General features: G+C 30.8%; 3 protein-coding genes and 1 pseudogene across 3 annotated transcripts; 1 reads left to right on the forward strand and 3 right to left on the reverse strand.

The window, feature by feature from the left end:
* Window positions 1-16279: 16279 nt before the first annotated feature.
* Window positions 16280-20424, forward strand: LOC125817276 (acetyl-CoA-benzylalcohol acetyltransferase-like; annotated as a pseudogene).
* Window positions 20425-21874: 1450 nt separating this feature from the next.
* Window positions 21875-22575, reverse strand: LOC125817230 (defensin D1-like). The gene is made up of 2 exons (XM_049496776.1): window positions 22506-22575; window positions 21875-22255 (listed from the first exon to the last, which is right to left on the reverse strand). Exons 1-2 carry the CDS (start codon window positions 22564-22566, stop codon window positions 22053-22055), a joined length of 264 nt encoding a protein of 87 aa, XP_049352733.1. The 5' UTR covers window positions 22567-22575; the 3' UTR covers window positions 21875-22052.
* Window positions 22576-52522: 29947 nt separating this feature from the next.
* LOC125817235 (defensin D1-like) lies at window positions 52523-53231 on the reverse strand. The gene is made up of 2 exons (XM_049496781.1): window positions 53165-53231; window positions 52523-52918 (listed from the first exon to the last, which is right to left on the reverse strand). Exons 1-2 carry the CDS (start codon window positions 53223-53225, stop codon window positions 52716-52718), a joined length of 264 nt encoding a protein of 87 aa, XP_049352738.1. The 5' UTR covers window positions 53226-53231; the 3' UTR covers window positions 52523-52715.
* Window positions 53232-57068: 3837 nt separating this feature from the next.
* Window positions 57069-57752, reverse strand: LOC125817229 (defensin D1-like). The gene is made up of 2 exons (XM_049496775.1): window positions 57671-57752; window positions 57069-57426 (listed from the first exon to the last, which is right to left on the reverse strand). Exons 1-2 carry the CDS (start codon window positions 57729-57731, stop codon window positions 57224-57226), a joined length of 264 nt encoding a protein of 87 aa, XP_049352732.1. The 5' UTR covers window positions 57732-57752; the 3' UTR covers window positions 57069-57223.
* Between the last annotated feature and the right edge of the window lie 10089 nt (window positions 57753-67841).

A 67841-nucleotide genomic window follows, 5' to 3' on the forward strand; every position in this document is an offset into this window, starting at 1 on the left:
ATTCTCTGACTTACTTCCTCAAAACTTAGTTCAAATCGATAGTTGATCTCAAAGGATTCACAATTGAACTCAAAGGCTTTCTTGAACTCTACTCTTAACTCTCTCTTGAATGTGAATTATGAATTTAAGAGTTATGCTTCATGGTATGAAGGATCTTGTAATGATAAAGTAGACTTATGAATACATTCTCCTCACTTGTACTCACTTGCTCGAGTCTTGAAACAAGTTATTAGAAATTGTAGAAGACTCCTCAAAACGACTTAAAGGGATTTTTTGAAAAATGTTCGAAAGAACTCTCAAGACTTGACTCTCAACTCTACCTTGAATGTGATTTGTGATAGGAAAGGTCTCATGATGTTTATGAATGATTTTAGATAGCTAAACATGAGAAAAAACTGAAAGTCAATATCTGAAAGTGGGTCCGCGACGCGGAGAAGCATTTAAATTTTGGTTTTGAAAATGGATTTTGAGGCAGAACACTCCGTGTCAACTCCGCGACGCGAAACAGAAATTCCCAAATCTGAGAAGTGGCTGCGCGATACGGAGGGGGTTCCAAATTTCGATCGACGAAATTTCTTCTTCGTTTCCTAACCCCAATTCGCCTAACTTCGATTCTTTTTCTCAATCTCTTTTTAGATTTAAATACCTAGCACAAGAACACAAGAATTTAACTCTAACAACTCTTTAAATCGACACAATAACCTCAAGAACTCCTCAATCTCAGCCCAATTCAAGAACAAAAGCAATTTCATGAATACATAACAAGAACATCAAAGCTTCAACTTTCTAGAACGAATTTAACGCTGAAATTAACATAATTGGCATGTGGGTGAACAAACCCAACACTATGGAAGCTTACATACCTGAAAGAATTATCCTCTTGAAGCAACTTGAAGGAAAACCTTTGAAGAAGAACCCTAGCCTTAGTTTTTTCTTGAATTTCTTGAGAGTGGAATCTTTGGAGTGAATGAGAAGATTTAGATTTAAGAAAACTATTTTTCTACACGTTTAGGGCAATTTAGATGACCTCCTAAGGGTTTTTAGGACTAAAATACCCCTAAAGAAATAATTAAAACAAACTGGGAGTCGAAAAGATCTTTCACCAGGCAATGAGGTCCGTATTGGCTCCGCGTCGCGGAGCTGCTGCCAGGTTTGCGCGACGTTAGTAAATTCGTCATAACTTTTTACTCAGAGCTCGGAATTGAGCAGACTCGGTGGCGTTGGAAATATAATTCGAAGACCTTTCCTAAGGTATCTGGTAGCACACCTAAATCATCCTGATCTAGGAGTTATGGTCGTTTGAATTTGACCCAAAACTCATACTTAGCTTAACTTGCAAAATTTCAGATTTTGCTATTTTCAATTTGATTCTTTTTGGAACTCAAGGTGCTACGTCTAGTGACCTTAACACTCAAGAAATTTTAAATTCCTTGCAAAAATCTCACTCGCTACAAATAAGGGTTCGAGTCTTAGTTCAAAAATTTTCTGGGGTGTTACAGGGTCAGAGTCAGAGCTGGGTCTTCAATCGAGGTCAGGCTCAGGTCGTGGTTGGGGTCGAATCTTGAGTTAGGATTAGGGTCGAGTCTCAGTTAGGGGCTAGCATTGTGGACAGATCTAGTTGGGTCGGGTCTCGGGGTCGAGGTCTTGAGTCAAGGTCGGGTCTCAAGTCGGAGTAGGAGTTGGGTCTCGAGCCAAGATCGAGGTCAAGTCTTGAGGCGGGGTTGGGTCTTGGGTCGGGGTCGGGGTTGAATGTCAGATTGATTACCGAGGTTGGTTTCTAAGTAAGAAACTATTTTTCTGTATGTTTCTACTCTGTAGCTAAAAATAAAAGTTGTTTTCTAAAAAAATGTGTTTTATTCACCAATTATACACTAGAAAATATTTTATGGAAAATATTTTCCACTCACCAACCAAGAAACATTTACTAGAAAAACAATTTCCTATGCTGAACACACCCCAAATTCTAAAACCTTAATACAAGCACAATATATTTTTAATACATATTGCAGGCATCATTTTTGCGGGCCTACATTGGTTAGAAATGAGGAAATATATTTGTATTTATATCTGTGGTATCATATTGGCAGAAGTGAAATTTGAGTTTCACATTATCAGCATTTGAAAACATTATCTTATACTCCCTCTATTTTGTTAATTTGTTTGTCTTACTTTTTTTTTGATCCATTACAAAGAGAAGGCTCGTTCTTTTTTCTTGACAACTTTTTAATTTTCATTTTTTACATGACATGTTTAAAACACAAATTCTTCGATACATTTCACATATCTTTAATTCAAAATTACAAATTTAAAGGTCTTTATTACTTCATAAACTGCATGTATGATACCTTGGAATTTAACAAGTTTTGTATCTCTATTGTTTAGCAGCGGGGAATAGTTAAACTGGTAAAGCTTTTTGTGTCCAGTTTGTTCATAAACAACAGACACTAATCAGCTTATGAATGGTTTATCTGTTTTGGTTCAAACACATAATTATTTATATTAATTTCAAATATAATTGATATTAAATTTTATTTAGATACTTCAATTATAAAGTATTTAAACACATGATAAAATATTTTTAATGAAAACTTTCAGCTCAAATTTCAAAAATATGTTTGTGTTTGTTCTCTGTTATGACCCAACCCACCGAATCACGCGGGCACCTATTCTAACACCTATATAGGTGAACCCTCAACCCCAAACTTAATCTGAGCCATATGGAAAATAAATACAACATCATCTAACACCTTATATAAATTGGAAGACATCTTTAATTGCTATAAAATCTCCAAGCTACTATACAAGGAAACAAACTAATAACCCCAAGGAGCTAGCTAGTCTAAACAAGCACAAGAGCTACTAAAAGTACATTATATAAAAGAAATAAGACACAACTTCCACCATAGGAAAAAAAGAGTAGAAGTATGCATGATCATCATCGCTTTCACCTATAAAACATCAACTCAATTTCTGCAACCAAACTGTGTCAAGTGACATAGCAAGAGTAGTATCAGTACAAACAACACGCATCAGCATGCATCATTGATCGATCTGAACCTACCACATAATATAAAGTAGCCATTCAGGAGAAAACATGCAATATGAAAATTACACCACCCCAAGTCTCTATCCACGAGATTTCACCATCCTAAGTTTAAAACCAAAAACTAGTCAACTTTGATCCCAACCTCGTACCTCATTCAACTGCAAACTTTGATTATTTTTAAGCGTGTCTTTTATGTCACCCTAAGGCTTCCCAAGTCTACCTGTGATGTCACTCTAAGATCATATCATAATCTAACTCTTCTATCACATAAGAATTCCCGAATACAAGGCCACCACTAATGCCATATCATAGCCTAACCCTTCTAACCTTAAGATTCCTAAATACAAGACCACTCTTAATTTGATTAACCTACTATCCTAGCCCTTTTTGAAACAATACATGAAACTGACGCCTTAGACCAACTCATCCATCTTGACTTCTCCATTATCATATAAGTCCTAAAAACACTGGACAATCATAGCTAGTCCCAATACATAACCATACATCAGAACCTTGGTCATTTGTCTAACTTAACAACTATCATTTCAATAAACTAATAACATCATGATACATAGAAGACATACTAGAAACAACTAAAACATTGAGTCCTCACAAATTCAACCCTATAGTTACAACAATTATATAGAATAAATCCTAAGGATTCTATTGCTGATAAACTTAATATACCATAACAATCACAAGTAACACCTAACTTGGATTTCCAGACATCACCTTAGATTTATATACACAACCCACAATATCATAACCATATGTCAACACATGTAACAACAATCAAGGACACATAGACTTCAACACAATATCATGAAACAATAACACTTGGGTCAAACAATGCATAACTATATATCTAACATGATCACAATGAAAATACTGGTCCTCTCAATGGAATCACAATTAAATACATGATCCTCTCACGTAACCCAAACCCAAGTTGTTAGCGCATTAATTAGTGCGATACCCAAGCCAATTGTTAATGTTTGTACCAAATGTGGTATTCGAGCCAACCATTAGTATTCTCGTACCGACGTGGTACCCGAGTCAACCAACAATCACAAATACAATGAACAATACCACTTGAATACCACAAGTCACAAACACAAGTTCATCGCATGAAATTACCTACATGATATTATTTCATATGTTTCTCTACCATGCATTGCACAAATGATACTACAAAGCAGTACACATGCATACATAAATCAAAAACATACAACCATCACCTACATATATACACATATATATATCAATAGCCCAAAATCCTGGACTTCATTATGATCACACATTCATTCACTGATAAATATCTCCATAGTCCCATGAATCAATATTCTTCCATTTTATCTTGTTCCCCTTATTTACCACAAGTTTTAGAAATGACTATAACTCAACAATTTCATAAACATATAACCTTATAATTATATGCAAACCACCTCAATAAGGAAACTCAAGATTAACAATCAAGAACTAGAGAACTAGCCTTAGTCATTATTATTTTCCCTCCCTAATAGCAACAAACAACAAGCTTTAACCATTTAGGCTTCGTGCCCGAAGGCCTTGGCCTGAAACCTCCCTTCAATCTATAATATATGCAATAGAAAACATGTCTAACTATTCAATTAAGAAAACCTAGCCTACCTGGGTGCCAAGCAACCGTTGCAGAAGTCTGATTGTGAACCTTAACTCGTTTTGTGAACTTTAACTTGTTCTTGGTCTAAAATAATAATATAATACAAAATCAATCCCAAATAGCCTAAATATTTCAAGATTATATGAAAATCTCAAATCCTAGGCCAACCCCATGATTTTTCACTCATTTTAGGGCTTCCCCACCAATAATTCACCTAGAACTATAAATTTCATGGTTCTACTAGTGAATTATGATAAATAAATCAAGAATACACCTTAAGATTAGCCAAAGGTCTTGCACCCTAAAATTCTCATAAACTCGAATTTCCCCACCTTAGAATAAATTCAAACCATCCCTTAGGGCCACACATATATTTTCTAAGGATTAAAGTATCAAACAAGTGTTAGATTGATGGAAGGACGACCTTGAAGGAGAAAATCAATGGAAAACTGAAGAAATCGCTCCTCTCTTGCCCTAACATGACCTTGAATGAGTGTAGGGAGTAAAATAACATTTTAGGTCTGAAAATAGTTTTTAATTTGTGCAACCCTCTACAACGGCTCGCTATAGTGCCCTGATTCTCGCTATAGCGGCATCAACTTTTCAGCACAGGCAGTCTTTGATAAAATGGTCATAAATTTTTATTCTGAACTCGCAATGAAGCAAACTCGATGACGTTGGAAAGAGACTCATAGAAATTTAATTTGACAGGTCATGAGCCACCTAGTTCATTATAGAATGAGAGATATGGTTGTTTGAAGTTGACCTTAGTTTAAACTAAAACTCTAAATTAAATCGGTAAAGGCACTTTCAACTAACTTTGTGATAGGCGCATTGTACGACCTCAATTCATAACTAATGCACTCACATACCAAGAAATTGATCCTAACCATATGGCAAATAAGATTTGTATACCTTTATGGCAAATATTTTCAATAACAAAGAAATAAATTGTTACAATTCTCATCGACTTTTTTCCTATATTATAAAACAAATTGCTCCTATCTATGTAGAATAAAAAAAAGATAAAAACTGTCACATGTCGGCAGCACAAAAAATATTTATCATTAAAATCAAAAATTAAAAGGAGAGGAAAACCCCTTTTCTTAAAAAATAGTGGCAATAAGTACAAGTAATCAAGTGAAATTATACAAAACAAAATTACTTTTTAAACTAATAAATATTCAAAATTTTAAATTGATATTTTTTTAATTTCAAATAAGAACTTCTTAAAATAAAAGGGAGAAGGCACGAGTACCTCCTAGACTATGACCGAAATTCCAGAGACATACCTTAACTAAACTAAAGTCCTATATTTTTAGAAGTTCTTATTTGAAATTCAAAAAATATCAATTTAAAATTTTGAATTTTTATTAGTTTAAAAAGTAATTTCATACTTAAATCTTAATCAACTCAAAACTTTAATTTAAAAATATATTTGTATTTGAATTTGGGTTTAACAATAATTTTTTTTTGTCTTCAAATGATTATAAAAAGTTGATTGAAAGATTAAGCTTTATAATTTTAATTTAATACTAAGAACTTTTTGAAATGGTTACAACTTCCCCACTTTATTTGATTTATAGGAGCTTTGTTATTTAATTTAGGGAAAATGCATAAGTACCCCAACCTATGTCCAAAATCTTAGAGACATACTTATACTATACTAAGGTCCTATTACCCTTCCTAACTTATTTTATAAATAATTTTCTACTCCTTTTCTGCCTACGTGGCACTATCTTCTGAGCCCAGCGTGTGTTGACAATTTTTTTAAGCTATCTGGTTGATAGTACCACGTATCCGAAAAGGGATAGAAAATTATTTATAAAATAAGTTCGTAGGGGGGTGGGGGTGGTATTAGGACCTCAGTATAGTATAAGTATGTCTCTGGAATTTCGGGCATAGGTTGGGGGTACTTGTGCATTTTCCCTTTAATTTACTCAACATAGAAACTATGTTTTAAATATTTTTAAATCTTAATCAGCTCAAAAATCTAACTTCCAAATATATTTGCATTTAAATTTTGGGTTTAACAACAAAAAACTTATCTTTAAATGATTAAAAAAAAGTTAATCAAATTATTAGGATTTAGAATTTGAATTTAATACTAAATAATTTTGAGATGGTTATGATTTGTAGACTTTTAAAATTTAAATATACCTTTTTAAAAAAGAGGTTTTTAAAAATCAAACTCCAAGATAAAAATAATATTGAAAGAGAAAGATTTTAAATTTTGAATTTAATACTTATAATTTTAAAGATGGTTACAACTTCTCCAATTTATCGTAATTGTAAAAGCTTTAAACTTCAGAGATATACTTTTTTTAAGAAAAAAGTTATTCTAATTAAATACCAATAAAGATAAAATTAATTTTAGTACACTTAACATTTTTTAGAAATCAAACAAATTATATGGAAAAGATTAGAGCAACTTTCACATATAGCAAAGAAAAAAATCATATTTGTATGATATAGCAAAGTTTGTATAATTGTGCTCCATAGCAAACATATATATGTATAATTCGCTATACATATACAATTGAAAGCTATGTCTATTTCACTATACATATATACAAAAAGAAACAATTGTATAATTTGTTGGCTCCTTCAGATTTGTATAATTTCGCTGGCAGACCATTTGTATAAATTGTTGTTAGCCTCTCGTTTGTATAAATCGTTGACAAAAATATTTGTATATAAAAAATCGCTCTCTCTTTCACTTTATACAAACATAAATTATACATTATACAAACATAAATTATACATTATATTTGTATAATCTGTGTTTGTATAAAACGAGAAAGAGAGAAAGGCAAAAGAGAACTGGGCAGGGGAATATTTGTATTGTATAATTATAAGTGTATAAGACGAATATATATGTATTTGCAAGTGTATATACAATTTTCTTTCGCTTTATACAAACATGAATTATACATTATACAAACATAAATTTTACATTATATTGTATATCTGTGTTTGTATAAAACGAGAAAGAGAGAAAGGCAAAAGAGAACTGGGCAGGGGAATATTTTTATTGTATAGTTATAAGTGTATAGGACGAATATATATGTATTTGCATGTGTATATACAATTTTCTCTCGCTTTATACAAACATAAACGCAATTTATACAATTCTGTTGTATAAAGCGAGAGAGGCAAGCACAGAGGGAGTGAGCGAGAAAGGGAGAGTGGCGAGAAAGAATTTGGAGGGAGAGAGGCGACTGGCAAACGTTTGCTACGGGGCGCAATTAAATCAAACAGTAGCTACTCCATTTATTTTAGATTATAAGTTTGTCATTCTGTACAATTATCCCAAAAGAGATTATTATGACCAAAGATTCATTCCAAAATAGAAAATCATATGAAGAACGGATGAGGTTCCTCTCCATTACTCATTCTCTCCATTTCTCCAAGTTCCTATTCGGATGGAAGCCACGAGTCATAATTAAAAAATTAAAGGTTGAGATTTAATAACCTAAATTAAAGTCCTAACCATGATTAAAATAACAAATAATTTCTTTATTTTCTTTTAAAAAACATCAAATCCATATTTCTAGCTAAAAATTATCTCAGAACTCATTTCAAAAATCATTATTTTCCATTTGATGCGAGCACTTTTTTTAAAAAAATATATATATATTTCTTGTCCTCTTTTTTGGTCAAGTAGGAGTTCTTTAAATTTTTTTCATGTTCTTCTTTACATTTCCATCAAACATTAGAGAAATAGTCATCTAATGCTTAGGCATTATGGGAAACCATTGGAAAACTAATCAACATATAATGTTAAAAATTTAAAAAGAATATCTACAATTTTTTATTTTTTTTGGGAAAATGCATAAGTACCCCCCAGCCTATGCCCAAAATCCCTGAGACACACCTAACCTTTACTAAGTCCTATTACCCCCCCACCCCTCTCCGAACTTATTTTATATATAATTTTCTACCCCTTTTCGGCCTACGTGGCACTATCTTGTGGGCCCAGCGCGTGTTGGCAATTTTTTCAAGGATAGTGCCACGTAGGCCGAAAAGGGGTAGGAAATTAATTAAAAAATAAGTTCGGGGGGTAATAGGACCTTAATAAAGGTTAGGTGTGTCTTAGGGATTTTGGGCATAGGCTGCGGGGTACTTATCCATTTTCCTTTTTTTTTTTTAAAAGAATGGATGATGTTAGTTTTTTTTCTTTCAAAAACTCAAAACTGCAAAAAAAAATTTAGAACAAAATAGAAAAAGATTTTTTCGTAGGAAAATAAGAAAAAAATGTTTTTAAAAAAGAGAGAAATTTTAGATATTTATGAATTGAGATCATTTTTAGCTAGAATTATGAGATTGACATTAATTAGGAAATATTATAAAGAAATTATTTATCATTCTAATCATGGTTAGAATCTTGATTTAGATAATTAAATCTCAACCTTTAAATTTTAATTATGACACATGGCTTTCATCCGAGTAAAAACTTGGTGAAATGGAGAGAATGAGTAATGGAGAGGAGCTAGGATTTTTTCAAACACAAATCGGTTTTTTATTTAACAAATTGATACAATTTTCTAATTTGAATAAAAGGGAAGTTTGACCTCTTATTTATTACTTATATGTATACCCTTTCAATAACACATAAATTATTATTAAGATTTTCTTCTCTTTTTTTAAATCATAACTCTATTCATCTATATCAACTTTTCATTTTAAGTTCTTACGAATATTCTAATATGCTCAAATAAATAAGTTAATGATTTGTATTATTGTTTTAAAATATACATTACTAAATGCATGATAAATTTTATTAATTATTTTTAATTAAAAATATTATTATATTTTAAAATATCCGCACAACGCACAAATGCGTATACTATTTTTATATAATAAATAGGTACCTTACTGCAACAAGTTAACACTTAAAAGTCTACAATGATCCATCATTAGTTTATGTGGCTTTAATACTTGCACTACATTTTTTAATGATAAAATTGGTACATGGAAATAAAAAATAAAATATGTAAAGAGTATATGATCATGTTTCTTTTTTGTAATTTCTCATATATTTTTTTTAAATTTGTATTGAAGTTCCAACTAAATTTGATTTTTGACATGATTTCATCATTTATATTATGCAATTTAATCAATTCTTAATAGCTTTAGAACCTACTGTGCATTTTTAAATGAAAAAATTGTTACTCATTGAAATTCAAAATCAAATCTTTACCTACCCATATGATTATGGATTGATCTATTTATATTTTGTAGTTTAATCGATTATTAATAAGCAATGCATTTTTAAATGAAAAAAAATTGGTATGTGGCAATTCGAAATCAAATCTTTAATGATTTCTATGATCATGGTCGATGGATCGTTTCTCACGTGGTTTCATTAGTTTATATTCAGCAATTTAATTGGGTCTTCATGGTTGGTGTACCTTATATACAATGTATTTTAAATGATAAAATTAGGCTATATTTAAGGTACACCAACCATGGTAACTTATATACAATGTCTTCATGGTAGATATTAAACCTTGACATAGGCAATATTTATTTTTATTTGAATGATTAAGATGTGTTAGACTTGAACATTGAATGATTAAGATTGATTTTTTTTAATATTTGCATAATTTATTTATTTGTAATAAATATGCAATTCAAATTTAATAAACAGTTAAATATCATATTAAAAAAAAATATTGGATAAAATATTAAATTGAAGAATAATTATAATATTTATGTGATAAATTAATATTTTTAAAGATATAAATAAATATATGTTAGATATAATTATTGAACTGTCTAAATTATTATAAAAAGATATATCGATTAAAAAGGGAAAATTACGCGTATAAGCAAACATATACTAGTTAATTAGTTAACATAACTATAGTTCGCCTTAATTACAATTCGTGACATACTTTTAGCTATAATTATGTGACTTAGTTTTTTAGTTTTGCATAATTCACACGTTTGTATGATTCGGAATTTGTATAATATAATATGTATAACTTTTGTATAATTCGGAATTTGTATAATATAATTTGTATAACAGTTTACACTTCTGATATTTGTAATTGTATAAATTCGTTATTTTGTGTTTATAGAAAAATAACTGAATTATACAAATGTACCCTCGAATTATACAAACATGTAAATTAGACAAATCCGCAAATTATACAAACCTATAAATTATATAAATCCGCAAATTGTGCAAACGAGACAGCTTAAACTGGAGCTATAGCCCATAAATATGCACACTATAGCTATAGAGCATAATTAAGTTTACTATAGTAGCTATTTGCTAAAGTTCCTTATTTTAAAAAGGAAGTCAAATAAAAACAACCAAAGTAATTGAAAAATCAATACAAAAAAAAAGCTACAAAGAACAATAATTGGAAACTAAGCTCCTTTCTTCCTTGGAGCTCCAAGCGATGGTACGGCATATCATTACAAATTTGGGTGTGGTTAACTCTTGAGGGTATTTATGATCTTTTGAGATTGATAAACTCAACAATGTGAGCTCCCAAACTCCATTAATGGAGAACTCATTGGTTAGAGAGAGAGAGAGCAATCGAGAGAGAAAATTCATGGAGAAAAATATCTTTTATTGAATGTGAATTGAAAAGGCAAGTATTACAATGTGGAGATATATATATACAAAATCACTAATCAACAAACTTGATTCTAACTGAATTTCTAACTAACTTTACTGTTCACAACTAACAAACTAATTTTACTGTTCATCAACTAACTAACTAATTTCATACTTTATATTCTCAACACCCCCCTCAAGTTGGAGATGATGAAATTACAGACAACTTGCATAATAGAGTAGTGTGTTTAACCCCAGTTAGGGCCTTGGTGAGGATGTCTGCCAACTGGGATTCTGTAGGAATGTGGTGAAGTGAAATTAGACCTTCTTGAAGTTTATCTTGGACAAAATGGCAATCTATTTCTATGTGTTTAGTCCTCACTCTCATGGAAGACTGGATTCTTGGCAATATGCACTGTTGCTTGACTATTACAGAAAACTTGTATGGGCAAATGACAATTTACTGATAATTCAGCCAGCAACATGTCAAGCCAGTCCAATTCTCCTACCACCTGTCTTACAACTCTGTATTCTGCTTCTGCAGAGGACAAAGACACTGTGGCTTGCTTCTTGGACTTCCAACTAACGGGACTATCACCCAAAAGGACTAGATAACCACTAACTGACTTTCTTGAATCAAGGCAAGCTGCCCAGTCCGAGTCACAGAAAGCTTTGACACTGTGCAAGAGTATTGGTGATAAAAATGCCCAATGAAGGATCCTGCTTCAAGTATCTGAGAACATGGTAAGCTGCCTTCAAGTGTGGTTTTCTAGGAGTCTGCATGAACTGACTGAGCTGTTGTACACTATAAGATATATCCATCCTTGTATTTGTGAAAAAATTAAGCTTACCTACTAATTTTCTATAAATAGTAGAATCATGCAACAACTTGCCATCAATAACCTGCAATTTTACAGTACAGTCCAGTGGTGATGCAACAGTCTTGTAATTCAAACAATCAAATTCCTTCAAAAGATTAGTGGTGAACTTTCTTTGTGAAATAAAAGCACCATCATGCCTATACAATATCTCTAACCCTAGGAAATAATGCAATTTGCCCAAATCTTTTATCTTGAACTGATCATGTAGAAAAGACTTTAAGGAGTCAATTTCTTCTAGGTCAGTCCCAGTCAAGATTACATCATCAACATATACTGCAACAAAGACCAAAGAAGAGCATCATTTTCTTTTATAAAACAGTGAATAGTCATTATTTAAGTGTGTGTATCCTCTAGAACAAAGACTGCTTGTCAACTTATCATACCATTGTCTACTAGCTTGTTTCAAGCCATACAATGATTTTTTCAATTTACACACCATGTCAATACCATCTACCATAAGACCTTGTGGTAATGTCATATACACTTCCTCATTCAAATCACCATGAAGGAAGACATTGTTGACATCTAGCTGATACAAATTCCAGCCTTTCTTAACAGCCAAAGTGATCAATATTCTAACAGTGGTCATTTTAACCACAGGAGAAAAGGTCTCAGTGTAGTCTATCCCAGCTTGTTGAGTGTATCATTTAACTACCAACCTTGCCTTGAATCTTTCCACATTCCCATCTGCCTTGTGTTTGATCTTATACACCCACCTACAACCAATGGATTTCTTCCCTTTGGGCAGAGGTACCAATTCCCAAGTATTGTTGGCATATAATGCCTCAAACTCTTGTGTCATTGCCTTCTGCCAGGCAAGAGACAAGATTACCTCTTCATATGAACAAGGTTCACAGTCATGTGTAATGTTTTCAACCAACTGTTGGCTATCAAGACAAAAAGAAGTGAAGCAAATACTGTCATGGTTAGTGGAAAAAGAGGTGAGAGAGTGGTGTGGGTGTGAGCTTGATGCAGCAGAGGTAGAAGAGTGTAGGTTAGGTAAAGTGTAGTTGTAGTCTTTTAGATAATTAGGGGTATGAAGGGACCTAGTTGTTCTTCTAGGGGCATGTAGAGCATCACATGATGAAATAGGTGCAGGTATGGATGGTGCAGTGGTGATGTTTAGGGCTGCAGTGTTAATGGTTACTTGGTTATCTGTGACTTGATGTGATGTGTTTGTATCCAGTAAATCATCAGTATCAAAAATGTTAATTGTGCTAGACATACTAAGTAAGTTGGTAGAATGATTAACAAGTAAATTCAAAACAGAAGCAAAACTGGAGCCAACATGAGCAATTACAAAGGGAAAGATGGATTCATGGAAAACAACATCCCTAGACACATGAATTCTTTTGGTAGCTAAATTCAAAACCTTGTAACCTTTTGTATTGAAAGGATAGCCAACAAATATGTGTGGTGTAGCCCGTGGCTCAAACTTGTCCTTATGGGTTTTTAAAGTAGTGGGAAAGCATAAACAACCAAAACTTCTAAGGTGAGAATATGAAGGGTGTTTGTGATACAATAACTCATATGGGGATTTATTTTTCAAGAATTTGGTAGGTAATCTGTTAATGATGTATGTAGCTGTTAGGACACATTCCCCCAGTACCTTATAGCTAATTTAGATTGGAAAAGGAAGGCCCTAGTTGTTTCAAGAAGGTGCTTATGCTTCCTCTCTACCACACCATTTTGTTGGGGTGTGTAGGGGCAAGACCTTTGGTGTATTATCCCTTGTTCTTGGAAAAACTGGCTAGCTTCATTGGAGGTAAACTCCAAACCATTGTCAGACCTGATGGTTCTTAATTTGGTTTGAAACTGATTCTCTATGAGTGAGCTGAAGACTTTGATAGTTTGTAAGGCATTGCTTTTGCATTGAAGTAATTGTGTCCAAGTTGATCTAGTGTTGTCATCTACCATGGTCAAGAAATAGTTGTAGCCATCATGATTTGGAATGTGGTATGGACCTCATAGATCAATGTGAAGCAATTCAAATGCTTTGGTGGTGAAGGTTATGCTCTCAGGAAATGACATTCTAGTTTGCCTGGCCATAGGGCATATAGCACAAGTAAAAGGCTGTTTTGTGGAAAAATGGATAGGTATGGTGGAAATGCTTTTCATTTTTACAAAGGGTACATGGCCTAGTCTAGCATGCCATAAGAATTCATCAGTATAAGTCTCAGCAGGGGAACAATCAACATTAGAACAAGAAGCATAATTAGAAACTGAACATATTTCTTTATTGATATAAGGAGTGTATTATACAGTAGATGATGAAGATGAAGCTTGACATACATTGTCAGTTGAACTTTTAGTACAATTAACTAGAGAATGACTGTTATGACTACAGAAAAACTTTGCAGCAACATAAGTCATTTTGCTGCCAGCAGAAGGAGGATGACAGTTGTGACATATGGAGCACAAGAAGTATAAACCATTTTTAGCTCTACCAAGTTCCAGAGGGCTCTTCAGAGAAGGGCCCTGCAATAGACAAGAAAAAGTGTTAAAACTGATTACACCTTTGAGTTGCAAAGCAAGACAGTGAACTGAGATTAAATTGAACTTAAAACTAGGCACAAACATTACTTTCCTCAAAGTCAGTACTGGATTTAAACAAACATCACCAACTTCAGTCACTTTAACTTTATAACTATTTGATAGGCTAATTAAGAAAGGGTATGGCAGTGTGCTGATATTTGCGAGTGTGGCTTTTTTATAGGTCATGTGATGTGATGTTCCTGAGTCTATAATCCAGGAACCAGCTGTTAATCTAACACATTTACAAGAGAGATCACCTATATCAGTAATTAAAGAGTAACAAACTAGTATACCTGCCAGGTTCACAGCTCCACTTAACATATTCTCAGAGTTGTTGGCTCCATGATTAGCATGTAGAGATCCTAAAAGATTTAGCAGCTGCTCATACTGGCCTTTAGACAAATTCAAAGGCATTTGTTTACTCAGTTCATTATCATCTTCACATTGGTTCCTGTCAACTTCAGAAGCACACACATTTGCTATTGAATTTGAACTTTTACCCTTGGAGAACTTAGAGTTGGTGGGATAACCATGGAGCTTGTAACATCTATCTTTAGTGTGTCCCTCTCAGTGCTAGAATTCCCTCTAAACACATTTGTGTTTGAGTTTCCATAACCTCATGTGTTTCCCCTATTAGAATTAAAATTGGTCTTAGGACCTTTGGAACCTGCAACATTGTTAGATGAGGCAAAAACATTGAGAGAGGTCGAATCCAAGGCGTGTAGTTGTGAGGTTTTACTTCCCTTTGCTTCTCTTCTTGGGACAAGATGGCAAAAGCCTGAGCCATATTGGCAGAGTATTCATCATGAGAATGTTGCCTCGGACTGCAATATACATCTCATTTAAACCCATTAGAAAGTGTATAAGCCTGCGATCTTGTTCAGCCTTAACCAATTTTGTTTTACCACCACAAGTGCACACACAATTGCACTGAGAGCTGATATCGACAGTGCTCATTTCTTCCCAGAATTTCTTCATTTTGGTGTAGTAACCAGTGATATCCAGAGTGCCTTGGACAAGGTCATTAATCTCCTTTTGAAGCTGGTACAATTTACAACCATTGGTTTGATCGTATCTTTCTTCTAATTCTCCCCAAAGTTCCTGAGCATTGTTGACATACTGCAGACTATCACGCAGATCTGGTGACAAGGAGTTCAGGATCCAAGATGTGACCATATCATCACACCTTTCCCATTGCTGAAAGCTAGGATCAGTAGGATCAGGTCTCGCAACCTTCCCATTAATGAATCATGTCTTGCTCTTAACAGACAAAGCCCTGAGAACTGCTCTTCTCCAGGATCTGTAACCAGTCCCATCGAAAACTGCAGGTAATAGGGATGAACTCGCATTCTCAGATGGATGCAAGTAGAAAGGACTAGGGATTTCTACCCTAACAGTAGATGCAGAAGCATTTGGAATCGAATCGGCTGAAGAATCAACCATGGTGAATTGAAAATTGGGAAGAAGATCAAGTTGAAAACAGCCAGATCGAATAGGATTCACATAAAAGGAAGACGAAACTGACAGATCGAAGATCGAGTCGACAACAACCAGATCAAACAAAAATTCACATAAAAGAAAAATGAAGCTCACAGAACGAAATGGAAGCAGAAAGAAGATATGAGCAATTTCCTGTGCTCTGATACCATGATAAACTCAACAATGTGAGCTCCCAAACTCCATTAATGGAGAACTCATTGGTTAGAGAGAGAGAGAGCAATCGAGAGAGAAAATTCATGGAGAAAAATATCTTTTATTGAATGTGAATTGAAAAGGCAAGTATTACAATGTGGAGATATATATACAAAATCACTAATCAACAAACTTGATTCTAACTGAATTTCTAACTAACTTTACTGTTCACAACTAACAAACTAATTTTAATGTTCATCAACTAACTAACTAATTTCATACTTTATATTCTCAACAGAGATAACGATAGAGATATTTTTTATCCCAAAATGTAACGAAGGATATTTTACTGTTCATCAACTATTTTGCATGGTTCAACAACAATTTTGATCATTTTCCATTTTTAAAATAGTGGACAAATAAAAATAAACAAACACGATATAATTTATGTGATTACCTAAATTGTTCCCTCACAGAATGCATTAAAAAAGTTCATATATGAAACTTAAAAAAGTTCATATATATATAGTTCATATATGAAACACATCACATCCTCAATTGTACCCTTAGTTCATTTCTATAACTATCTTTGCTAATTATATCTTCTTCCATTAATTTGCAAACATGGAAATAGGGTTTGTCAACGAATGAAAATGATTACATAAAAGTTGAAATCGTATGCACAAAGCTCATAAGCCATCTTCACCTACTCTCTCTCACAATCAATGTTACAAGCTATCTTTGTTTGATCAAGTAGCTGAGAGAGAACACATTCCTATTGTTCTTTTCTATCCTTATAATTTCAATAGCCCCACTATCGATGAACGACTTGAGGAATCCCTTTCTAAGGTATTAACTCATGTTTATCCAGCAGTAGGAAGGTACGACAAAGAGGAATGTTCGATTCTTTGCCTTGATCAAGGTGTTCCCTACACTAATGCCAAGGTCAATTGTAAGCTGGATAATTTCTTAGAGAAAGCACACAAGGATCTTAATCTTGCAGCTTTATTTTGGCCACATGAAAACAAGAATGTGGATCAAAATAATTTTATGGTATCACCAATTGTCACCATTCAAGTAACAAAATTTGAATGTGGTGGCCTAGCTTTATCATTCAGTGTTTCACACCCTGCAATTGATGGTTTCACATGTTTTAATTTTCTGTTTGGATGGGGAAAAGTGTTTAGATTGGGAGCTCCCATCGATAAGATTAATTTTCTAAGCTTCAATTTAGGTAATATTTTTCCAACCAGAGATATATCAGGTCTTTTCAAGTCAATCCATGTAGCAAATAGAGAAGAAAATATTGTTGTTAAGAGATTTGTCGTCCATGAAGCTGCTCTATCAATGCTCAGAAAACAATGCATTGATGAATCAGGTGGAGCTTTGAATTTTCAACCTTCAAGGGTTGAAATTATTACAGCAATCCTATGGAGGGCTTTAATCCGCATTTCAGCTGCTAGAAATGGATATTTCAGGTCTTCTCTAATGGACTTCCCATTGAATTTGCTCTCTAAATCATCTTTACCTCAAGTAAACAACTCTATGGGAAATTTTAGAATCGATGTTTCGATAAAATTCATTCCAGGGGAGACCAAGATGGAATTACACAACTTCATAATATTAATTCCCCTTTTGTTGTCTAAAGAAAATCTTATTTATTTCTTCTCCTTATTATCACTATTATTAATTTATTATTATTTAAATAAATCCTTTTCTTTACTTTTAATTTTTTCTCTCGATATATATATATATATATATATCCTTTTTCTCCTTTTCTTGACTTTTTTTTTCTTATTTATATTTTTGTTTAAAAACTCAAAAGAAGTTATAAATAGTATCTTAATTAGTAGTAATTGTTTAAAATATTTATAGTACACACCTTTATATTATGATTATGATAAATATATTTACCTTATTTATCTATCTTCTTACCATTAATACAGTTTATTGTTTTTCATCTCTCCTCATTATTACTATAATTTATTATTATTTTAAAATTCATTTTTTTTCCTTCTATTTTTATCGTTTTTTTTAAATGAAAATTTTATTATCTCTCCTCGTTATCATCGTAATTTAGTCTTATTATTATTCACGAAAATTTTCTTCTTTACAATTATTTATCTTTTAATCTAAAAAACTAGTTAAAAATTAAAAACAATCAAATATTTTATTTATCTCTCTCCTCACATTATTACAATTTATTACTTTTTCTTTCTACCTTTTATTTTTAAGTTTCCCAAGAATATTATTTTTATTCTTCTCTCTTTCTTATTATCATAATTTAATATTGTTTATGAACTTTCTATTCTTTCTTAATTTTTTATCTGTAAAATTTATATGAAACATATTTCTTTGATCAAGAATTATAATTACTTTTTTTTCTCTCCTATTCTTGATTTTTAAATTTTTTATTTATTTATGTGCTATGATAATAAAAATCAAAGTATTCTTTGAAAGTTTAGTTTATATATTTTTATAATTTTTTTTCTATTTTATTGTTAAATAAATAATAGAAAGAGAATGATGTAATTAGTAAAACAAAATAAAACAAAGAGTAACGTATACTTTCTTTCCTTTTTTGTGTTTTCTTTTATGGTAGTATTTTTAATTATTATTTTTTCCTTTTTTTTTCTTTTCCTTCCTTTTACTTTTTCTCAATTTCATTCCTTTCCTTCTCATTCTTTTTCAAACTATCATATTATTCTTTTTTATCTGAAAAGAGAATCAATTTTTTTATAACTTTCCATATCATTTCAATACCTTATAGATAAATAAATTTAAAAACAAAAAAAGTTTTGAAAAAATGATTTAAGGAAATGATATAAATGAGAGGAATTATAGTGCAAAATTCTTTCAAAAGTCTTTTATTTTAAAGAAAAATGATTATTACATGATTTTTCTTCTTAGATCAATATCTTTGAAAGAATCTTGAGATACTACATCTTTCTCTTTTCATAAAGAGATAACATTCCATCATCATTAGAAAAAGAGACAAAGTGTAGGAGTCGTCGGCGAATTTTTTGTTCATTATGAGATCTCTACTCCTCATCTCTAAGCTTTCAGAGAGCTTTGTCGTTATTTGTAAATCAAAAAGAATTGAATGAGAGAATTAATATTTCATGGTGGCATCATTTCCATGGTTCACAAGTTGAATGTTAGAAGACATTTTGATGTTTTTTGATCTTCAAGTATATTGAAGTCTTAAATAGGATTTCATTCTTATTTTGCTAGATCCGCTTGTTGTAATACTTGTTGGCATAAAATGGTCAAATCTACACAGGTATATTCCAACGAATTCATTCATACAAACAAATCAATTTTTTATTTATTTATTTGAGTTAGTAAAATATCTCTTGCTATGAATTCTTGATAGGTATATTCTAACGAATTCATTCATACAAACAAATCAATTTTTATTTATTTATTTGAGTTAGTAAAATATGTCTTGCTATGAGTTCTTGATTTCATCTTCTGCATAATGTTTATTTACACAAATAAAGCAAAAATTGAATTTACCTGAAGGAGTAAATCTGCTCTTGCAATAATTCTTCCATTTCGTCAATTTACCTTCAGAATATGTGCTCTCCAGCCTAGTTTTATTTGTACAAACAAAGCAAAAAATTGATCTATCTAAGGTAGTAAAACTTTTCAAAAAATTAATTTACCTGAAGTAGGAAATCTTCTCTTCCAATGATTCTTCCATTTTGTCAAGTTACTTATAGATTATGTGATCTCCTACATATTTTTTTTATACTTTTTAATTGATTGATTACAAAACCGTTATAACTGTTCATTTTCTATTGCAACAATAAATATATTCTTTATGTTAAAACTTTTCATTATCCTCTTTAATTGTAGGTTAATAGATGCATTAGAGGTATTTAGTAGATTATTATATCAAGAATTGAATTTAAAAAATCAAAAAATTGAGGAAAAAGATAAAATGAAATAAATGAATTTAAAAAAATCAAAAAATTAAGGAAAAAGATAAAATGAAATGGTGGCCAGAGAGAGATGCCACATCAGTTTTTCTATATTCAGCTTTATATATATATAGATTTTTGTGCTTGCACCACATATTGACATTGAAAGGATCCAGAGAAGCACTTGAGTAATGATAAAGTTCTCTATGATATCTATAAATTACGGATTCGAGTCACAAATCAATAACTTATTGTAATAATTTTACTCATCACACTCTAAGATTGGAAGTATGTCAAAAGTGTAATAAAAATAAATTGAAACTCATAATTACACTCCAAAATAATCATTTAACGTTGATAATTCAAGTCATTTGAATACCTCATCGTTTAACCCTCACCTTGCCTCAAAGTCTACCACCAACAAACTAGTTATTTCAAGTGCTCAATATTCATTTTTGATCAACTCGTTTCCTAGAAGCAATAATATTTATTATTATTATTATTATTATTAATATTATTATTATTATTATTATTATTATTATTATTATTATTATTATTATTATTATTATTATTATTATTATTATTATTATTTCTAGAAGCAGTTGCTCTATTGTATTGTGCCCCTTTATAACCTCTTTTGTCAATTGTGTTTTGACTTTGAAATACACAGGGAGCAGCAACATTTTTTAATTTTTCAAAAATATTTTATTAAAAAAAAAAAGTTCTCTGCATCAAAAATCTTAACAAATGCAATAATCTATATGCTTTTTACTGCAATTTGCAAAGCTTACGTTTTGAGAATAGCATTAGTTTACCGTGGAAAAGTATTGAAAAATGTTTTAATAAAGGTTTAGAGGGTAGTTTTGTCATTAGTTAATCTAGTGCAAGTATTAAAATCCTTTGTATTACTAATACTTAGAGATTCATGATATTAGTAATACACTCCATAATATACAATAGAGTGTATAGCTAATGCTTGCATTAGTTATACATAGCATGAAAAAGTGTACCAAACAAGGTATAACTAATACACAAAGTTAATACATGCATTATTTTTGCTAATACACTCTACCAAACGACCCCTAAAAGAGACATCTATGTTCTTCAAAATAGTCATAGCTAGTGATTTAGTACTATGACTTACATTAATTAAAAGTGATTCTTTTATGGTCGTTTTGGTCATATTATTGTTGTTTTCTAGTAGTGGATGTTGTTTACTAATGCATGTATTTTTTTATTTTGTGAGATTCAAATTCGAGGACAATTTATTTTCAAAGAGAGGAATCAAAGAATCCATGGTGGCATACCTCCATTAAAGTTGATGAGTTCAATGAAGAGGTAATGATAGTCATTCAGTCAGTACTCAGTTATATTTAGAGGTTTCATAGGTATATAGCTAGTTATGCTTCAGTTTGACCTCTGTGTCCTTTATCAGTGATTTTAGTACTATGATTTACATTAATGAAAGGTGTTTCATTTACAAGACTTCCCTTCGAATGCTTTTAAGCTATGTTTTCGTTCATGTCTAGATGGATGACATGTCTAACGCTATATTATGGGTATGATCGGACCAACAATGGCATTCATGAGTATCGATCTTGCATAGAGTCTACGCTTGGGGCGCGATAAATACCATAGTTCACATCAATTAATACTCATAGAAAAACATACAATACATTTATTCATCACGCAAAGCTTGGCCAAAATAGTTGCATACATAAATCAGCCTGATTACATTGTTACACACATAAAATAGGTAGCTTCTTAATTATTTGTTTACATAGTCAAAGCCAAGCCATGAGACACTGAAAGATTTTTAGTAGTGGCAAGGTGAGTAGCAATAACAAGCATATTTTTCCCAATAATATTTGTGACCCCATGGTTTATACTTCTTACAGATACCATATTTAGCTCCATAGTAGTGCTTGCAATGATAACTACATTTGTAAGAGTATTGGCAAGGTCCATTCCACTTGTCACTCTTTTTCCAACAGTATTTCCCTTCTGCCATTTGTATTTCTGCAAAAATGAGAAAATTGAAAAATCATGGTATGTACTTGAGATAGCAAATTTATCATAATTTCTAAACAAATTTTATTTCCTAAAAACAATCAAATATTTTAAAATTTTGTAATTTTAAACAAATCATTATATAGCTATATAATCATGTTTGACTGGTCACAAAATTTAATAAGAAAAAAATATTTTAAAAATTTGTAACCTTAAACAAATCATTATATTTGGTATCTATAGTTTCATGTTGACTCACCAGTTGCAGCAACAAGGAAGAGGCAAAAGAGAAGGGCGAGAAAAGTGGTGTATTTTGCCATAGCTCTTATTTTCTGTGGATTTTTTTGGTGAGGAAACAAACAATTGAAATGGTTGTATTTATAGTGTGGAAAACTCATATTGTCAACTTAATTCCGTTTGATTTGTTCAAGGATTACGTTGGATGTTTGCTTATTTAATTATAAGATGGATAATTAAAAGGACACATCAAGTACAAGCGAATTAGTCCAGCACAATTAGCATTTATTTAATTGAAATGAATTTTGAATTGATCAAAGAGCCATTATTGAGTGATAAAGTCTTCTACTAATTGATCAATTCTATATCTCCACAAATTGCTTTTATGAGGTCACCATTTATTTGTGTAAATGCATGGAGCTTTTCTGATATTAAACACTAAGTAAAGTTCAGTATATAATTAGAACACAAATATTTACCGTAAAAAATTCCTTGTTCAAAAGAGTAAAAAAACCATGAGGATTTCCCTCATAAACTTTACTAAATCAAGCAGTTATAGGTTACAAATAAATAATCGAAGGGACTCGACAAACGTAGTAATTGCATAATTACAAAGCTAATAGATTTAGGAATGGAATATATATATAATGGACATGAAGAATTAATGTAGATATTAAAATTGATAGTGAGGATCACTTGGAGAATGAAACACTTATTAAAGTGTGTAAAGTCTCCATAGTACTCATGAAGCTGGGTAAACTTTATTCTAGAATTTTTGGGCCGAAGTAATTAATACAACTTGTTATTTGATCTCTATCCACAACTATGCTTTAAGTTTCAGTCCAGTTTGCCTGCCTGATGATTATTTGAAGGACGCTTGGTTATCCTACGTATGCTTGTGTAAGGGATGGAAAAAAAAAAGTGCATATTACTAGAGTATCAAATAGAGTAAAAGGTTACAAGTTATGGTTCATAGATCAAAAGACTCTGTGATCGATTATTAGTAGTAATGTGGCATTCAATGAATTGTCTCACTAGATAGTCAAAAGGAAAAGGCAATCGTTGTAAATCGTTGCGACATGTAGGGAAAAGAGAGTAATCAACCGACCAAAATGATTTGCAAATGTTGTTAATATGAAGGAAGTGTCAACACATGATAATTTAATTATTTAGTAGCTATGATGATAAAGGCAATCCCGACCAATAACTTAAGGCATTGACTAGACTTGATTGGTGTGTGTAGTACTCAATAAATCCTTTCGAGGGATGAAGGCAAGGCAGAGAGATGTTGTTCCTATTAATGAAGAAAATTCAAAAGGAAAAGGTTTATTATTATATCTTGATTTTTCCCATATATATTGTAGGAAATTCATAATTCTTATTGGTATATAGGAGACCCTTTATTCTAATAGGTTTGAAAAAGAATATAGTGTCCCTCTAAGATTGGGAGGACCTTTTCTTTATAGGTTTGGGACTAGCTAGAATCAATATATAGGGGATATAGTTGAAGACTCTAAAACATTGTATACTTTTTCTTTTCTTTCATAGTAGAAAACTCTCTTTGCTTTTGCTTGAAGGATTAGGCCTAGCAAAACCTCGCTAAATTCTCGTGTTAATTTTCTTCTCTGATCTATTTTCTTTGTGTGCGATTGTGTCCTAGTTAATCCAAGATATTTTTACAGCATCTAACATAAGTCTCAATAGCATCAATGTTGTGCTTTATATGGAAGTTTGATGGTCAAATTTAAATCTTCTACACTTTATTGTCCAAAACGAAACCAAGTTTCATTAGGGATTCCAATTCTACACACGTTTTTTCAAGGACATACGTGAGCTATAGGTCAAATTTGAGAATAATTGATTGACTTTATAACATCAATAAATGGTGTCACAATAGAAAAAAATTAGTGCACTGTCTAGGTTAAAACTAAGAAACGCTTGTCAATTATATAAAATACATAAATCACACTTTTATTAAGAATTGATGTAAAAAACAACGATTGCCCTCTTACAAGACCGAGAAACTTCGTCTGTTTTAGAAAATTATTTTTTAAAAAAATCACCAAAATGAATTGTTTCAATCGGGAATAAAATCCATGTATGAACCATGACATTAAACAGTTCAACCACTAGACATTCATGTTAGGTTGAATACAATACAATACATTTATTCATCACGCAAAGCTTGGGCAAAATAGTTGCACACATAAATCATCCTTATTACATTGTTACACACATAAAATAGGTTTCTTAATTATTTATTTACATAATCAAAACCAAGTCATGAGACACTGAAAGATTCTTAGTAGTGGCAAGGTGAGTAGCAGTAGCAAGCATATTTTGGCCAGTGATATTTGTCACCCCATGATTTGTACCTCTTACATATACCATATTTAGATCCATAGTAGTGCTTGCTAGGGTTTCACAGGTTGGTTGGATCAGTTATTGGGCAAAACCAAAACCAAACCAACTTAATCGATTTTAAATTATCAAAACCAAACCAACCACTATAATATACATTTATCGGTTTAGTTTGGTTTGATTCGGTTATTGTTATTAACCATACACAAAAATAAAAGAAACAATTCATTTAAAATGTGAAAAAATGACAACAATCTATTCAAAACGAAAAATAGTTAGAATGACGTAAATTACTGAACTTTCGATCACTAAATTTACTATCAATAAAGCTTTAAAATTCACTATATTGCCTAGAAGGAAGAGACAATACATTTGCATCCCACAAAGAATTGTCATAGAATATATGTATATAATTCATCGGTTCAGTTCGGTTATTTCTTCGGTTTTTTTTAATAAAATCATAACAAACAAATACTATCAGTTTTCAAAAATCTAAAACCAAACCAAACCTAACCAACCCAAATAAATCGGTTTATTTTGTCAGTTTGATTTGGTTTTTCAGTTTGGATCGGTTTTACTTATACCTGAGAAAATAGAGAAAATTGAAAAATATTAGTGTACTTTGCCATAAATCAAGTACAAATATGATTTATCGATTGTGTCCTAGTTAATCCATGATTTTTCAATTTTCTCATGTATAAGTAGTGTACTTTGCCATAGCTCTTATTTTCTGTTGATTTCTAGGTGACGAAACAAACAATTGAAATGATGATATTTACAGTGTTGGAAATTCATGTTGTCAACTTAATTTCATTTGATTTGTTCAAGGATTACGTTGGATGTTTGCTTATTTGATTATAAGATTGATAATTAAAAGGACACATCAAGTACAACGAATTAGTCTAGCACAATTAGCATTTGTTTAATTGAAAAGAATTTGAATTGATCAAAGAGATATTTGAGTGATAAAGTCTTCTACAAATTGATCAATTCCTTATCTCCACAAGAAGTAAATTACTAAACTAGAGAATATAAGAACACAATACATTTTTACACAAGAAGTTTGGGATGTGCATAAATAGATACTTAATTTGTATGAAACTACTGAAGAAGTAGACACACATGTCCCACATGTCATAATACACTTAGGCTGCCACATAGGACACAAAATTGTCACTTAGGATGTCACATAGGATGAATGTGTCTATTTCTTAATTTTATATAAATTTAAGTGTCTACTTGTGCAAACTCAAAGTTGGAAGGCATAGATGTTAGCTGAAGTCAAGTAAACGACATATTTATGTATTATGCCTTCAATAAATTATAAAGAAAACACCAAAATGAATTGTTTCAACTGGGAATCAAACCCAATTATTTACATGTCATTCAACAGTCTACCACTGGAGCATTCATGTTGGTTGATCAAATATATCTATAACTTTTATTAATGCTCTTTAATTACAATTATAGACTTTAAAATCGATAGATGTTCGTTGATTTTGAAAAAGAAAAAAAATCCAAACACTGTCGTTGGTTTTCTTTTAAACATAAAATTTGTTTGTCAATCATCAAAACTAATTTCAAGTGTATTGATATTCAAATGAGTATGTGAGTTGACCTACTTGGAGTTATTTTTGGTAAGATAATCCCTCCTTCCCTTTTAATTGTCATGATTTTCTTTTTCAGAGTCAAACAATAAGAACTTTGACTGATATTTTATGATGTATTTTTTATCATAGCAATATGCAAAAAACTGCAATTTATAGTACTTTTCGTATAGTTTTTGAATATTTATTTTTTTTGTTTAAAATATCGAATTAATGTAATCTAAATTTCACTTTGAAAATTAGTCAAATTAACTTTCGAAAAGTGTAACATCATAATTAAAAGTGGATGGAAGGAGTACGATTTAAGAATCCTTATAGATAATGGACTAGAATTTGATTCGGTTTCCTTCTTTAAAATATCTCCAAAAGAAGTAGTTTGCTTAATTAATTTATAAGATGGACAATTAAAATGGAAAATAAGTACAAAGAATTAGTCTAGCACAATTAGCATTTCTTTAATTGAAAAGAATTTGAATTGATCAAAGAGCCATTTGATTGGTAAAGACTTCTACTAATTGATCAATTTTATCTTCACAAATTGCTTTAATGAAGCCACCATCCTTTTATGTTAATATACATGTTATTTGGCTCAATTTTTTTCTACTTTTGTGTTCAAAACACAATAAACTTGATTTTCAAAATAAACTGGATGATAGATTGAAAGTAAAAACTTTAAATATAAAAATGTTATTTAATTTGGTTGCAGCTCATACTTATATCCTTCAACTTTTGTTGTGCACAAATAGACATTTAAGCCTAATTTGTTTGCACTTAATGAGGGTCTGAATCTAAATAGTTCAGATATTGGGTCATTAAGTGCATTTTTTTTTAAGTTTTACTACTTAATAGCTCTTAAGAGCTCTGATTCGGTCAGATCCAAAAAGAAGTTTGAAGACCGTCCAACGTTCTCTTGATATCAAATACAGCTCTTTACTACCCATTAACCCATTTGTTCAATTAAACATTACAATAACACTTCATAAAGAGTCAAAAGAAAGTCACAATTTTTCTTAATCAAAACCTAAAAATTTAAATTATGATTTTTCCTTTCTTTAAAAACTCTACACGATCCCAATCTAGTCAAATATGCAATCGATATAGTAAATGATTTTGTAGTCACCCATATTTCCATGAAAAGAATCGGCTCAAAATGTCAACTTTGAGACCTACAGGTGTCGAATCTGGAAATTTCTTTCAAAATCATTTTATCCATATCTTGCGAAACTCACAGATAAAAAGTTAGCTAAAAGTGAACCATTAATTGACACCCAAATATAAATAAAGGAAATACATAAAACTCACTTTTGGGAAAAAAATCTTCAATCACTAATTTAATTTTTATTTCGACGATAGATTGGTGGGGATGTGTAGATGAAAGGTTAGATTCTTCACCCCCCCCCCCCACACCACCATAATCAAATTTGAAATACCTACCAAAATCTTGAAATCTTTCCAATTGTGAATGGATCATTGCAATTGTGAGGAACCTGATCCCGACCAAGTATCACAATTTTGAACCAACCATCATCATTGCAAACCTCTCATACCCCCTCAGAGACACTACTCTGATCCCACAATTGTGAATACAACATTATAATTGCGAGAAACGCTCTAAACTTGGGTTTAAAAAAATCAAACATTGTATATGCGAACAAGATCTTGCACTTGTGAGATTCTTCAAAGATTGTACTTCACAATCACAAGCAGCACCAAATACATTAATAGAAAAAAATTACTACATTCAGTCAAGCTTTGATTGAATCCTCGAGATTTGTTCAAGACTACATGGAAACTGAAAATGTGTAGATTGACTAAAAACCACACTTAGGATATATTGTAATCATCAGATCACCAATTCTGGATTGTCTTGATGGAATATTGATCGTGGTCAATCTTAAGTTTCTTAAACTCAAAATTTTCAACCAATGAAGAACCCTTATGTTGCTAGTCCTTGCCTTGGGACAAGCTTCGAAACTATAGGCATAGGCCATCTCTGTCAAACTCACATTTTAAATCACTCCCAAACACTTTGTGATCCGTACAACCTATCCAAATAATTCCAAATTCCCTTTTTGGACCTAACAGAACTGTCAAAATTCAATTTCGAGGCATTACTAATTTAATTTGGTCAATTACCATTTAAAACTAAAATTGTTTTCAATTGTGTTTAAAACAAAATTACTGATTTCATGTTTAGTCTTGCCTTAAATGATTAGTTCTACTCTTTGTGTGATTGGATCCTCCGATGTAAGATTCTGGGAAAGATCGTCTCTTGTGTGGTAGTCTTCAGATGTAAGATTCTAGAAGGGACTAGCTATTTCGATGTAAAATTTGGGGAGAATGTAGGTTCTCAATGTTTATTCCGATAGGTAAGATTCCAGAATTGATTAGTTGTTCCAATGTAAGATTCTGAGAGATGCTTAGTCTTGTTGTGGCTTTTTTTTATGTAAGATTCTGAAAAAGACTAGCCATATTTTTGATGTAAAATTCCTGAAGGAGCTAGGTTCGTGTGGATATTCTGATGTCAGATTCTGGGAATGACCGACCCTTCTGATGTAAGACTCAGGAATAGGCTAGTCTTCGTTGTTGCCATTCGATGTAAGACTAGAGGATGAGTTTTTCCTCCTTTGCGACTATACCAATGTCAGATTTCAATTAGTCTTTGCTTGCGTTTATTGTTGATGTTCTTAGATGTTCTTGGTACTGTTCTTCCTAATATAAGCTCTTGTTTGTATTTGTCAGGCTTATGGGGGTCTGGTCATATTATTAATTTCCTCTATTCTGTCTTTTGTATGCACCTTCTAGGCTTATGGGGTCTAGACAAATCTAGATTACTTATATTCAATCTAAGATTATTTTAAAAATTCATAATTTTAAACAAATCATTATATTTGGTAGCTATATAATCATGTTTGACTGGTCACAAAATTTAATAAAGAAAAAAATATTTTAAAAATTTGTAATTTTAAACAAATCATTATATTTGTAGCTATAGAATCATGTCGACTCACCAGTTGCAGCAACAAGGAAGAGGCAAAAGAGGAGGGCAAGAAAAGTAGTGTACTTTGCCATAGCTCTTATTTTTTGTTTATTTCTTGGTGACAACACTTAAATAAACACTTAAATTTATTTGAAACTGCACAAGTAAACACACACATACCACATGCCATAGTATACGTAGGCTATCACATAGGACACAAAATTGTCATGTAGGATGAATGTGTATATTTCTTCAATTTATACAAATTTAAGTGTCTACTTGTGCAAACTCAAAGTTGGAAGGCATTGATGTCAATTGAAGCAAAGTTAAATGAGATATTTATGTATTATGCTAGGGGTGTACATGACCGGGTTGATTCGAGTTTTTCTAATATCAAACCAAATCATTTGTGTCGGATTTTTAAATCTATAAACCAAACCAAACCAATTAAAATCGAGTTTTTCAACCTCGGGTTTTTTTTTCTTTTAGATTTTTGGGTTTTTTCGGTAAAGTATTTATACAAACATATAATTTATTTGTACTTCAAATATTTCTTTAGTCCTACCAAAATACAACTATCTAAGGTGTTTCTTAAGAAAATAATACAAAATATGATATGAGTAATGACACTAAAATATCCAACAAAAAAATAATAATAATGAAATCGCGTAAAACAAATATTGCAAATTAACAAGTCATAATGAAAATGATCATAATTTAAAAGTACTAAATCATGCTAAAATAAGTTTAATAAGTATTAGTTACATGACTAAATATTAAAAGAAATTAAAATTAGATTCTGTATTTGAATTGTCTAAACCAATGTAAACCAAAGAACAAATATTCAATATTATTGTCATTCTTAGTGTTGAATTGATTTTCTTTTTGCATTAGTATTAATTTGATTTTGATTTAAGCTTTATTATAATTATCAACATCTGTGGACTATAATCTTTATTGAACCATTTAGGATTCTAAGTTTCGAACTTGAAATAATATATTAAAAGATAAAAACTATGAAAAAGTATAAGAAATATTTAAAATTTATATCAAAGTAAATATTTTTATGTATAAAATAAAATTTTAAAATTATATATATAATGTTGGGTTGGTTTGGTCTTGGGTTGGTTTTTTTTAGTTAAAACCAAACCAACCCAAATATAATTGGATTTTTTTTCAATACCAAACTAAGTCAAACCAACCACTAGTCGGTTTTTTTTCTCGGTTTTCTCAGTTTGCGGTTTGGTATGGTTTTGTACGCCCCTATATTATGTCTTTAATAAATTATAAAGAAAACACCAAAATGAATTGTTTCAACTGGGAATCAACAGTTCTACCACTGGAGCATTCATATTAGTTGATCAAATACATCCATAACTTTTATTAATGCTCTTTAATTACAATTTTAGACTTTAAAATCGATAGATGTTCATCGATTTTTGAAAAGAAAAAAAATCAAAACACTGTCATTGGTTTTCTTTTAAACATAAATTTTGTTTATCAATCATCAAAACTAATTTCAAGGTTATTGAGTATTCAAATGATTATGTGAGTTGACCTACTTGGAGTTATTTTTGGTAAGATACTACCTCCGATCCCTTTTAATTGTCATGATATTCTTTTTCAGAGTCAAACAATACGAACTTTGACTGATGTTTTATGATGTATTTTTTTTTTATCATATTGATATGCAAAAAATTGTAATTTATAGTACTTTTTGTATAGTTTTTGAATATCTAAATTTTTGATTTAAAATATCGATTCAATGTAATCTAATTTCACCATGAAAATTAGTCAATTTGACTTTCGAAAAACGCAACATGACAATTGTTATGCCGTAATTTTACTAACTTTAGAAAAATCACTTTTTTGAAATGTTCTAAGTATAAAACAATTTGAGAAACATACTTAGAAAAGAGTCGCCATTAAGAAAACTTAATTTAAAAAGACTCTAACAGATAAAGTTTTTAAAAATTTAGATAAAATGGGTAAGAGATTCTTATTTACGCTTCAAGAAGGTTTTTAAGGCATTTGAAACGTCCGCTAACATCCAGTTATCCTACGACTTAGATTAAATATTTGACTATTTTTTTGGAAAAATTATTTAACATAAAAAATAACAATATACAATATTTGATTAACTTGAGAAAATAGTTAAAAGAACAATTTTTAATTTTTTAAGAAAATTGAACCTTAATGAAACATTTGAATTGAATTAGGAGTAAATAGAATTTTAACAAAACTAGATTAATTAGAAATTTATTTAATTCGTTTTGAAATAATAATTTAAATCAATTTGATTAATTAAAGCATGAAAATTATTATAAATTAATTGGAGAATAAATAAAGAAAAAAGTTTTGACTAAATATATTCAATAAAAGTATAAGAGTTGATAGAATTTTTTTTTAATTAAACTAAACTAACATAAATAATATAGTTCATCTTTTGGGGAATTTAATTAAATTGAACCAAATCAAATAAAAGGGTTAGAGTTAAACAAATCACAAATAAACAAATAAGGAGGATAATAAAAGAGAAGCAAAAATCAGATTTTTTGGGCTTTGGCCCAACCTGTCCTAAATCTAATAATGGACCGGCTGCATTATTTGGGCCTTTTTCCAGCCTATTTTTCCTTCAGAACACTATGTATACAACAAATGTATATTTTTGTATACGGGTCATATTTTGACCCACTTTCTTGTATATCTGACTGTATACCGAGTGTATACAACCCCCTAGAACTTCCAACACTTATAACAATTTTTTGGCCCTGAATTTCTGTATTATGACCCGTATACCAGTGTATATTTAGTGTATACAAATAGCAGACAACCCATTTTTGGACTTTCCGAAACCAGTGATCACTTTCTCGTGTCGGTGATCTCTGTAACGAGCTAGTTGGCTCAATGATTATCCAACTATAACGAGGTGGATAACTCGATGATTATCCAACTGTAATGAGGTGGATGACTCGATGATTTTCCAACTGTAACGAGGTGGATGGCTCGATGAATATCAAACTGTAACGAGGTGGATAGCTCGATGATTATCCAACTATAACTAGGTGGATGGCTTGATGATTATCTAACTGTAACAAGGTACATGTGTTGATGAATATCCAACTGTAACGAGATGGATGACTCGATAATATTTGCTACTAAAAAAAATTCCACGTTGTGCTTCATCTTTTCTGATGTTGTCTACACATGTGGTTTGATTTGAGAACTCATCCTCTTGGATGCTCTCGGCAAATAATGAAATAAACTTGTTAGCAGAAACTGTAATTTAAATAGAGAAGTGATATGTTTTACCGCATTCGGCAAATGTTCTGACGTCAGCCTCCATCGATTTTGACGTAGTAGATGATGACTTAATATGATGCTATAATGATGATGGTGGCTTTCTCGTTAGTGCTATATTGATGATGATGCTTCATTGATAGGATAATGATACTCCATTGGTAGGTTGATGTTGATGTTCCTTTGGATGATGACGTTGATTCTCCATTGATAGGATGATGATTCTTCACTGATGATTCATTAACATGATTATGTTGATATCATTCTGGGTGATAACGTTGATGCTCCATTGATAGGATGATGATTTTTCATTGATGATTCATTGGTAGGATGATGTTGATATCTTTCTGGGTGATGACGTTTATGGTCCATTGATAGGATGGATTCTTCATTGATGATCCATTGGTAGGATGATGTTGATATCTTTCTTGGTGATGATGTTAATGCTCCATTGATAGGATGATGATTCTTCATTAATGATCCATTAGTAGGATGATGTTGATATCTTTCTTGGTGATGATGTTGATGCTTCATTGATAAGATGATGATTCTTCATTAATGATCTATTGGTAGGATGATGTTGATATTTTTCTGGGTGATAATGTTGATGTTCCATTGATATGATGATGATTCTTCATTGATGATCCATTGGTAGGATGATGTTGATATCTTTCTGGGTGATAACGTTGATGCTCCGTTGATAGGATGATGATTCTTCATTAATGATCCATTGGTAGGATGATATTGATATCTTTATGGGTGATGGTACTATCTCATTTGATAATACTATAGAAATGTCCCTCTGGATAAATCACCTTACCGCGTTTGATATCGACGTGATTTCTGAATATTCTTTAAACGTCCTTGATGCTGAAAAATGTAATTTGATGGTATTGTAGATGCTTGTACATGTTGAGAGTGATGTTTTCACTTGTTTATATTTGAACATTTGTGTTCATTGTGACTCATGCTTTGCTGTGAATTTGAAAACGGTGTCGTTGCTTGTATTCTGAACTGCTTCTTTTTCTTCTAAAAAACTTCAATGACTTTCTTGCATCCACATAAAAGTTGTCAATTTTGGGGAGCTCCTCGCCCTTTTGACTTCTCCATATTCATTGAATGAAGGAATATGATGAATTTGAGGCAATCTTATACACCTGCATCCACAGAAAAATTGTTAGTTTATAAAACAAACTGATCTGTGTTGACTTCTTCAATCGATTGCTCCTCGTCTTGCTGTCTTCAGTTGATCACTTCGATCTCTTGCTTCTCGATAGACAAGACAAAACATTTTATGCAAAAATATTTGAAACATTTAGATAAAATCCTTAAGAAAAGTGTTTTCAAAAAGTTGTTATCGAAAAAAGTCACTGTTAAGTATCATGTCACGTCAAGTTTAAATAAATACCCTTAGTTCCAAACTTTTGACGTGTCTGAGAGCTTATTCTGGAGAATTCCAAAGATCCTTAAAGCTTGAGAGATTTCTAACGTGGTCCTCCCGAAATATACTTTAATCGGAAAGTTTTGCAGACGACTCTAAAATTTCTGTTATGCCGTAATTTTACTATCTTTAGAAAAATCACTGTTTTGAAATGTTCGAAGCATAAAACAATTTAAGAAAGATACTTAGAAAAGAGTCGCCACTTAATTTTTTAAAAAAATTGAGAAAACTTAATTTAAAATGATTCTAACAGATGAAGTCTTTAAAAATTTAGAGAAAATGGGTAAGATGTTCTTATTTACGCTTCAAGAAAGTTTTTAAGGCATTTGAAACGTCCGCTAACATCCGGTTATCCTACGACTTAGATTAAATATTTGACTATTTTTTTGGAAAAAATATTTAACATAAAAAATAATAATTTACAATATTTGATTAACTTGAGAAAATAGTTAAAAGAACAATTTTTAATTTTTTAAGAAAATTGAACCTTAATGAAACATTTGAATTGAATTATAAGTAAATAGAGTTTTAACAAAACTAGATTAATTAGAATTTATTTAATTCGTTTTGAAATAATAATTTAAACCAATTTGATTAATTAAAGCATGAAAACTATTTTAAATTAATTGTAGAATAAATTTTAAAAAAAGTTTTGACTAAATATATTCAATAAAAGTATAAGAGTTGATAGAATTTTTTTTAAAATTAAAATAAACTAACATAAAGAATATAGTTTATCTTTTGGGGAATTTAATTAAATTGAACCAAATCAAATAAAAGAGTTAGAGTTAAACAAATCGCAAATAAACAAATAAGGAGGATAATAAAAGAGAAGAATTAATGAGGAAATGACATATATATATACAACTGATAGTTGTAATTAGCAATAAATAGCCCAACATTAATTAGCATTTAATAGACAAATAAAAAATAAGCACAAAATGGCCCAAATTAATAAATGACATTTTAATAGTTTTTTTTTTGTTTTCCTTGTATAACCAATATCACTAAACAACAAAAATAACGAAAACATAAAAAATTATATACAATACGTAACCACCTAAAAACGTAAATTATGTATTTTCATATATTTTTTTGTTCGTTACTTGATTAAAAAAATTCAATTGTATACTTGATGATTGTATATAGGTAGAAGAATGGTGTATTCATTCACTTTATAGCTATGTTATCCCCTCCAATGTATACATATTAAAAAATCAAACACTTTATGTATTCATTCACTTATCCTATGTATACACTGCATTGAAGATTTTGTTTTAATCATGAACATCATGTACACATTGCATTCATGTATACATATCTATGTATTCATTCTCTCAAAATCTGTATACATTCCAAATTCTTTCTTCAGTAAATGAGAATTGCACGTGGAATATAAAAATGCTCAATAGCCAACACACAAGTCGAATCGGATAACGAGAAGAACTTACATGGCTTTAAATTTTAGAGTTATGGATGAAGAATCCACAAAATTAGAATTAGAATCCTCATTTTTATGAATAATCCTAGGATAACTTTCTTAAATATGACAATGATACCCACAATTAATTACTATTACGTAAATTTTTACCTAAATTAGATATAACTTTCAATTTCAAAAATTAAAACCCCAAAAAAAATTGAACGACAATACAAGAGGGGATCCAACATAGGCTAACAATTAGAGAAATTGACGGGTAGACATCAACAAACCATCAAGAATTTAAAAGTGAAAAAGAAAAAAATACACTATGGACGAATAGTTTTATAGAATTCAATATGTAAAACTAATAAACAAGAAAGTAAATCATCTTTTATTCAAAGTAATGAAGAAGAAGAATTGAATAAATAGTTACATAATCAATAAAAAAAAACATCATTCAAAAGAATCGTGTGCGTATGGAAAAGAAGAGAAAAAGAAAAGGCAGGAAAAAACCACTTCCCAATAAAAAAGAACATCATGCTGCCACCTCCTAAAATTATTTAATTTAATTAAAAAAACTTCCCAACACGTGGGCTACTAATTGCAAAATTTAATTTTTAAAAACCTTTTTTTGTCAAGAAAATAAAAGATGGCTATATGTTGCCAATTATTAAAATGAGATGTCATGTTGTGCCATTTTTTCGGAAAAAATTAGTTTGGTCTTTGGCCCAACCTGTCCTAAATCTAATAATGGGCCGGCTGCATTATTTGGGCTTTTTTCCAGCCCATTTTTGCTTCTGAACACTATGTATACAACAAATGTATATTTTGTATACGGGTCATATATTGACCCACTTTCTTGCATATCTGACTGTATACCGAATGTATACAGCCCCTCGAACTTCCAACACTTATAATAATTTTTTGGCCCTGAATTTCTGTATTACGATCCGTATACCAGTGTAAATTTAGTGTATACAAATTGCATACAACCCATTTTCGGACTTTCCAAAACTAGTGATCACCTCCTCGTGTCACATTCAACTTCTCTATAACCGGAACAAAATGAGGCCCACTCGATAAGAAGGATTTGTTAGGTTTTCAATCAACTCGAGATGCAAGAGGGAAAGAGAGTCCTAATTGAACTCCGCCAATGTCACATGTAAACAAAGAAAAGTAAGGGAATTAACAGACCAATTTAAATTTAAAAAAAGAAAGATATCGGCAATCAACTGTAACAACATCCTAAAGCCTAACTAAAATGAGGATTAACTTACCAGATGAGGGAAAAATAATAATATTATAAACATGATCAAACTTTAACAAATTATGGGCAAATCAAATCCAATCACATTATTCCTTAAAGAAAACAATAAACAACAAGCTATATTTAAGAAAGAAAAAATACACTTAAGAAGCCAATCATAAGCTTAACAAAAAAGAGACATTAGCAGATAAAAAATAGCACGACTCGGCTTCTTCATATATTTAGGAATTAAATAATTAAAAGTCATTGCAGACATAAATTGGTATTAAAAGGCTTATGCAAAATTATACAATTCACTCATGCTATGATGACAAGTAAATCACATCGTTGAAATAAGAGATGTAACCCATTTAAACATTCATAATAAATACTAACCATACTCGAGCTAAAAGAATAGCAAATCTTACTCAACTATTATGATAATCGACCTTGATAAACAGTTGAAAGATCTATCACTGGAAGGTAGAACAGCCTAGGAACAACAGTAAATGGGTCTGGCAACATTCAAGTGAAAAAGAATTGAAACGGGGAATACTAAAGACACAAAAATGAGTTGAAACAACTATTGCGATTTCCACATTTAGCTTAAAGTAAAAGATTAAATAGCATGACATCGAACACTAGTTATTAATGTATATCCATAACAAATACTCCTAAGAATATACTGAGGCCAGTGGAACCATTTGAAATTAATCGATACACACTTCTGGAGACCAAGTGAACGGAGACAATAACCCATTTCAATAAGAAAAAAAAATTCTTCCACCATGGAGCAAGATATAAACAATCAACAGTCAAACTAAATGCATCCAAATCAGACTATAACAGGAACTCGACTCAAAATCATGGCTCAAATAAGACTCGGCTCGACCAAAATCATGAAAAGAAATAACTCAGAACCGAGAAAAAACAGAACTAGAACTCAAAATGATTAACAAAGAACTTAATGTTAAATATTCAACATCATAAACCTTGAGATGTTGGAAACAACATGTCAAAATATAAAAGACGGGAAGAGTATTATAGAGGAGGACGCGATACCTTTTTCGAGGCAACGACTGGGGAGACGAGCTTGACCGCAAAGAACTTCACCACCTGAATCGATTCTAATGAGCTCCGGCGAGCAAAATAGCTTCGAAGCAACAATGAAAGGATTCAGAAAATCCTTGAAAAGAGGGAAAAGGGGACGGCAATGTGATCGATTAGGCTGCTAGGGTTATGAGTTTTTACATATGATCACATTTCTGAGTTCTCCACGATTTTCGGTGATTTAGTCATGAAGAAGATGAAGGCAAGTACGGGGTGGGGTCGAGTTTTGGTATGCGTTGTTGTTGTATTGTTTCTCGTGTGAAAAAGACGCAGTGGTCGTCTGGTTCTTTTTGGTATTGATGATGTTATTGTTTATGGATTCTTCAAATTGGAATTGTGGACTAGGAATTATAAATTGGGCCACTAGTTAAAAGAATTGGGCCTAGAAAGATGGGTTGGGAACATTGAATTGGGTCCAAGTTTGGAATGTTGATTGTATAATGTATTGTTGGGCTGAATTGGGAGTTGGGCTGTAATAGAATTGAGTAAAAGGTCCAAATTAGTCTCAAATGGGTTTAAGGTAAGGAAAAAATAAAAAACGAGCTAATATAAATTAATTCGGCTAAAATTTAAATAGGACGAGTTAATATAAGTGTAATTTTCATATATGACATATATTATAGTACTATTTTCAGGCTATAGCAGTAGATTTAGACTTTCAAGCTATAACATTAAAAATTTTAGGTTACAACAAATTCACAAATAAAAGAAATGTTTTTATTAATTCGAAAAAAGTTAAAAATAAAATAAAATAGATAAACGAAAATTTTAAAAAAAAAGGGAATTATAGATAATAAAGTAAAAAACTGAAAGTGTGGCCTGTAATTTAATTTGAATTTATTGTAGATAATTAATGATTAGCATGAAATAAGTGATTCAAACAAATTAACAATATTTTTTATCCTTAATTCACTCAAAATCAGTTAACATAAACTAAAAAATTAGATCATATCATTTTTTTGTAGATAATTAATAAATAGAAAGAATTAAGGGATTTAAACTAATTAAAATTATTTAGTATCCTTAATTCACTAAAATCAGTTAAAATCAAATAAAAATTCAGATTTTATCTTCTTTTTTTTACAAATGTTTCTCTCTCTTCAATTTGCAACAAAAAAAATTCAACGTTTCTCTCTTCAATTTTCAACAAAAAAAAATTCCACATTCGAGTTGTTTGATTAAAAAATATATGTACAAGGAAAATGACTGAGCTTTTTTGGAAAATCGATCAAACTATGGTTTAGGAGTGATCGAATTTCCAAAAGGATAGAGTCGCCACTTAATTTTAGTAAAAAATCAAGAAAAAATTAAAGGTTTTCAAAAAGATTTAAACAGATAAAATCAATTGAAAATAAAAGGGTTCGAAGTTCGATGTACATTCCGAGAAGGTGTTAGGCCCTCGAAATGCCCGCTAACTTGCGGTTGACCGGCAATTTGACTTAAAATGATTTGATTAATTTTGAGAAATTTAACATAGGAATATTTAAATAAATTACAATACTTAATTAATTTTTTTAAAAATAATTAGATAAACGACACATTTTCTTTTTTAGAGAAAAGAATTCAATATGACACATTTAGCTTGTGATACAAGTGATTAGAATTTTAATAAAACTAGATTAATTAAAATTTATTTAATTCATTTTTATTTTTTATTTTTAAAATAATAATTTGAATCAATTAAAGCATGAGACCATCTTAAATCAATTGATAAAAAGAGAACACACACAATTTTTTTTATTTTTTTATTTTGGTTCATTTGAGAAAAGTGTTAACTTAAAACCATTTAAATAAGCAAAACGATTAAAGGAAGGGGCATTCAAAACATATCTTTTTTAAGAACAAAAGATTTAATTAAAATAAAATATGGCCAATATATTTGATTAGTAAGATAAAATGAATGCAAAAACAAATAAAAGAATGTATTAAAAGTAAACCAATGTAAAGAAAACAACTTATCGTTTGGGGAATTTAATTAGGTTAGTTAACAATTTAAAAGTTAGAGTCAACACACGATAAAAAATAAATAATCATAATTAAATAATTAAAGAGTAGGGAGAAATTGAATTTGGGCCCTTCTTGGGCCAAATTCGCTGCTGATTTTGGGCTTAGGCTCAATTCCCTTTTTGTATACACTGGTTGTATACCAGTGTATATCGTATGAATCCTGCCCATTATTTTTGTATATAAGACTGTATACCAAATGTATACAACCTAATTCAACTTCCAGAACACCTGTTTCAATTTTTGGACCTGTATATCGTATTTTTCCATGTATACCCGTGTATACTGCTGTATACAGCAGGTATGCAGCCCCTTTGGAGATTTCCAAAAAAATCTGTGCATCTGTTCATCAGCTCTGTATTTCAGCTTCTAAAAAAAATAAAATCCGAACAGGGATGGGGGTCGACTCGAGAGGAAACCAACTCGGAGAAATGCGGAAGTTTAGTCCAATATGGACTCGGATGGGTTCACAACAAAGAAAGAGAGCAAATTAGTATATGAAAGATTTACTGCACAAAACATTTAATATAAGATAAATGAAGCAACTAACTATAGCTACTATATTGAGAATATGTAACAACAAATGACAAAGCACAGACAGCAAGCATTTTCCAAACTTACCAACCTTAAGTCCTTTCTATAACTAAAAATGAACATGATATTTTAAGGAGAACACAAGATATAAAAATAGAAGAAAAAAATGATTTAGCACTTTAAACAGAGAAGGGATAAGTTCAAAATCTCACAGATTGATTGCTCAAGACTTTGAAGTATATACGAAATCAAGGCAAACACGCAAGGGCATCAAGGTTCGAATAGGCGCGGTATCGAATTGAAAACAGCCCATAAAAGATCAAATTTAAATCTTATAAATAAGACACTAGCTATTATCATTAATTCATCCTTCTTATAATTTTAGGGGAGAGGGCAAATGATTTAGAAATAGTCCGGGGTTCATACCCTAAACACATGAAGAATAATAATCAACCTATGAACCAACATCATATAAATGAAGCTCTACTTATTGTCTATGAATACCAACATTCAAATGAATACAATTTTGAAACACACCATAATCTGAAATTTCAAATTAAACGAGAAGAAAGTCGACTCATGATGAAACATAGAGACACGAATCGAAAGAAATCTAGGCATGTAACTAGAGACGACATTCCGTTTTAACCGACAACAACGTTACACAACCAATAAAGAATTAATCGACAACTAACTTTACATTAAAGAAGCGATTTAGCATTCATTAGGCAGAGATAAGTGTCAAAATTATCATTCTGACATTTCAATTTCAACATTACTCTTGTTAAGAACATGAACGAAATCACAGAGGGAATTAGGAGCTACAATAAGCGAAGAGGGGTTTACCTCTTTCCAGGCAGCGATTTGAGACTAGACGAGCAGTGAGAACCGCGACTTTACCACCAACTTCGGGACTCAAACAGCGGCAAAGAAATATGGGCAAGAATATCCCAATAGTTCCCTCGAGTTCCAAGGGACTCGTGACGGAGTAGTGAACGACAACGAGGAGAAAAAGAAATGCAAAGACCCTGAACGAGTTGATTTCCTCCCTTTAGAGTATTATCAAACTACCTCCACTCAAGTTGCTTTCTATATTTTCGCTCAAAATTTCGACTCCAAAAAATCCCTCTTTTACAATGAATAAGAGAAGAATATATATAGGAGACTACTAGGGTTCGAAATATTTTGGGGGGGAAAAAGGATGAAAATCGAATTCAAGACCCATTTCAAAATTCAAAACTCTTCAAAACCTTTCACTAATTCGGACAAACACCATTTTCTCTTAAATTTGCCTCATTCCGAAAAGAGGAAATGGGAGATGGACGTCTTGGATCGATTCCAACGTCCTTGGCGAGCCACGTGGCGTGATCCCGCAACTGCAAGGATAGTTCTTGGCTAGAAATGGTGCGGGAATCGTTGGGATCAAATTTGTTGCGTCTAGAATGGGGAAGACGCTAGGGGTACTGTTTTGGGTATTGTTGTACGTACTGCTAAGTATTGTTGTATTGAATTGGAAATATAGGTGGGTCAGGGGTAAATTGTTTTTGTTGTATGTGTGTAATGTTGGGTTATGTACTGCATGGTATTGTGGAAAAAGGAAGTGGGTTGGGAATGGAATTGGGCCAAAAATTATTGAGAAAATAGCCCAAAACTTGATCTCAAATGGGTTTAAGATGGGTAAGGAAATATAATTAGAACCAATTGAAGTTAAAAACTTAGCCGATTTGAATTTAATTGGTGAATTCGGCCAAAATTTAAATAAGATGAATTAGTACAAATTAATTAATGAGCTTCTTAATTTTAACAAAATAAAATAATCAACTTGATTATAAACTAAATTATTTAAAATATAAACTCCTAAACTAATTAACCAAATATTTGAGTGGAACTAAAATCCTTTTTGAGGCGATTTTTGAATATTAATAAAAGATATATATTATTTAGAACTCACAAAGTAGCAAATCTATTTAAAATAATTTACGAACTATTTATATATATATATATATATATTTATTTATTTATTTGAAATTTTATAAAACTAATTATTTTATAGTTTGAAATTGAAGAAGTTCGATGATTAATTTATAATGTGGAGGTCCAAAATTGGGTGTCAACATGAGTAATTGAAGTTTTTTTTATCTTTGAAAATTCTTTATTTTTTTGTGATGGACAACTACGTATCAGTTTTAATCAAACATGGTGAAAGATGGGATCCTTCGGGTTAGTATTTATTATTGTTTAAAGTTTGTTTTAGAATGATAGCGAAATGAAAATACAATGATCAAACGGTCGATTAATTAAAGGTGGAGTCATATTTTGTTAACTGTTGATATCATATTATGTTTACTGTTGTGAAATGTAAAAATTTTAGTGTTTTTTTTGTTTGTTTGTTTATTTTGTATATGGTTGTTGTTTTGTGAAATTATAAATTTAATGTGATTTTATGAATAAATTTGATAGAATAAATTAAATGAAATTTGTATGAAAGTGTGCTAATTATTCTGTAAAAATAATTTAATTATAATGTTGACGAATTTATGAAAATTGATTTTATTTGATAATTAATTTGATAGTATAAGTCGAATGAATTATGTATGAAAAGTGTGTTAAGAAATATGTAAAAACAAATTGGAATTCTTGACGAAGTGTATTACAAGTGTTTTAAATTGGTATTAAATGTGAAATTGTTGAGTTTATATTAATTTTGTTATTTCTGTATAAAGTTGGGTGATAGTAATTAATTATTTGGGACGAGAAATGTAGATAGTTTGAATGAATAATCGTTTTGTATGAAATGTGTATTAAATGAATATGAAAATGTATAAATTTGGTATGAATGATGATTGTTGTATGAAATGTGTATTAAGTGAGTATTAAATATGAAATATTATGTTTTGTATGAAATTTGTTTTGTAATGTACTGTCTGAATGATATTTGTATGAAAAAATAATGACGAGTGTGTATAATTTTGTTGTTATTATAATGATTTTTATGGATGAAATTTGTATCGTCTTTGGAATGAAAAGTTAATATTATTTAAAATATTTCTAATTGATTTGTATAATGTTAGACTAATTGTCATTTTTTTTAATGAAACCGAGAATTATGTTGATTTTCAAATGAAATGAATTATATATTAAAGAGGTTGCTGATGTGAAATTCAAAAACTCCAAAGTTACTTGCGGTAGATGTTGTCAAGTTGGCCACAACATGAAGCATGTTCAAATTATCCTGTACAAAACTAATGATTGTTTATTTGTTTAGACTATATATAATTTTTATTTTATTTTGTCGTTTAGATTAATGTTTTGTTTTGATATGAAACATAATTGGTTTGAAGTGCATTATAAACTTAGTGTTTAATATACCGTTTATTTTTTATACATTGTTCATTCATTAATCATATAGATTGCATACTGTTAAAAATAAAATTTATTCCAGCTTAATACATAAGATACTGTAAATATTAGTGATAATTATAAAAGGTAATTATGATATCCTGAGTATTTAATTTAATGTAAGTTTACATTAATATTAATTTGGTTTTCAACTAGTGTCCTACTATAAATAAATTTAAAACAAATTGCAGTTAGTGTTTCATTACCACACTAACTTCAGTTAGTGTCATACACATATTAATCAAAATTTCATACACGTTTTATCCAAACAACATGTATAAAAATTGATAAATTCATATAATCACTCAATTTATACCATTTGTATATCAATATTATATCACAATTCATACAATATCCAACAATAAAATACTAAACTCATAGGCATACACGTATTAATCAGACTTCATACACGTTTCATCCAAAAACATGTTTAGAATATAAAGCAAGCATAATGTGATTTTTTTTATAAAAAATCAGTAGTTTGACAAATCATACCATTTTCATACCAATTTAATAATTTATACCATAAACACATTTAATAGACAATCACACCAATGTTAAAACGTAATTCATACCATTTGTATACCATTATTATATCACAATTCATAAAATTTTCAAAATCAAAACATTTAAGCGTAGTCATACACATATTAATCAGATTTCATATAGATTTCATCCAATAAATGTACAGTTTGGAAACACACTGATATTTTCAAAATAGTATCTTAAAATTGTAATAGGCAATCAATAATTCATATGTAAACGGTATCTTCCTGAAAGAAAACATATGATATTATATATCATCAAATACTTAAACACAAAAAAATTGTCCAAAAGTTAAAAAAAATAACTTTTTGTTGTTCTTCTTGTTGATGGTTTTGAAGATGCTCCAACTTCTACATTTGCTTTTTTTTCTTTTTTTCTTTTTGATTTCAGTAACAAAATCAAAATCGGAATTAAAAGGGGTTTTAACAATTTTCCCCATCCTCTTCTTCCCCTTTTGATTTGTAGGGGTGACCTTTTTTTTTCTCTCTTTGTCGCTCCTGCAACTTAGATGAACCATCCGTCGCCGGATTTTGAATATTCGTCGGATTTTCAACAATTTTAGGCGGGGGAGGGGGGGGGGGGTTGAGTTAATATATTAAAATTTGAAACATGAACATCATCATTAGATGTTCCTTCACCCAATCTGGGACTCTTTTGAGGCGTTTCAATGGGTTTCTTAGACATAATTTTGTTGGGAAAAAAAATTTGGATGAAAGATTGAATGTTGGTGTAGTTGGCTGGTGAGAAAAATGGGAGAGAAGAAGGTGAAAGTGGGGTGATAACGTGTATAGTTGGATATGTATGGGGGAAGGGTGGTGGGATTGACTAATGGGAGGTTATGAGTATAACATTAAATAAGGAAGTGTAATCAATGTAAAGTCCCTATAATTGTGTAAGAGATAATTATGGGTATTCTTTATTTAAATAATTTAATAATAATATAAAATTATAAAAAATTACTTATTTAATAAAGTAAAATTTAATTAATTTATAAATAATTAGTGATATGTTATAACCCGTAATTAAACTGTTATAAGCAAGAATTTTTTAAAAGTAGATTTAAAACCTGTAATATTGACTCTTAAATGTGTATATGGGGTGATTTTTCCTTAATATAAATTAATTAATGAGCTTCTTAATCTTAACAAAACAAGATAATTAACTTGACTATAAATTGGTTAATTAAAAAATATAAATCAACTCAAATTAAACTAATTAATAAAACATTTAACTAAAAATTAAAATCTTTTTGAGATGATTTTCGAACATTCATAAAATATACTAATTATATACATAATAATATAAAAAAACATATTTATTATTTTAGAAATCCAAAAGTGACAGAATTACATAAAATAACCAGTTTTGGAATTTTATAAAACTAATTATATTAAGTCGTTTGAAATTGAAGAAGCTCGATGATTAATCTATAATGTGGAGGGTCAAAATTGGTTGTCAACAACTATTAAAATGGACACTCTTCTTATAGATAATGGACTAGAATTTGATTCAGTTTCCTGACTTTAAAATATCTTCAAAAGAAGTAGTTTGCTTAATTAATTAATTTATAAGATGGACAATTAAAATGGAAAATCAAGTACAAAGAATTAGTCTAGCACAATTAGCATTTCTTTAATTGAAAGAATTTGAATTGATCAAAGTGCCATTTGATTGGTAAAGACTTCTACTAATTGATCAATTCTATCTCCACAAACTGCTTTTATGAAGTCACCATCCCTTTTATGTTAATATATACATGTTATTTAACTCAATTTTTTTTCTACTTGTGTTCAAAAACAATAAACTTGATTTACAAAATAAACTGGATGACAGATCGAAAGTAAAAATTTTATATATAAAAACATTATTTAATTTGGTTGCAGCTCATATTTATATCCTTCAACTTTCGTTGTGCACAAATATATATTTAAACCTAACTTATTTGCACTTAATGGGGGTCTTGAATCTAAATGGTTCAGACATTGGGTCATTAAGTGCATTTTTTTTTTAAGTTTTACTACTTAATAGCTCTGATTCAGTCATATCCAAAAAGAAGTTTGAAGACCGTCCAGCGTTCTCTTGGTATCAAATACAGCTCTTTCACAAACTGCACTTTCAACCCATTAATTAACAAATTTTTTTTGGTTATAACCAATAATGACCTCTATAACATATGCATATGTGTGCTTCAATCAAAATGAAATGTAATGCATGCGTCCACTAGCGATGCCATAATATTAATACAAATTCAATATATAATGAATATGAACCAAGTACAAAAAAAAAAGAACTAAGTAAATCACATATCTTTTAAAATATGCTTACGAGTCATGGAATTCAATCCAAACGAGGAAAATAATCAAATAACTCATATCATGCCGCTGGTATCTATTTAAATGCTTGTCATCTCATTTATACATATCTTTGTTACCCATTACCCCATTTGTTCAATTAATCATTACACTAACACTTCATGAAGAGTCAAAGAAAGTCTCATTTTTTCTTCATCAAAACCTAAAAATTTAAATTATTACTTTTCCTTTCCTTAAAAACTTTGAACGATCCCAATCTAGTCAAATATGAAATCTATATAGTAAACGATTTTGTAGTCACCCATATTTCCATGAAAAGAATCGGCTCAAAATGTCAAATTCGAGACCTACAAGTGTCGAATCTGGAAATTTCTTTCAAAATCGTTTTATCTATATCTTGCGAAACTCACGGATAAAAAGCTAGCTAAAATGAACCATTAATTAACACCCAAATATAAATAAAAGAAATACATAAAACTTACTTTTGGGAAAAAAATTCTTCAATCACTAATTTAATCTTTATTTCGACGATAGATTGGTGGGGATGTGTAGATGAAAGGTTAGATTCTTCACCCCCCCCCCCCCCACCATAATCAAATCTTGAAATACCTACCAAAATCTTGAAATCTTTCCAATTGTGAATTGATCATTGCAATTGTGAGGAACCCGATCCCGACCAAGTATCACAATTTTGAACCAACCATCATCATTGCAAACCTCTCATACCCCCTCAGAGACACTAATTTGATCCCGTAATTGTGAATACAACATTATAATTGCGAGAAACGCTCTAAACTTAGGTTTTAAAAAATCAAACATTGTATATGCGAACAAAGATCTTGCACTTGTGAGATTCTTCAGAAGATTGTACTTCACAATCACGAGCAACACCAAATACATTTATTGAAAAAAATTACTACATTCAGTCAAGCTCTGATTGAATCCTCGAGATTTGTTCAAGACTCCATGGAAATTGAAAATGTACTAGATTGACTAAAAACCACACTCAGGATATGTTGTAATTATCAAATCACCAATTCTGGATTGTCTTGATGGAATATTGACCGTGGTCAATCTTAAGTTTCTTAAACTCAAATTTTTCAACCAATGAAGAAACCCTTATGTTGCTAGTCCTTGCCTTGGGACAAGCGTCAAAACTATAGGCATAGGACATCTCTGTCAAACTCACATTTTAAATCACTCCCAAACACTTTGTGATCCGTACAACCTATCCAAATAATTCCAAATTCCCTTTTTGGACCTAACAGAATTGTCAAAATTCAATTTCGAGAGCATTTACCTGGAATGTTAATTTTGGTCAAATTTACCAATTTTCAAAACTAAAAATTGTTTCCAATTTGTGTTTAAAACAGAATTACTGAATTCATGTTTAGTCTTGCCTTAGATGATTAGTTATACTCTTTGTGTGATTGGATCCTCCAATGTAAGATTATGGGAAAGATCGTCTCTTGTGTGGTAGTCTTCAAATGTAAGATTCTAGAAGGGACTAGCTATTTCGATGTAAAATTTGGGGAGAATGTAGGTTCTCAATATTTATTCCGATATGTAAGATTCCAGAATTGACTAGTTGTTCCAATGTAAGATTCTGAGAGATGCTTAGTCTGGTTGTGACTTTTTTTATGTAAGATTCTGAAAAGGACTAGCCATATTTTTGATGTAAAATTCCTGAAGGAGCTAGGTTCCCGTGGATATTCTGATGTCAAATTCTGGGATTGACCGACCCTTCTGATGTAAGATTCAGGAATAGGCCAGTCTTCATTGTTGCCATTCTGATGTAAGATTACAGGATGAGTTTTGCCTCCTTCACGACTATACCAATGTCAGATTTCAATTAGTCTTTGCTTGAGTTTATTGTTGATGTTCTTAGATGTTCTTGGTATTGTTCTTCCTAATATAAGCTCTTGTATGTATTCGTCAGGCTTATGGGGGTCTGGTCATATTATTAATTTCCTCTATTCTATCTTTTGTATGCACCTTCTAGTCTTATGGGGTCTAGACAAATCTAGATTACTTAGATTCAATCTAAGATTTTTCCTATGCGACTAATGGCTTGTCTTACGATTATTATTCCCTTATAGTTAACTTACTTACCGATTTACTTACTCGCATTTTATTATGTTTTACAATATCAATCTCGATCGGCCTACTACTGGGTACCTGTTATTTTGGTACTCATGTATACCACACTCTTCATCTCTTTTTCCTGATGTAGATCCAAGCTCTAGTCGTCTGCGTTGATCCTCATACAACACAATTGATAGTCGTAGATGAGGGTAAGCGTAATTATCAACATTTAGAATTGACTCATCTCTTCCGTATATTTTGACTAGTCTTTTGTATTCTGAGAGTCTGTATATTTGTATATGCCTAGTCCTGTTAGATTTTGGGATGGATCTTTTGTAGCTATTGCTGTCGTTCACTATATGTATATATGTAGGCCTTGTTCTTTCCGCTACTATTACCCCGATTGTATTTCGTTAAAGTTGGTTCTTCCACTCCCTAGGCCCGTTACTTTTGTTGTATTCCCCTTAAAGTTAGTAAATTTTAATTTTAGCTTAGCTTTGCATGGTACTTTACACAATAATAATTATATAGAAAAAATAGCATAGTTCCCATCAATTAAAACTCATAGACAAGCACACAATACAATTGTTCATCACGCAAATCTTGGCCAAAATGATTAAACACATAAATCATCCTTATTACATTGTTACACACATAAAATAGGTAGCTTCTTAATTATTTGTCTACATAGTCAAAGCCAAGCCATGGGACACTGAAAGTTTGTTAGTAGTGGCAAGGTGAGTAACAATAGCAGGCATATTTTGCCCAATAATATTTGTGACCCCATGGTTTGTACTTCTTACAAATACCATATTTAGCTCCATAATAGTGCTTGCAATGATAACTACATTTGTAAGAGTATTGACAAGGCCCATTCCACTTGTCACTTTTTTTCCAACAATATTTCCCTTCGGCCATTTGTATTTCTGCAAAAATGAGAAAATTGGAAACCTCATGGTATGTACTTGAGATAGAAAATTTATCATAATTTCTAAATAACTTTTATTTCCTAAAAAAATAAATATTTTAAAAATTCATAATTTTAAACAAATCATTACATTTGGTAGCTATATAATGATGTTTGACTAGTCACAAAATTTAATAAGATAAAATATTTTAAAATTTTTAATCTTAAACAAATCATTATATTTGGTAGCTATAGAATCATGTTGACTCACCAGTTGCAGCAACAAGGAAGAGGCAAAAGAGGAGGGCGAGAAAAGTAGTGTACTTTGCCATAACTCTTATTTTCTATTGATTTCTTGTGGTGGAAACAAACAATTGAAATTGTGGTATTTATAGTGTTGGAAACTCATGTTGTCAACTTAATTCCATTTGATTTGTTCAAGGATTACGTTGGATGTTTGATAAATTAGTCATAAGAGATGGATAATTAAATTATGACACATCAAGTACAAAGAATTAGTCCAACACAGTTAGCATTTCTTTACTTGTAAAGAATTTGAATTGATCAAAGAGCTTGAGAGATAAAGTCTTCTACTAATTGATCAATTCTATATCTCCACACATTCCTTTAATTTTATGAGTTCACCACCCCTTTGTGTTAATACATGTTATTTTCACAATTGTACCCAAGGTTATGGACTACTTCGTCGAACTCAAGGTTAGTAAGGAATCACACAAAGAGTCCATATTTTTGTTTGTAAGGAAATTTGCAGAAGATGTTCAGGAAAATGAGAGAAATTTCATTTACTCTTAGATAACAAGGGATAGTATTAACAAGTGTTATTGTTTCTTATTAGAAAAGTGACAATCCATCAGAATGACTACTATTTTTCAAGAATAAGTTTGAATGTGTGGGAATAGCTATAGTTAGTCTGCATAGCATCAATGTGGTGCTTATATGGAAGTGTTGATGGTCAAATCTTCTAAATTTTGTTCTTCAAAGCCAAACCAAGTTATATTAGCGATTCCAATTCTACTTGGACATAATTTCCTCTTTTTTATAAATAAATAAATAAATTTATACCACTAGACAGAGCATCTAGCAACCTCTTATTAATAATAAAAATAAAATCTTCAACGTGAATAAGTACAAACAAGGGGATCGGGTCTCAGGTCAGGGCCATATCTGGGGTCGGAGTCGAGGATTGGGTTGCGGTCGAGTCAGGGTCGTGTCACAAGTCAGGGTCTCGGGTCGGGGTCGAGTCTTGGGTCGAGGTTGGATCTTAGGTCGGAGGCGGGCTGTGTCTCGAGTCGAGGTCGGGTCTCAAGTTGGAGTCTTAGTTTCGGGTGTCAATGTCAAATCAGGGTTCACAAATTGAAAATTGAGTGTCAATTTCAAGGTTGGATCAAGGTTTGGGGTCGAGGTCAAGTTTAGGTATTAGGTCTAGGTCTCGGTTGGGTCTCAGGTCGGAGTCAGGATCGGGCAGGGGTCAAGGTCTCGGGTCTTGGATCTGTGTCAAGTCTCGGGTGGGGGTCGGATCTTGAGTCAGGGTCAGGGTTGGGTCTCGAGTCAGGGTCGAGGTCTCAAGTTGAGGTTAAGGTTGGGGTCAGGTTGAGGTTAAGGATTGGTTTAGGTCTCAGGTGGGGGTCGGGGTCGGGGTCAGAGTCAGAGCTGGGTCTTCAATCGAGGTCAGGCTCATGTTGTGGTTGGGGTCGAATTTTGGTTTAGGGTTAGGGTCGAGTCTCAGGTAAGGGCTAGCATTGTGGTTAGATCTCGAGTTGGGTCGGGTCTCGGGGTCGAGGTCTTGAATCAAGGTCGGGTCTCAAGCCAAGATCGAGGCCAAGTCTTGAGGCGAGGTTGGGTCTTGGGTCGGGGTCGGGGTTGAATGGCAAATCGATTCTCGAGGTTGGTTTCTAAGTAAGAAACTATTTTTCTAAAAAGTATGTTTCTACTCTGTAGCTAAAAATAAAAGATGTTTTCTAAAAAAATATGTTTTATTCACCAATTATACACTAGAAAATATTTTATGGAAAATATTTTCCACTCACCAACCAAGAACAAGAAAATAAGTTAGAAATCAACTTATTTTCTAAGAAACATTTACTAGAAAAACATTTTCCTATGCTGAACACACCCCAAATTCTAAAACCTTAAAAGAGACATCTATGTTCTTCAAAGTAGTCATAGCTAGTGATTTAATACTATGACTTACATTAATTAAAAGTGATTCTTTTATGGTCGTTTTGGTCATATTATTGTTGTTTTCTAGTAGTGGATGTTGTTTACTAATGCATGTATTTTTTATTTTGCGAGGTTCAAATTCGAGGACAATTTATTTTCAAAGAGAGAGGAATCAAAGAATCCATGGTGTCATACCTCCTTTAAAGTTGATGAGTTCAATGAAGAGGTAATGATAGTCATTAAGTCAGTACTCAGTTATATTTAGAGGTTTCATTAGTAGATAGCTAGTTATGCTTCAGTTTGACCTCTGTGTCCTTTATCAGTGATTTCAGTACTATGATTTGCATTAATGAAAAGTGTTTCATTTACAAGACTTCCCTTCGAATGCTTTTAAGCTATGTTTTCGTTCATGTCTAGATGTATGACATGTCTAATGCTATATTATGGGTATGATAGGACCAACAATGGCATTCATGAGTATCGATCTTGCATAGAGTCTACTCTTGGGGCATGATAAATACGCACGTATATATGTGGAGTCATGTAGTTATTATTCATTTTAGCTTAGCCTTGCATGATACTTTACACAATAAGTATTCATATAGAAAAACACCATAGTTCACATCAATTAATACTCATAGAAAAACATACAATACATTTATTCATTAAGCAAAGCTTGGCCAAAATAGTTGCGTACATAAATCAGCCTTATTACATTGTTACACACATAAAATAGGTAGCTTCTTAATTATTTGTTTACATAGTCAAAGCCAAGCCATGAGACACTAAAATATTCTTAGTAGTGGCAAGGTGAGTAGCAATAGCAAGCATATTTTGCCCAGTAATATTTGTGACCCCATGGCTTATACTTCTTACAGATACCATATTTAGCTCCATAGTAGTGCTTGCAATGATAACTACATTTATAAGAGTATTGGCAAGGTCCATTCCACTTGTCACTCTTTTTCCAACAGTATTTCCCTTCTGCCATTTGTATTTCTGCAAAAATGAGAAAATTGAAAAACCATGGTATGTACTTGAGATAGCAAATTTATCATAATTTCTAAACAAATTTTATTTCCTAAAAAAAAACAAATATTTTAAAAATTCATAATTTTAAACAAATCATAATATTTGGTAATGTTTGACTGGTCACAGAATTTAATAAGAAAAAAATATTTAATTTTTTTTTGTAATCTTAAACAAATCATTATATTTGATATCTATAGTATCATGTTGACTCACCAGTTGCAGCAACAAGGAAGAGGCAAAAGAGAAGGGCGAGAAAAGTGGTGTATTTTGCCATAGCTCTTATTTTGTGTGGATTTTTAATTTGGTGAGGAAACAAACAATTGAAATAGTTGTATTTATAGTGTGGGAAACTCATATTGTCAACTTAATTCCATTTGATTTGTTCAAGGTTACGTTGGATGTTTGCTTATTTAATTTAGATGGATAATTAAAAGGACACATCAAGTACAAGCGAATTAGTCCAGCAGAATTAGCATTTATTTAATTGTAAGGAATTTGAATTGATCAAAGAACCATTATTGAGTGATAATTAAAGTCTTCTACTAATTGATCAATTCAATATCTCCACAAATATTGACTAACATCATGAAAAAAGTTAGAAGATTTGTGAATGAAGGTATATCGGTTAAAACTCACCTTTGATGAGTATAATTGAATTATAATGGACATGAAGAATTAATGTGGATATCAAAATTGATAGTGAGGATCATGGGTTGACTGTGTTATATTCTTTTACCACATTCTTACATAACCTTCGCTGATACATTTCTGTATGAAAAAGAAAGTATCTAACTTGACGATGTTACTATTGCAGTAAACCCTAAAGAATTGAGAAGAGCTTTCCGGATAGTAGAGCTAAGGGTACGTAAGGTATTGTGAGTAGGGGAAGAAAATAATATAAAGACTTTAATAGGAAAAAGTCTAACGTCAGATCGAAGTCTAGAGCAAGTAAGCAAAATTGCGATGAGTGGTGGAAGTAGGGTTACTACAAAAGAGATTGACCTAAACAAAAAAAATAAAAGAGGAAAGCAGAAAGTTGATTACTCTACAAACATTGGTGGTACTAATAATAATTTAGATGACAGTGACTATGTAGGAAAAGTTTGTGATGTTAAGCACAATTCTTGGATTCTTGATTCTGGTGAATTGTTGACATATATGTCTACACAAGAATTGGTTTTCAACATACAAACAGACAAGTGAGATTGTTAATCGATGTGATTATAATTCATTAGATGTAAAGGGCGTTGATAATATCAAATTGAGAATGTTTGTTAGCTTTATCAGAAATATTAAGTGTTGGCATGTTCCTTGAATGAAGAGGAATTTGATTTCTCTTTTGACATTGGATGATCAAGGGTATAATTTTCACTTGGAGAATGAAACACTTAGGGTCTGTTTGGAAAGCCACCTGGTAATTGGAATTGGTGTAATTACTAGGGTAGTAATTACCAGCCTAGTAAATACACTGACTTGTTTGGTTGCCACAGTGTAATTACACATGTCCTGTTTGGATGTCAAAGTGTAATTACACATGTTCTGTTTGGATGCACAATTGCAATTATAAATTTATAATAAATTTTTAAAAAATAAAAGATTAATTATTTAAAATTTATACTAGACAAAATTTAATATATTACAATTGAATTGATTGTAACAACTAAAAGTATGAAGTTTCTACGAATATCGTGAAATGCATGTTTGATAAAAAGAATAATATATAAATAAAATGTCATAAATTATTAAATGTTTGACAAAAATATAATCTATCAAGTCTAATTAAAAAATGACGTGCAATGTAAATTCAATATTACTAAAACAAATGAAACTGAAAATATAACATAAGTTATAAATTCAAACCAAAAAATTTAACATAATACTCTTATAACAAATTTCAACATAGCAATAAATATGACTTATTTTTATTTTTTCTTAATAAAGAAACCATAAGTCTATAACCTTACTTAACAATAAATTCTATTTTAATTTAAAAATTAGAATACTAATAAAATTATGCTAATGAGAAAATAAACATGGCATAAAGAAATAGATAATACGAGAAAATTACATAGAATCACGTAAAGTAAGGTTGAGAACAAGAAGAAAATGAAATATAATAATATAAAATAAAAAATAAACTTTTACAAATTTTTAGAATAATAAAAATAAAAAAAGAACTTAAAATAATAGAAGTAAAAAAAATATAAAATAGAAAGAAAAAAAAAGAAATTAAAAAGTAATCAGGTGGTAATTACACCATGTAATTACCAACAATTCACAGCCTCTGCCTGTGAATTGTAGAGTGTAATTATCCTCTGTCAATTACACTAATTACCTGCTGACCAAGTAATAACCTGTCCTTCCAAACAGGACAAGACAGTGTAATTACACCAATTATACCAAATCAAATTATCAAGGTGTCCTTCCAAACAGGCCCTTAAAGTGTGTAAAGTCTCCATAGTACTCATGAAGGGTAGACCTTATTCTAGACTTGTTAGCAAGAATTTTTGGGCCGAAGTAATTAATACAACTTGTTATTTGATCAATAGATCTCTATCCACAACTATTGAGTTCAAAATTGCTTTAAGTTTCGGTCCAGTTTGCCTGCCTGCTGATTATTTGAAGGATGTTTGGTTATCCTACGTATGCTTGTGTAAGGGATGGAAAAAAAAGAAGTGCATATTACTAGAGTATCAAATAGAGTAAAAGGTTACAAGTTATGGTTCATAGATCAAAAGACTCCATGATCAATTATTAGTAGTAATGTGGCATTCCAATGAATTGTCTCACTAGATAGTCAAAAGGAAAAGGCAATAGCAGAAATATATTGTGGTGTTAGTGAATGCATAGAGCTAGAAGTGAATCTCCACTAGCTCAGCCCAGTAGTTCAGAAGTGAAGGGTGTGCAATATATTAATCAAAATGATGTAGATGCACCCATATAACTATAGTTGTAAATCTTTGCAACATGTAGGGAAAATAGAGTAATAAACCGACCAAAATGATTTGCAAATGTTGTTAACATGAAGGAAGTGTCAACACATGATAATTTAGTAGCTATGATGATCAAGGTAGTCTCGGCCAATAACTTAAGGCATTGACTAGACTTGATTGGTGTGTGTAGTACTCAAAAAATCCTTTCGAGGGACGTTATTCCTATTAATGTAGAGAATTCAAAAGGAAAAGGTTTGTTAATTATATCTTGATTTTTTCCATATATATTTTAGGAAATCATAATTCCTATACAACTAGGAGACCCCTTATTCTAATAGGTTTGGAAAAAGAATATATTGTCCCTCTAAGATTGGTAGGACCTTTTCTTTATAGGTTTGGGACTAGTTAGGATCGATATATAGGGGATATAGTTGAAGACTCTAATACATTGTTGATTGTACACTTTTTCTTTTATTTCATAGTAGAAAACTCTCTTTGCTTTTGCTTGAAGGATTAGGCCTAGCAAAACCTCGCTAAATTCTTGTGTTAATTTTCTTCTCTATTTTCCTTGCTTGCGATTGTATCCTAGTTAATCCAAGATATTTTTACAACATCTAATTCTAACATAAGTCTCAATAGCATCAATGTTGTGCTTTATATGGAAGTTTGATGGTCAAATTTAAATCTTCTACACTTTATTGTCCAAAACCAAACCAAGTTTCATTAGGGATTCCAATTCTACTCGAACACGAGTTCCTTGCTCTCCGATCCGTGCTTAGTCCATAAATAAAATTCCTCAAATAATTTTTCTTGCACTTGAAAAAAAAAAAAAAAGAAGTCAAAATCGACAAACATACGTTAGCTATAGGTCAAAATTGAGAATAATGGATAGACTTTATAACATCAATAAATGGTGTCACGGTAGAAAAATATTAGGGCACTGTCTAGGTTAAAACGGAGTAACGCTTGTCAATTATATAAAATATATAAATCACACTTTTATTAGGAAACTGATGTAAAAAAACAACAATTGCCCCTCTTATAAGACCGAGGAACTTCGTCTGTTTTAGAAAATTATAAAAAAATTCACCAAAATGAATTGTTTCAATCGGGAATAAAACCCATGTGTGAACCATGGCATTAAAACAGTTCAACCAGCAGAGCATTCATGTTGGTTGAATACAATACAATACAATACATTTATTCATCACGCAAAGCTTTGGGCAAAATAGTTGCACACATAAATCATCCTTATTACATTGTTACACACATAAAATAGGTAGCTTCTTAATTATTTGTTTACATAATCAAAACCAAGCCATGAAACACTGAAAGATTCTTAGTAGTGGCAAGGTGAGTAGCAATAGCAAGCATATTTTGCCCAGTAATAGTTGTGACCCCATGGTTTGTACTTCTTACATATACCATATTTAGCTCCATAATAGTGTTTGCAATGATAACTACATTTGTAAGAGTATTGACAAGGCCCATTCCACTTGTCACTCTTTTTCCAACAATATTTCCCTTCTGCCATTTGTATTTCTGCAAAAATGAGAAAATTGGAAAATCATGTTATGTACTTGACATAGAAAATTTATCATAATTTCTAAACAAATTTTATTTCCCAAATATTTTAAAAATTCATAATTTTAAACAAATCATTATATTTGGTAGCTATATAATCATGTTTGACTGGTCACAAAATTTAATAAGATAAAAATATTTTAAAAATTTGTAATATTAAACAAACCATTATATTTGTAGCTATAGAATCATGTCGACTCACCAGTTGCAGCAACAAGGGAGAGGCAAAAGAGGAGGGCAAGAAAAGTAGTGTACTTTGCCATAGCTCTTATTTTTTGTTTATTTCTTGGTGACAACACAAATAATTGAAATGGTGGTATTTATAGTGTTGGAATCTCATGTTGTCAACTTAATTCCATTTGATTTGTTCAAGGATTACGTTGGATGTTTGCTTATTTAATTATAAGATGGATAATTAAAAGGACACATCAAGTACAAAAGAATTAGTCCAACACAATTAGCATTTGTTTAATTGAAATGAATTTGAATTGATCAAAGAGACATTTGAGTGATAAAGTCTTCTACAAATTGATCAATTCCTTATCTCCACAAGAATTAAATTACTAAATTAGAGAATCTAAGAACACAATAAATTTTTCCACAAGAAGCTTTGGGTGTGCATAAATAGACACTTAGATTTGTATGAAACTGCACAAGTAAACACACACGTTCCACATGTCATAGTACACGTAGGCTACCACATAGGATACAAAATTGTCATGTAGGATGAATGTGCATATTTCTTCAATTTTATACAAATTTAAGTGTCTACTTGTGCAAATTCAAAGTTGGAAGGCATAGATGTCAGCTAAAGCCAAGTTAAATGACATATTTATTTATTATGCCTTTAATAAATTATAAAGAAACACCAAAATGAATTGTTTCAACTGGGAATCAACAGTTCTACCACTGGAGCATTCATATTGGTTGATCAAATACATCCATAACTTTTATTAATGCTCTTTAATTACAATTTTAGACTTTAAAAGCGATAGATGTTCGTCGATTTTTAAAAAGAAAAAAAATGGAAACACTGTCGTTGGTTTTCTTTTAAACATAAATTTTGTTTGTCAATCATCAAAACTAATTTCAAGGTTATTGAGTATTCAAATGATTATGTGAGTTGACCTACTTGGAGTTATTTTTGGTCAGATGGTTAGATTTTTTTTTTCAGAGTCAAACAATACGAACTTTGACTGATGTTTTATGATGTATTTTTTTTATCATATCGATATGAAAAAAATTGCGATTTATAGTACTTTTTGTATAGTTTTTGAATATCTAAATTTTTTGTTTAAAATATCGATTCAATGTAATCTAACTTCACTATGAAAATTAGTCAATTTGACTTTCGAAAAGTGCAACATGACAATTAAAATGGACACTTTATCTTATAGATAATGGACTAGAATTTGATTCAGATTCCTGACTTTAAAATATCTCCAAAAGAAGTAGTTTGCTTAATTAATTAATTTATAAGATGGACAATTAAAATGGAAAATAAGTACAAAGAACTAGTCTAGCACAATTATCATTTCTTTAATTGAAAAGAATTTGAATTGATCAAAGAGCCATTTGATTGGTAAAGACTTCTACTAATCGATCAATTTTATCTTCACAAATTGCTTTAATGAAGTCACCATCCTTTTATGTTAATATACATGTTATTTAGCTCGATTTTTTTCTACTTTTGTGTTCAAAACACAATAAACTTGATTTTCAAATAAACTGGATGACAGATTGAAAGTAAAAACTTTATCTATAAAAATGTTATTTAATTTGGTTGCAGCTCATATTTATATTCTTCAACTTTTGTTGTGCACAAATAGACATGTAGGCCTAATTTGTTTGCACTTAATGGGATCTAAATCTAATGGTTCAGACATTGGGTCATTAAGTGCATTTGCTTCTTTTTTTTTCAAGTTTTACTACTTAATAACTCTTAAGAGCTCTGATTCGGTCAGATCCAAAAAGAAGTTTGAAGACCGTCCACTGTTCTCTTGATATCAAATACAGCTCTTTCACAAACTGTACTTTCAATCCATTATTTAACATCTTTTTTTTTTGGTTATAACTAGGAGTGGCAAATGAGCGCATCGAGTCGAATATGAGTCAATCAAAAAACGAGTTAAATAAAAATGGATAAGTTACTTGACTCGACTCACATTTTAAATGGGTAAAAACAAGTTACCCAATGGATAATATGGGTAACCATAGTTACCCATATTATAATAGAAATCTTGTTAAGAGCTTTAAAAATAAAAAAAAATTAAAGTTTTTTTATCACTTCACTCCATCCCCTATCCCCCTATCCCAAAAAAATGTAAAAATAAATAAAATTACCACCCCACCCCTACCACCCCCCTCTCCCCACCCCATCCAAAAAAAATTTAACAAAATTTTAAATTTTTTCATTAAAATTTTTTTAAAAAAAATTACCAGCCCCCCACCCACCCTACCCCCTACTAGCCCCCCCCCCCTCACATCCCATCCCAAAAAAATCAACAAAATTAAAAAAAAAATCATTAAAATTTTAAATAAAAAATTACCACCCCACCCCCTTACCCAGCCCCCTCCACACCCAATCCCAAAAAAAAAAATTAACAAAATTTTAAATTTTTTCCAATAATTTTTTTAAAAAAAATTACCAACCCACCTCCCACCCCCTATCCCAAAAAAAATGTAAAAAAAAGTTTCATTTTTTTATAGATTTTTTTTTTTTAAAAAAAGACTTTCTTACTATTCCACTCTTTATCACTTTTTTTTTGTTTGTGTGAGTACATATCTTTTACTCATTTTATCCATTTAACTACCCACTTTTAAATGGGTATATTCGCTTTTACCCATTTTTAAATGAGTTGGATACCTAACCCATTTAAAATGGGTAAATATGAGCGAATACCTATATTAATTACCTATTCTGCCACCCCTAGTTATAACCAATAATGAGTAGCATCTCATATTAAGTGATGATTATACACATTGTTTATATATAGTTTAAATAGAGTAAATAATATATTAGTTTAGTGAAATACATGTGATTTGCCTAGGGGTGGCAAAATGGGTAAATAATATGGGTATCCGCTCATATTACCCATTTTAAATGAGTTGGGTATCCAACTCATTTAAAAATGGATAAAAAACTAGTAATATCCATATTACCCATTTAAAAGTGGTAGTTAAATGGATAAAAGAAAACAAAAAAAAAGTGATAAAGGTAAGAAAGTCTTTTTTTAAAAAAATCTATAAAAAAAATGAATTTTTTTTTTACAATTAATTTGGGATAGGGGGTGGGGGTGGTAGGGGGTGTTGGGGGCTGGTAGGGGGGTGGGGTGGTAATTTTTTTTTACAAAAAATTAAAAATTTAATGAAAAAATTAAAAAATTTGTTAATTTTATTTTGGGATGGGGTGTTGAGGGGGTGGGGTGGTAATTTTTTTTAAAAAAAAATTAATGAAAAAATTTAAAATTTTGTTTATTTTTTTTTGGATGGGGTGTGGAGGGGGGGGGGGTGGTAGGGAGTGTGGGGGGGCTAATAGGGGGTTGGGTGATAATTTTTTAAATATATATTTTTAAAAAAAATTAATGAAAAAATTTAAAATTTTGTTATTTTTTTTGGGATGGGGTGTGGGGGGTGGTAGGGGGCTGGTAGGGGTGGGGTGGAAATTTTTTTAAAATTTTTTTTTACATTTTTTTGGGATAGGGGGGCTGGTAGGGGGTGGAGTAAAGTGATAAATTTTTATTTTTTTTTGGTTTTTAAAGCTTTTAACAAGATTTCTATTATAATATGGGTAAATATGGTTACCTATATTATCCATTGGGTAACTTGTTTTTACCCATTTAAAATGTGAGTCGAGTCAAGTAACTTACCCATTGTTATTTAACTCATTATTTTATCGACTCATATTCGACTCGACTCGCTCGTTTGCCACTCCTAGATGTGACTTTACTTCAAGGTACGTCATTGTGCTTAATCTATCAGATAGTCGGGATTTATGAAGGACTCATAAGATCATAAACCTGGTAGGCATGCCAATCCGATCTTTATAACATATGCATATGTGTGCTTCAATCAAAATGAAATGTAATGCATACGTCCAATAGTGATGCTATAATATTAATACAATTCAAGATATAATGAATATGAACCAAGTAAATCACATATCCTTTAAAATATGCTTACGAGTCATGGAATTCAATCCAAACGAGGAAAATAATCAAATAACTCATATCATGCCGCTGGTACCTATCTAAATGCTCGTCATCTCATTTATACAGATCTTTACTACCCATTACCCCATTTGTTCAATTAAACATTACACTAACACTTCATAAAGAGTCAAAGAAAGTCTCAATTTTTCTTAATCAAAACCTAAAAATTTAAATTATGATTTTTCCTTTCTTTAAAAACTCTGAACAATCCCAATCTAGTCAAATATGCAATCGATATAGTAAATGATTTTGTAGTCACCTATCTTTCCATGAAAAGAATCGGCTCAAAATGTCAACTTCGAGACATACAGGTGTCGAATCTGGAAATTTCTTTCAAAATAGTTTTATCCATATCTTGCGAAACTCATGGATAAAAAGTTAGCTAAAATGAACCATTAATTAACACCCAAATATAAATAAAGAAATACATAAAACTCACTTTGGGGAAAAAATTCCTCGATTCCCCAATTTAAAACACTAATTTAATCTTTAATTCGATGATAGATTGGTGGGGGATGTGTAGATGAAAGGTTAGATTCTTCACTTCACCCCCCCCCCCCCCCCTCCCACCATAATCAAATCTTGAAATACCTACCAAAATCTTGAAATCTTTCCAATTGTGAATGGATCATTGCAATTGTGAGGAACCGGATCCCGACCAAGTATTACAATTCTGAACCAACCATCATCATTGCAAACCTCTCATAAACCCCCTCCCCCCCAGAGACACTACTCTGATCCCGCAATTGTGAATACAACATTATAATTGCGAGAAACGCTCTAGACTTAGGTTTAAAAAAATCAAACATTGTATATGCGAACAAAGATCTTGCACTTGTGAGATTCTTCAGAAGATTATACTTCACAATCGTGAGTAGCACCATATACATTAATTGACAAAAACTACTACATTCAGTCAAGCTTTGATTGAATCCTCGAGATTTGTTCAAGACTCCATGGAAACAGAAAATGTGTATATTGACTAAAAACCACACTTAGGATATGCTGGAACCGCCAACTCACCAATTCTGGATCATCTAGATGAAATATTAACCATGGTCAATCTTAAGTTTCTTAAACTCAAAATTTTCAACCAATGAAGAATCCCTTAGTCCTTGCCTTGGGAGAAGCCTGTCAAACTCACATTTTAAATCACTCCCAAACACTTTGTGATCCGTACAACCTATCCAAATAATTCAAAATTTCCATTTTGGACCTAACAGAACAGTCAAAATTCAATTTCGAGAGCATTTACCTGGAATTTTTATTTGGTCAAATTACCAATTTTCAAAACTAAAATCTCATCAAAATTCAAAAATCATGTCACTCATCCCTATATATAAAATTGACATACATAAGCTGTAAAAAGGGATAAAAAGGAAAAAAAAAAACATAACAAAAACACAAAACAACCATAAGGGTCATTACATTTACCAATAATTGCAAGATTCACTTCAAACTCAAGAAATTAAGGATCCTCCTTATTGTCATGTTTTTCATTTATGGGTAAACCATTCTCTCAAGTACATTATCGAGCAATAGAAGTAATAATATATGCACATGCACATATGTGAAAGGGAACTAAAAAAAATACATTCATGTTTGCTCTCTTTGAAAAAAAAAAAATACATTCATGTTTGCACATGCACAAGTGTAACATTTGATTTTCATCCAAGGATCCTTTTTTTTTACTTCATTTTGAAAAGAATGACCTGCTTCCCTTTTTAGTCTGTTTAAAAAAGAATGTTTCCTTTTCTTTTGGCAACACTTAAATTTCATCTTTCTGTGTGGCATGTTTAAGACAACGAGATTAAAGGGTAATTTAATATATTTGACACAAATTTTATTTAGGACCACAAAATTGAAAAGTTTTTTTTTTACTTTTCCAAACTCTATCATTTTGGTACATGTCAAACTATGACATTATTTTAGAAACGAAGGGAATATTATTTTTCCATTCACAAGACGAACATTCTTTCAAATACATATATGTGAGCTTTAAATACTAATATATACACTAGCAACACATATATAAAGAAAACGCTATTAGCTAGAAATATTTTACGGAAAAAGGTTAAGTCTATCTCTGACAGAGTTGTCAAAAAGGGTCAGCCCAGCTCCACCCGATTCAAGTCTCGCGGGTCAAGAATTTGAAGGGGTAGGGCAGGCCGGCTCTTCATTTGGAAGGGCCTGAAAATGCTCAACCCAACCCTAAGAAGGATCGAGGACTAGGGCGGGCTAGCCCTTCTTTTTTTTATCATTTTTTTTCTTTTCAAAATTAAAATTCTACAACATCAAGAAAATGAGAAGATTTTCAAATCAAATATAGCTAATAATGGTGTTGTTTCAATAACACTAGCAAAAGATCTAGTGTAATTAGAATATATATCTAGGATACTAGATATGCGAGATACATGTATCTATTATGATGCATCTTAGATACGTGAGCGAGATAAGAGAGTGGCAAGCGAGATCGGAGGGAAGCGAGGTTGCAGAATTTGTTTATGTATCCTAGATACATGTGAATCCACTTAATAGAGTGTATCTAGAAAAAAACTAACTTAATTTTGAGTCCGTATCCCGAGATACATGTATTTGGACGTACCAAAATCTGGTAAGATTCATACTATTACAACATAACGTGCATTTAAATAATTAGATCATATACTAGAGAGAGTATTGTAAGATACCCTTAAATAAATAATTTTGGCCCATGGGCCGACCCCGACCCAGCTTGGATCAAGCCTCAAGCGCCAAGGGCTTATATGGGTTTGGGCTTATAAGCCCTAGTTTTAAATGGGTTGGATTGGGCCACCCCATGGGCTAAACCCATTTTGACGGCTATAATCTCTATACTATTAGAAATAGTTTAAATAAATTCTTCGTTATATTTTCGATACATATATACCCCTTTCATTATATTTAAGGTGCAAATATATCGTGTCATAATATTTTAGCCCAAATTTGCCCTAATTTTAACGAAGAGACATACCAAACTCATAATCAAATGATTCATCCATAATGTTAGATACTCTTCCATAAACTATACACTTCTACAAGTTCTTCATTAAGGGTGTGTTTGGTAGAGTTTTTAGCTAAATTCATTCCTAAAGTATGACTTAATCTAAAATCATCCTTGCACTATCCAAAAAGTTGCAAGATTCATTTTTTTGTCTATTTTTTAAGAAACTCACGCCACCAACAAAAAAAATGTGTCAAGTCGAATGAATATATGTACACATGGTTAAGCTAGTTGAGTTGGGTGATTTTTCTAATTTTTAGAAATTGAGGGTTTAAATCATATTCAGACAAAATATATTCAAATTCTAAATATTCTTTTTAAAAAGTATGGTCAAATACAACTCCAACTTCAAAAATTTCAAATTAAGCAATTATTTTTTCTTATTTTCATAATTGAACGTGTACGTAATTTCCCTCAATTTCCAGCATTTTTGTACATTGTATAAAATGTGAATTGCATTGTATATAACGTACATACATACTAACTATTTTATTAAATAAAATCTCTAAATAGTTGGGCATAATATTTTTAAAGTGTATTTTTTACATAATCTTTCTAACCATCAGAACCTACTATATAATTATTTCAAGACTTGCACTATTCAAAAAGTTGCAAGATTCATCCTTTTGTTCTATTTTTTTAAGAAACTCACGCCACCAACAAAAAAATGTGTCAAGTCAAATGAATATATGTACACATGGTTAAGCTAGTTGAGTTGGGTGATTTTTCTAATTTTAGAAATTGAGGGTTTAAATCATATTCAGACAAAATATATTCAAATTCTAAATATTCTTTGTAAAAAGTATGGTCAAATAGAACTCCAACTTTAAAAATTTCAAATAAAGCAATTATTTTATTTTCATAACTAAACATGTACGTAATTCCCTAAACTTCCAGTATTTTTGTACATTGTATAAAATGTGAATTGCATTGTATATAACATACATACATACTGAATATTTTATTAAATACAATCTCTAAATAGTTGGGCATAATATTTTTTAAATAATTTTTCTAACCATCGGAACCTATTGTATAATTATTTCAAGACTTATGTATTGTTGCCAGTCAATTTACTTGATGATGCAAAATACATAAAAACTAAGAACACACAAAAATTAAATTTCGAGAATGAGAGATTCATTTCATATTCATATCCTTATTCTTTTTAGGTAACTTTGATCTTCTCACCGTGGCTAAGACATGACCAAATTAAAAAATATATATTTTTTATTGGTTCAATCAGTTTCTTGACAAAAATAGATTGAAGGGTGATTCTTGTTAATTTTTGGATAGTATAAGAATGTCCTTTGCTCACTTAGATAATATAAGGATGTACATAGATTTGAGTCATAGTTGAGGGATGATTAATTATGAAGGAAAACATTTCTTAAAATTGTTTTCCAATTTCTCATGTTTGGTTGGCTTAAATGTTTTGGAAGATGTTTTTCCAAAATTAAGACTTTATTTTTATTTTTTTTTCTACCCCAACCACATTACCCCCCTCCCCCCCAAAAAAAAAAAACGGAAACGGGTTTATTTTGCCCTTGAACTCTTAGAAAATGGTCATATTTACCCTTCGTCATACTTTTTTGATATATTTGCCCTTACCATCCACCTTTAGGCACATATTTGCCGTTGTACAGTTAAGTATTGTGTCACCATTTTTATAAGTCTATGTGACGCCTACATGGCGCTTACATGGCTCCATGTGTATATATTTTTATTATAATTAAAATTTTATTTTCTATTTAGTATTCTATCTGACCCATTTAGTAAAATTCGACCTAACCAAAATAAAGACCCATTAACCCGATTTCAATACCCATCCTTTCACATTAATTTAGCCATCAAAAACATAATAATACAGAGACAATGGCCTTCAACTTTCTCTCCGTAGCTTTACAAGATCTCAGAAGAATCACCTTTTTATCCTAGAGAAAAGCTTGTTGAGAAGCAAAGTTTTACCAAAACGTCCACAAGCACACATACTTGAAAGGGCGTTTTGACAAGATCACCTTAGCGGTCATTTCGGCTGCTTTGTTTATGATTGTAATTCGGAAAAATATCAAAAAATGAATTTTAATCAAGTCAAGGTATACTTGTGGCTGTTATTCAAAAAAATGTATCAAAAAGTATGACGAAGGGTAAATATGACCCTTTTCTAAGAGTAGAAGAGCAAATATGACCCTTTTCCGTAAGTAAAATAAAGTACAATGACTTAATTAAACCTTATTAAATATATGTCATTATAAGTGAAAGAACTTTCGTATTAATTTTTGTATGATTACACACACATACTAGAAAAAACATAATTAATTAAAAATATGATATTTACTTTAACTTGACTTTAAATAAATAAAATAATTATTAAAAATAAAAAAATGTGGCAATATCATTAATTTTTATTTGCCATTGAAATTAATAACATTTGACGATGGGATTCCAATGTGAAGAGAGTCAAAACTAAAACAAAAGTGTAACTGATAAATTTGACAATTTTTTTTCTGTCTGTATTAAATATGAATAGTGTGGGTTGTTTTAAATGTAACATTTTAAAGATTGAATTGCATTAATTTTGGTCTTATTTTCACCCAACTGTTCTCCATTTTTTTTTAGTTTTCATTTTATTTTTTGGTTTCCCACTTGATCCGGTGTTAAGAGTTAGCATTGGAGCTCCGATTAAATACAAATTATACAATGCGGAGTCCATTCGAGGGTGATGCTCCCAAAGAATTTTTCTCCATATTTAAAAATATATATATCAGAATTTCAATTGAATAAAAAAGAAGAATATAGAATAAAATTAGAAAAAGTAATTTTAAATGTTCGAATATTGGTAAATGGACCAATGAATGGTAACAAGTAGAATAATTATAAATTCAGATTTTTTTGAGGTTTTATATTTTTATTAGATATATGTTATTAAAAAATCACTAAGGTTGTGTTTGATATAAGAGAATAATTTTTTTTTAACCTTTTTTAATGATTTTAAAAATGTCATTCGTAATTAATAATACAATGTGAAAGATATGACAGAGAAATAATGATTTATGATGTTTTTGAACATTTAATATACATAAGTACCGATTGAAATAATTAAAATGAAGAATTAAAAATATTGTTTAAAGAAAATAACT

The sequence above is a fragment of the Solanum verrucosum genome, unplaced genomic scaffold (assembly GCF_900185275.1).
Source record: "Solanum verrucosum unplaced genomic scaffold, falcon-dt-bn FXZP01000259.1, whole genome shotgun sequence".
Lineage (NCBI taxonomy): Eukaryota > Viridiplantae > Streptophyta > Magnoliopsida > Solanales > Solanaceae > Solanum > Solanum verrucosum.

Bases quoted from the DNA above. Each gene is read 5' to 3' on its own strand.
- LOC125817230 (XM_049496776.1), bottom strand. From the start codon at position 22,566: ATGGCAAAATACACCACTTTTCTCGCCCTTCTCTTTTGCCTCTTCCTT. The intron at 22,256-22,505 runs GTGAGTCAACAT...TCATTTTTGCAG, and splicing joins CTTCCTTGTTGCTGCAACTG to AAATACAAATGGCAGAAGGG.
- LOC125817235 (XM_049496781.1), bottom strand. From the start codon at position 53,225: ATGGCAAAATACACCACTTTTCTCGCCCTTCTCTTTTGCCTCTTCCTT. The intron at 52,919-53,164 runs GTGAGTCAACAT...TCATTTTTGCAG, and splicing joins CTTCCTTGTTGCTGCAACTG to AAATACAAATGGCAGAAGGG.
- LOC125817229 (XM_049496775.1), bottom strand. From the start codon at position 57,731: ATGGCAAAGTACACTACTTTTCTTGCCCTCCTCTTTTGCCTCTCCCTT. The intron at 57,427-57,670 runs GTGAGTCGACAT...TCATTTTTGCAG, and splicing joins CTCCCTTGTTGCTGCAACTG to AAATACAAATGGCAGAAGGG.